Source organism: Helianthus annuus, chromosome 3, assembly GCF_002127325.2.
Source record: "Helianthus annuus cultivar XRQ/B chromosome 3, HanXRQr2.0-SUNRISE, whole genome shotgun sequence".
NCBI classification, from domain to species: Eukaryota; Viridiplantae; Streptophyta; class Magnoliopsida; order Asterales; family Asteraceae; genus Helianthus; species Helianthus annuus.
In genome coordinates, this window is record NC_035435.2 from 155,873,812 (window position 1) to 155,945,900 (window position 72,089).

Sequence of the window (72,089 nt, forward strand, 5' to 3'; positions counted from 1 at the left end):
GAAAAATAGGCGCGCTGCGACGGACATGTCAAACAGGAAAAAATAGATGAAAAAACGTTGAACCCCACACACACGTTGCAGCGTGTTAACTCGGGGAAAAATAGACGCGCTGTGACGGACATGTCAAACAGGAAAAAATAGATGAAAAAACGTTGAACCTCACATGCATGTTGCAGCGTGTTAACTCGGAAATTTAGAACGACACGTTAAACGGAGAACTTATAAAGATGAAAAGTATATAAGAGACTGTTGAGATTAAATTGCAAAAAATGAAAAGCTTTGGGTTGAAAGTAAAAAAAATTAAAGGGGTTAAATTACAAAAAATGAAAACTTTTGAATTAGAAGTGAAAAATCAAGTTAATCAAAGAGGTTAAAATACCAAAGATTGAAACTTTAGATTTAAATTGCCAAAGATTGAAACTTTAGAGTTAAAAAAGAAATCAATTTCAGATTATGAAAACAAAAGAGATAAATAGATTTAGTTAAATTGATGTTTAATATTATTATTATTATTATTTAATAAAAGAGATAAATAAAAAATTAAGAGAGAGAAATTACCAGAGAATGACATGTGTCTAAAAACGATTTTTGTTTATTAGTATAAAAAGATTAACACGATATAGTAATGTCTTCTAATAAATATTTGAGCTACTTATCTTTTTAAAACATAGTTCCAAATCAGCTATATAAACTTGATGAAGTGAATTTACCTCATAATCTCATATGATATGCCAATGCGCAATGGCAACTTTTGATGTTTTGCACTATTTATACTTAAATCAAGACATATGAGATTAGAGCCGTTCAAAAAGCTCTTGGTTCGAATCTTACTCGGATTTAACTCAAAAAAAGCTCACTCGATATGGTCAGGTTTGAAACTAAGCCAAGCCGGCTCGTTTAGAAAGTGAGTGTAGCTCGGCTCGGCCCGTAACGAGCCAGATTGACTCGGCTGAGCTCCGATTATTTTACTTGTAATATACTTTTTTATACACATTATAATATATTATAAAAAAATACTTATTACTTACATGTATTTAGGAGTGTAATTTTGACATCTATGACATACTTGAAGGTTAATTAACATGCTAATAAACTTATGGTGTATTTCGTTGAAATTTAAAATTTATTTGGGTTGTTGAACTTGATTTTGGCTTGTAACATATTAGGTTGAACTTATTTTTGAATATGTTTTTTAAATTATTGAATAATATTTTAGACTACTCAATTTTAATAATAAGGGTTATGTATTAATTTTTCTTTTTAAAATCGAGCCAAACCAAGCCGAGCGGAGCCAGCTTGAGCTTAGATTTTCAGCTTGGTTTCAAATTCGAGCCGAGCCAGCTTAATTGGTTTATAATCAAGCCGAGCCCGAACTTGCTTTGGCTCGGCTTGGCTCATGAACAACCCTAGACGAGACGGATTCGTTGCGTAAGATAGCACATAGTGAGTCGATATATGTTCAAGTTGCCATATTTGACAATATTTAACAGTAATTAGGATGCAAGTTGCCATATCTACTTACATAGAGCGGGTAAGGTTAACGTACAGTATTTTTTAACGTGCAATAATATGATATGAAATTGCGCACGTTATAAAACTCACATAGTTATGATTTTTCAACACGCGTAATTAGAATTTTAAGTTTTATAACGTACATAATTTCATATCGTACGTTAATAAATATTGTATTTTATACTTTCACTTTCACTGCATATAGCGACACTAGATATTCAAACTTTTATCGTGCCTAAAAGTATCACAACTTAAAAAAAATATTTGAGTAAACTGCCATTTTGGTCCCTGTGGTTTGGCCAGTTTTGTCAATTTAGTCCAAATCTCAAACATATTACATCTGGGTCCCTGTGGTTTGCATTTTGTTGCCATTTTGGTCCAAATTTCAATTTTGGTCAGATTCCCCACTAATGACCATGATATTTTGTCTTTACCCTCAGGGGTATTTTAGTCATTTTGAAATTATTATAACTGAATTATATATATAATACCCTAAAACCATTAATATATTATTATAACTCAATTATATATACAAAATCAAATAACCCTTCATCTTAACAGTTCATCATCATCTCTCTCTCTCTCTAAACTACCACCACCACACCATCACCACCCCACCACCGGATCTGCAGCCCGCCGCCACCACCACCACTCTGCCGCCACATGCACCACCACCACCGCCACCTCCTCCCCCTTCTCACCACCACCACCATCACCAACCTCTCTCTCTTTCTCTCTCTCTCTACACCACCGCCGCTACATAAACCCTCCATCATTCTCGTTCTCGTTCGAAATCAGACCCATGAAATTGCACACCATCATCATCTTCATTTCTCTGTTTGCGGCGGAAAAGATGATGGAGGTCACCAGAGTTCACGTGAGCAGAAAAGGATAGATGGTAATGGTTAGTGATGAAGATGATGTCGGAGGTGCAGATGAAACTCAAAACAGAACTCGAAATTCACTCCGTCACCTGAAAATTCCCCCGGGTTGCAGAGCTGGTTACCGGTGACGGTGATGACCGGTGGTGTTGTTATGGGTTGCGGATCAGGGTTGCAGAGCTGGGACTTCTTCTACCTCCTTTCTCTCTGCCTCCAATTTTCCCTAAATCTAACCCCTGCACATAGCCATCACCGTTGATGGAGGCGTTGGAATATGCTAAGGAATTGCTCAGATTGGGGAGTGAAGGGAGTAAGATTTATTTGGTATGGTTTTTGGAATTGAATCTGGTGATTGTTTTTTTAGGGTTTTGGTTTTGTTTGTGTGGATTTGGGAGGTTTGATTGTGTTTTTGAAGGATTGATTTGGTGTGAATTGTTGTGGTGTTTGTAGAGATTGATGCTGCTGTTGTTGATTGTGTTGAATGTTATCTGGAGATTGAAGATTTTTAGTGGCATTTCTTGAATGTCTGATTGTATATTTTGCATATTTGATGAATCTTGTTCGAAGCGTTTACTGGTATTGTTGAAGTCAATGCTTGCATTTCTTGTATTGTGAATTTTGCATCTTTGATGAATCTTGTTATAGGGTTTACTGATTTTCAGTAAAATGATGGGATTGTATTGTGAATTTTGCATCTTTGATGAATCTTCTGGGTTTCTTGTATGTCTGGTTGTAAAAAGAAAATGAATTAAGGGGTTTTTTAATATTATGTGGTTTTTTTTTTTAATTATTGAAATACATTAATGAAAATTTAATGCCCAAACTACCCCTCCACAACAGGACAAAAAAGGGTCAGTAAATCAGTCAAAATTCAGACATTTTGAGTTTTGGACTAAAATGGCAACAAAATGCAAACCACAGGGACCCAGATGTAATAACTTTGAGATTCGGACTAAAGTGGCAAAACTGGCCAAACCACAGGGACCAAAATGGCAGTTTACTCAAAATATTTCTTGTAGCACTGTATTTCCTTTTAAGAAATGGAAAATTGGATTTAAATAATCCCAACTCACTGTTATTGGCCAATAAAAATCCCAACTCATTTAATCACCAATAATAATCCGAACTATTCACTTTTGTTTGTAAAATACTCCTAGTTAAAAAAACACTAACTAGGTTAAAAATTTGCTGATGTGGCATCTGATGTGGCCCTTTTAGCTGATGTGTCATATGACGTGGCAGTTGATGTGCAGTCTACGTGGCATTTTTTGATGATGTGGCAGCTGATGTGGCAGTCTACGTGGCATTTTTCGATTACGTGGCAACTGATGTGGCCACATCAGCAAATTTTTAACCTAGTTAGTGTTTTTTTAACTGGGAGTATTTTACAAAAAAAAGTGAATAGTTCGGATTATTATTGGTGATTAAATGAGTTGTGATTATTATTGGCCAATAACAGTGAGTTACGATTATTTAAATCCAATTTGCCTTAAGAAATTGATCATACAAGTGCACTGCCTTTGACATACTCGGTGATAGCCAAAGCCACCAAACCCAAATCGCAACCCGCCCATTCCACAGCTCTGCATCTGACGACATCAACCCACTCGACTTCGACTCCGCCCTCACCCCTTTAAACAACGGCACCAACGACGCCACCGACAGCAACACACTCGTCGCTACAAACACCGGCACACCACCGTTGGAGATCTGAGATAACACATCTTGACCGCTGCTTAACTCCACCGCCATCGCCGACACAAACCCTATCATCGCCAACCTTCCGTTGATCCTCTCCGGTGCAGGCCCACGGAACGCCAACACGTCGGAGAACTTGGTGCTCACCTGTGAAGATTGTTGATCTTGTGACATGCACCTGACGACAGCAAAGTTGATGGTTCTTCTAGATAAAGAAGGGGTGGTGGTGAGACGTGCAACGGGGGTTGCCATGAGAACTGAAGTAGCTGCCATTACAATGATGATTGAGAGAAAGTTGTTGTTGTTGTTGTTGTGGTGGTGGTTGTTGATGATGGTGGAAGAAAGGTGGTAGTGGGTTAGTTATATAGGGGAAGGCAGGGGCGGACCTATTAACAAACACCGGGTTCCCAGGAACCCGTTCAGTTTTTAATTTTTAGTGCAAATATATATAGCAAATTGAAGAGGAACCCATAAGTAAAATATAAAAGGGAACCCATAAACAAAAAAGCTTTGGTTCTCCACTGGTTAATCCATGTTATTCTTTTCAAAACACCGGGGTTCGAATCATGTCTGAGGCAATTATTATTCTTTTTGTTCCATGGGATTAAAACCACCATCTAACAGGTAACACACCACATCAACAGCTGCACCATGCAGTTTGTCTAAAAGATGCAAACACCACATCAACAGCTGCACCATGCAGTTTGTCTAAAAGATGCAATTTTTGCCTACTTGAATGGTATCATCATTATTTTTTTGTCCGGCCCGTATTGTACGGAACTGCAGTTGAAGTCATTGCTTTTAAATGCCTTATACATGATCTTTTATTAGAGTACCAATACCAATCTGCAATGTATTGAAAAGCCTCTTCAACTATCTTCCAGTGTTCAATGCTCTTTTATTTCTTTAAACTACACACAAAACTAAATCTGACTATGATTCAAAAAGACCAAAATGTATGAATATGAAAAATAGGTCACAATGTTTTAACATATAAATCATAATGTATGATACCTCCTCAGTTGATCCTATGTCCCTAATCAACCTTGTCTAGTTCGTTCGCTTGATTATGTTCGTTTGTTTAATATATTTATTTTAGTTTGCGTTCTATTATATACTTATTTAATTTGTTACATTGAAAAGGAGTTATTACAAAAGTATCCGTTGAGAGTGTAAAGACTGTCGTATTTTATATTATATAATGACGATTTTCTTTTCCTTATTGTATCGCACTTTTATTATGTAATGAACCTTACCCGATCCGAACTGCCGAACCGACCCGAAATTTTTTTATGTTCAGTCATATGAAATTGGAGTATCTAAAAAAGTGAACCCAGTAAAAAAAATTCCTGGATCCATCACTGGGGGAAGGGGGTGGATATTTAGAGAACCACGTTAGACGCTGCTGCTTTTGGAGCCGGCTCACGTGGCTGTTAATATAGCCGCTGAGTGAACTTTCTTTTCTACTGTAATGTAAAGTTTATATATTCGTTTGTTGGTTCACTAACGTAGAATTTGGAACCACTTGTAAAAGTTTATGCATTTATGTATGATGAAACAAGGTTAACCGGGCAGGGTTAACACACTGGTCCCGTCAAGAAGGGTTAATCCCTTCCTCTCGAGGATCGCTGGCTGGATCACCGGTGGTTGATCTCCTGCACAAGGAAACAAGCCGTGACTCGTAACAAGGAGGATGGGGTGGGGGGTGCTCCTTGTTACCACTCTCCGGCGTGAGAATCAGTAGTTTGCTTGGGAAGCAAAGTAAGATAGTAGTAGTAGTGAGAGAGTTGTGAGAAGATACCTCAAACCTGGTTTGGGGTTGGTATTTATAGCCGAGGAGTGAAGGAGGATGATGATGGATGGACTGACGACGTGCTGCCCCTTTTCAGGTGTGTCAGGCTCGTCGGTTATGGAGGTTACGCCACGTCAGTCCATTGCTTACGTAGCTCTGACAGGTAACTGCCATTGGTGCCACTTGCACTGTGGTGTCAGTACCACTTGCTTGAGTGCATAGGATGCGGTGCAAGCCGCATCGCTAAGTGCGGTAACATCTGAAGTTACCGCGTCTCCTACTTGTGATCAAGGAATACGCGAGATGCGGTGCTAGCCGCATCGTCGTCTTGCCTGCATCCCTTGTCGTGACGAAAATGTCCGTATGGTGCGGTGTCAGCCGTACCGCTACGTTCATCTTCTTCTATGCCTAAGGTAAGGCTTTCCTGTATTGATAGAAGTGTTCACTGGACGCGGTGCGATGCCGCATCGCTGTGAATACTTCCGTTTTCATACACCAGATGTGATGCTATGTCACATCACTCTACCGTTCTCATGTTCCATGTAAGTCCTCCTTTGTTACTAGATAGATTGGATTCAACCCTTGTGTCGACGCGTTCCCGCATGGGCACAAGTAGGTTGTTAGCTAGTGGGGGTTTTAATAAGGGTAATGGTCACTCGCGGTCGATGCTGACGCGAGATCTGGGACCATACCCCTTCAAGTCCCCCCAGTCTAGTGTTGCTGCCACATACAAGGTGTATGTGGGAGGAGTACTGGACTATGGTGTTTGGAAGGTAGTTTGGAGTCTGGAGAAGATCCTAGACCATGTGTGGTCTTTTCTGTATGTAAATCAAGCTGGAGGTCTGGAAGGGTCATCTGACGCCTCTTCCGTATCGGTGAAGGAATCTCGTCTGATGCGAGATTCTCAGCCGATTTATGTCACCAGGTGGCCTGCCACCTGTTGTTGTGCCGAAGGTCTCTTGGAGACCTTGTTAGTAATGCTGCACAAACTTCGAACCAACCTCTGAGATGGTGGTTCGAAGGTATGTGGAGGTTTCCCATCCTTTAAAGGTGGTCTTTTCTTCATACCAATTGTTGAATTGGTGCATGAAGAAGAAAAGAAACTTTTGGACCAATCTTTGAGACTGGGATTAAGAGTTGTTGATGCTTGCAAGTGCTTTGCTAAAGCTCTATGTTCAACATCTAGTTATGAGACGACGATCCCTTTTTTGTGGGGTTTTCGTGTTTATCGTCATAGCTCTCTAGTAACCGTACGTTCTTTGCGGTTACCTCGTTGCGTCATTGTTGGCCATGTTTGGTCGAACAATGTATATTCATACTATGGGTAAATAAACATGGTCATAGGCAAGGGTATGCCCACCAGTGTTTATTCTATGCGGCCCATAGTCGGGCTAACAAAGTCATAAGCAGACTTGTTACCGCTGTTCGGACGCTTGTTGTTCGACGAGGGTTTATTTAGAGCGCTGTTCTGCGTTCGTTTTGGAGCCACTTACCTTCCCGCTCCAATACCGAGTTTGCCTTGCTGTAGCATTGTTCGGTGATGTGGAGTGAGCTTGGCTCTTCCGTAGCAACCACTCTGCGGAAGCTATGGTTATGTCCGTAGCTCCTCGTGAGTGTCTGTGGTTTTGCATTACCACATTTGCTCGAAGCGGGTGTGGCTCGGATGTAGCTCTTGAAGGTTCAGGAGACAGGGTTGCTGATGTGCATTCGCGTGCATTCCCTTCCTTCCTTTTGTTAAAGAAGGTGTTCATGTACCCTCTGCGGTTGTGAACCGGACAGGAGGGATTTGAAGCTTGAAGAGAATGAAGGCAATGCGGTTCCCCTGTGTCTGAGATGGGGTTCAGTCCAACGGCCGACGCTGGTTCTGAGCATCTGACACACCTGAACGGGCTCGTGTGTGTCATGTCCGCATATTCCACGTGTGCTCGTGGGTAGTGCGGATAGGTATTATACCCCCTTATAGTGTAGAGATATATGTTTTTACCTATTTTTAGGGGTATGTTAAAAAACGACATGCGGTATGGGTTATGGTGCGGTAAACCAGAGAAACCGCATGCCGCTTATAATTGGATAATGTAGTCGCTTTTTGTTGCATACGTGGCTGGACGCATGTGTGAGTTGGTGGAAGTTGGTGAGATCTTCCTGGCATGTGCTGAAATGAAAGGACGTTTGCACTGCCCGAGGCATTAAATGCACTGTAGCGAAGAGTGTAAACGTCTCTTGTGTCAGGAGCGTGGGTGGCCACGCGCGCGTGATAACCGTCAGCGGAAACGGCGCTCGACACGTGGTGTCCTATGATTCGCTCTTTTTGAACGTGATCATTTGTTTTCTCCCTCCGCATTAATTGCGATGGGTATATAAGGGGAAACCGTTCGTGGTTTCCCCTCACTTGTTTGAAATTTTCAAAAATTTGCCGGTGAGAGAAACTTGTTCTTTGTCTTCTCCGACGAAATTTCTTGAAGTTCCAGTGAGGGTTTCTAGTTTTTCTGTTCACCATCTTCTGTTTCTTTGATATTCTTGATGGCTGAACCATCTAATCCACACAATGTGGAGGGTGAAAACCCTGAACAACCGGTAGTGGTTGAAGAAGAAGAGGAGGGGGCTGCCGGTGGTGGATTACCGGCGTTAAAGTGGACCAGAAAAACCTTTGATCGTCTTATGCTTGACGTTCAAATGCCCCCTGAGTATGGGGCTCAGTATCCATCGGAGGGTGATACTGGTGCTGACGCTCCGGCTGGTTATGTGACCATGTGGGCCGACTTTTTTGGTGACTGTAATCTCCGGTTACCGTTGACGGTGTTCGTTGTGGATGTCTTGGAGTGGTACAAGGTCCACATTTCTCAAATGAGTCCGTTTGGTATGATTCGGATTCGTAATTTTGAGTTCACCTTCCGTGCTCTTGGTATAGAGCCTACCGTCGGAGATTTCCGACGGTTTTATCAGATGACTGTGTGATTGGGTTTCTTTTCTTTCCGTCAACGAGACGGTAGCCCCAAGCTGATGACTCCTCCCAAGGGGATGACGATGTGGAAAAAGAAATTCTTCTATGTCAAGGCTGCTGCCATTGTTGCAGACATGACGTTTCGGAACGTGACCGAGACGATCATAGGGGAGACCATTGCGATGCCCAGTTTGAAATCAGTGCAGTGGTTTCCGCAGCTTCAGACTATTGAGTCTGTGAAGCTGACCAACACGCAACTGTGGTTGTTGCGTATGATGTTGACGAGGAGGAATAAAAACTCGAGGCCCGTGGTGCGGGAGAAAAGCGGTGGTACGTACTTTTCATGTGTTTGAGTTCCCTATTCTTTTTTGCGGTATTGACTTTATGTTTGTTATCAGAGGATGCTCCCGCATGGAGGATGTTTGCCCCGGATTTTCTTGGTACGGTTGAGACCGTAGTTTGTGCGGATGGTGAGGAGGATCATAATGCTATCATCCGTAGTAACTTCCGGGTGCCTACTGAGGCCGCACTGGCAGTTGAGTTGCCGCCAGGCAAAGGTATAATTTGGAAGGTTTTTCACTTGTGATGATAATGTTGGTTTATTGACTGACTCACCCTTGGGATTGATTTCATGCACGTGATCTTGGGGCCTTAGGGGACCCCGATGCGAAAGGTGTACCAAAGAGGCAAACTGTGAAGGGCGTGCGCTTTCGCCAAAAGAAGATAAAGGAGGTCACAACTGTGCCTCATCTGGTGCCGCAGGTGGCAGGTATCTCTCACTCCTCTTTTCGTCGACACAAGGATTATGTGATAGTATCTGATACCCTTGAGGGTTTGGGTACAGCCGCGGGGTCGCGTTCTGGTGCTGCGAAGAAGCAGGCAGAAGAGACGGCCGCGGGAGGGACCGCTGCGGGTCCCCCTGTGATTGGTGAGAAGAGAAAGCCAGAGCCGAAAGCTGCTGGTGGTGTTGAAACCAAACGTCGGAGATTGGTAACCAAAAGGTCTGCTCCGACGCAGAAAAAACCTGCGGTTGTTATTGGTAAGTGTATGCTAGCTTGTCTTAACTGTTATGTGGAACTTGTTTTGATAGCTATTTGACGTTGTTTTTTGCAGAGCCTCAAGATGAAGATTTTTCTATCTTTGATGCTCCGGAGTTGCCCGCGCGTGCTACGGATGCGGGTGCAACTGAAGTGCCATCGACACCTCCTGCCAAGGTGGTGTCGGAGTCGACGGTGCAAACAGAGGGTATCGCAGAGAATGCTGCGACCCGGATTTTTGACACTGTTGACTCGTCCAACAATCTGATTTCTCCCAATGAGGGAGACAATGTGAGTGTGCGGTTTGCTGATACCGGGAAGCAACGGTCTGATGCCGAACCGGAAAAAACTGGCGCTGAAACGCGACAGCATGATGCTGAGCCGCAGAAGTCTCCTGTTGATAAGGGTACCAGCTCGTCTGCCGGTGGTGCGGGGTACGATGGCCCTCCAATTCAGCCTGGGGAGTCTGAGTTGGAGTACTACTACCGCACCTATACCCAGGGTCGTAGTACTGTGTATCACCGACCCCCCTGGGCTGTTATGCAGGGGGATGATATTTCCAATGACCCATCGGCATGCAAGGAGATTCTGGGTGGTCTAGGCACCCCTTTTGAGGTTGAGCGAGCCCGCGCTGCGCCCCGTGAGCTGCGCATAAACCAGCTCTCAACAATGTTAGTAGGGTCTTCTATTGTGGCGAATGCCATCTTGGAAGACTACAAGGTGTTGGGTCGCCGCGAGGAGGAAACTGCTCGCATGCGGGCCGAGGCGGAGAAGTTGGTTGAGGCTGCTCGTGCGGGTGCGGAGCAGCTCGAGAAGGACAAGGCTGCTTTTGAGAAGCAGAAGCAGACTTCTGAATGGGCTGCCGCTGCCCAGCTGAAACAGGTGCGTACCCTTGCTAAACTTCTTGCTGATGAGCGCAAGAGTTGGAATGAAAAAATGTCCAATGAGCGCAAGAAGTGGAATGCATCGTGGGCTAAGCAGAATGACATTCTGTTTCATGCTCGGCAGGAGCTGACAAATGCTAAGGCAGCGAACGCTACCTTGAGCCAGGAGAAAGTTGCGGCTGAGGCCATATCTGTTAAAGCACTGCAGGCGAAGGCCGACTCCCTGAAGGCGCTTGGAGAGGCCAAAGAAGCCGGGGCTCGTGCCTCAAAGGCCCTTGAAGAGGCCGCAGAGAAGGAGAGCCGTTCTTCCAAGGCTCTTGAAGAGGCGAATGCGGAGCGCATTCGTTTAGGCAAAGTTGTTGAAAGTCTGCAGGTACGTTTCTTTAACTTTGTTGCTTTCGTCCTTTATTATTTTGAAAATATTTATCGAGTGAACTGTTTGCTGTTTTTGTAACAGGCTGAGGTTCAGGCCCGGGAGGTCGCGGTTGCAGACCTTTCTGCCCGCGTGTCTGCTGCGGAGAAGCGGGCTGACGCTGCTGCTGAGGCCAAGGATGCCTTGGTGTCCTCTTTTAACCAGCTGGAAGCTGACCGTGAGTGGTTGCGGACTCACGGCATCGCGCGTGTAAGTATCCGTTGCCTTTACATTTGCTTGGATTAGTATTCAAGACTTATGATCCTTTTATTGCAGATTGTCGAGGCTATCATGAATGCCCCTGAGACCGCATCTGGTTTGGACCTGGTTAAGGAACGTGCGCGCGATGCTGGCTTCAAGGCTGGTTACAACCGCTGCATTGGGCATATCAATGTATTATCCGCAGGCGGTTATACTGATCAGGCATCCGGGTTCCGTGATGTGGATACCGAAGGTCGTCTGAAGGCGGCCGTAGCCTCCTTTTATGATTCGCCCCTTGCCTGTGTTGGGGAGCTGGACGATTGTTTGGAGGTTGCGGACTATGTTGACCGCTTGCGGATGCTTTATCCGGATGTGGAAGAGGAAGAACCCGCTGGTGGTGCCGGAGGAGATGCGGGGACCAGCGGTACAAAATAGGGTTTAGGTTGGCGAGTGTGCCTCTTTTTTGTATTCCTCTTGTATAGAATAGGAACTTTATGTAAATTCACTAAGCATCATGTGGATACTTGAATTTTTTGAATATAAAGTTTCTTTGTTCAGTTTGTACAAGTGTTTTTAATTCTTGCATGTCTGAACGTGTGTATGCGTAACTTTACCCATTTATGAACGGGGTCAAGTATACTCCATACTTTTGTTGTATGGGTATGCATCAATTCTGTTATTTACCGTGTGAGGGTTTTAGAATTGCTTAAGCTTTGTAAAAGCTTATATTACCGGAACTCTACCCATTTGTGAATGGGGTCAAGTGTACTCCATACCTTTGTCGTATGAGTCCGCGTCAATTCCATTGTTTGCCTTTTTGGGCTCAGGAATTGTGTCAAGTGTGTGACAAAACTTGTTCATCCGGCCGGATGAACATGCAAGTCTTTTTGCCTTTTGCTGGCCTATTACAATATTTGTGTGTGGTTACCACTTTGTATGGGTATCTCGAATGAAGATTTTGCCAATCTGTTTTTGGGATACCGCAAAGTGGAACACGCATTTGTAATAGTAATAACAAACAATAATGTATAAAATTGCTTATTTATTTATTTGCAAATGGCCTGCGGCCCGATAGGTTACATAGAGAAATGTAAGAACATGGCTTACATATAACAGCGTCGAAGCTGTTGTGCATTCCATGTGCGTGCGATAGGTTCGCCTTCTAGTGTTTGCAATCTGTACGCGCCTTTCCCTAAGACTTCTTTGATGAGGTAGGGTCCTTCCCACTTGGGGGCGAGTTTGCCTGGGCGCTCGGCATTAGATGCCTCATTGTCGCGTAGGACGTAGTCTCCTGGGTTGAAAGTACAAACGCGGACGCGCGCGTTGTAGTACTTTTCAAGTTTAGATTTATATTTGGCCTCGTTGATGGCAGCGTTTTCGCGCCTTTCTTCCAAGAGGTCCAAATCGATCCTGCGTTCCATGTTGTTGTCTAGTTTTTCAATAGCCAACATTCTAGGAGAGGGGAGACCTACTTCTGCGGGGATCACCGCTTCTGAACCGTAGACTAGGCTGAAGGGTGTTTCCCCATTGCTTGTTTTTGGGCTTGTACGGTGAGCCCATAAGATACTTGGGAGTTCATCGACCCAGCCACGCCTGGCCGTTCCCAATCGTGCCTTGATCCCTTCGACTAGGCTTTTATTGATACTCTCGACTTGGCCGTTCCCTTGCGGGTGTGCGACTGATGAGAATATGTGCTCAATATGTAGTTCCTCTAGCCATTTTTGAAATTCGTCGGCAGCGAAGTTGGTGCCGTTATCGGTGACAATGCACATTGGTAATCCGAAACGGCAGATGATGTGTTCCCAAATGAACTTTCTTGTTATCATAGCAGTGGTTGAGGCGAGTGGTTTTGCTTCTACCCATTTGGTGAAGTAATCAACCGCCACTATGATAAATTTAACCGCACCTGGAGCGTCAGGGAAAGGTCCCACAACGTCAATTGCCCATTTCTGAAAGGGCCATGCGGTTGTGACGGGGACTAAGTTGTTTTTTGGCCGCAAGGTTTTTGGAGCATGACGTTGACAGTCGATGCACTTGCGCAACTCTTTGACGGCGTCCAGGTGCATGCCGGGCCAGTAATACCCGGCATTCATGATTTTGGCCACTACCATGCGTGGTCCCGCGTGTATGCCACATATGCCCTCGTGTATCTCTCGAATGAGGTATGTGGCATCCTGGGGGTTGACGCATCTGATAATGGCACGCTTTGTATTGTAGTTTGCGTGCTTCTGATTTGCTTTCGGGAGTCACACCGGATTGTAGATATGCGATAATAGGTGTCATCCATGATGTTGAACCGTATTGAATGACGTTGACTTGGCGCAGGGGTACCGAAGGATTTTGCAGGATTTCGATGCGTATCTCCTTTGCCAAGTGTTGGAAGCTGGTAGATGCAAGTTTTGATAGTGCATCTGCGGACTTGTTTTCGCTTCGATTAATATGGCGAATATTGAACGAAGCGAATTTGGATTTTAGTTGCAGGACTTGCTCGAGGTAGAGGATCATGATATCCCCCTTTGCGGCATAGTCGCCGCGTACTTGGCCTGCAACTAACAAAGAGTCGACGTGGGCTTCCAGATGTTGCACGCCGATTTTGACTGCTAAACGTAGCCCCGCTAACAGAGCCTCATATTCTGCCTCGTTGTTTGTGCTTTTGAATTCGAGGCGGATTGCATATGTAAGTTCTTGGCCGTCAGGGCTGACGAGTCGCAGACCTGCACCCGCCCCTTCGTCGTTGGAGGCACCGTCTGTGAAGAGTGCCCATGTCTCTGAGGAGGGTGGCGTTGGTGCAGGAGTTTGTGCTTCTTCGCATTCTTGGATGCGATTCACCGGTACTTCGGCGGCGAAATCAGCTAAGATCTGGCCTTTAATCGCGGGGCGCGGTTTATAATGTATCGTGTGCGCGCCCAGCTCGATGGCCCAATTCGCTAATCGCCCAGAGATGTCGGGTTTGGAGAGGATCGGGCCGATCCTGTAATTGGTTAGCACTGTGATGACGTGGTTTACGAAGTAGCGTCGCAACCGTCTTGAAGCGTGCACTAATGCTAGCACCAGTTTCTCCATTATTGAGTACCTCGTCTCTGGGTCGTTGAGCATCTTGCTGATGTAGTAGATGGGTGTTTGAACCCCCTTTCGCTCCACAATTAGTACCGCACCCACCGCGTTGTCCGCGGCGGATAGGTATAGTATGAGTGGCTCATCCTTGCGTGGTGCGGTTAAAGTTGGGAGTTGTATCAAACACTCCTTCATTTCCCGGAAGGCCTGTTCAGCCTCTGCGGTCCACTGGAATTGTTCTTTCTTTGAACAGCTCCGCAGGGTCTTGATGAACGGATAAGGCTTAGCTGCGTGGTTGGCTAAGAATCTGTTGAGTGCCGCTAGCCTGCCGGCTAGCCGTTGCATATCCTTCATCGATGAAGGCCATGGCATGCGCTCGATCGCCTGGACTTTCTCCGGGTTTACCTTGAATCCATCTTTAGTCACGATGAACCCAAGGAATTTGCCTTCTTCCATTCCAAACGAGCATTTCCCTGGATTGAGCTTTATGTTAATGCTTCGCAGAGTTTGGAATGTTCTTTCAATATCTGTGAGCATGGTATCTTCTTCCATGCTCATGACGACCAGGTCGTCCATGTAGATTTCGACACTTTTGCTTATTTGGCCGCAGAAAGTGTCGTTCATCAACTTTTGGTAGGTTGAGCCCGCGTTGCGCAACCCAAACGACATTTTTGTATAGCAGTAATTTCCGGTGGGAGTCCGGAATGCCGTTTTGTCTTCATCCTCGATTGCCATTTGTACTTGATGGTATCCTTTGTAGCAATCGAGGAAACACTTCCACCTGAATGGTGCGAGATTATCGACCTTTTCGTCGATTTCTGGAAGCGCGTAACAATCCTTGGGGCAGGCTTTGTTAAGGTCTTTGTAATCGACGCACATGCGCCAGCCCCCGGACGGTTTTTCTACCATGACTGGGTTGGACAACCAAGTCTGGTATTTAACTTCCCGCAGGATGCCTGCGGAGAGCAGTTCTTCAATCTGCTCTTGCATCGCCTGATTTTTAGCTGACCCAAGGTGGCGTTGGCCTTGGATCACTGGCTTGATACCTGGCATGGTATTCAAGTGATGTTGCGCAATATCACGTGGGACCCCGGTCATGTCTGCGGGTGTCCACGCGAAGATGTCTTGGTTCCTGAAGAGGAGCTGCTTCAGTTGCGCTTTGGTGGTCGGGGACAAGGCGTGACCCAATGTGACCTTTTGTTCTGGGTATCTCGCGTTGAGAACCCATTTTTCTGGCTGGTCGTTGGGGGTGGGCCTTGCGACCTTGGTCGGACGTACTTCGTCCGACATCATGACGTCCCTGCGGGCATAGATTATCGCGACCCCCGATTCGGTTGGGAAACCAACCGCAGAGTGGGGGACCGACGTAATCATATTGAAATCTCCTTGGGATTCTCTCCCGAGGAGTACGTCATATCTGGAGGTGTGAGGTAAAACCATGAAGTTTACCTCTTCTGTCCTTGTGCGGTTTCCGATGGAAAGACGCACAGGGAAAGTAATCTGGCCTAGGGGAAAGACAGTTTCCCCTGCGAACCCGGTTAACGGGTAATCTACTGCTTGCAATCGATCTTTGTCCTCCTGGTCGAACTGGTTGAAGCATTGTTCGTAGATTATATCGGATGTACTGCCCGGGTCGATGAATAGACGCTCGGTGCAGTAGTGTGCCAGTTGGCCTGAAATGACGACGGCGCGCCTATCGCGCGGTCCGCCTCGGACCTTTGGAAAGACGACTTGCTCGTCCTTCCAGTCACATTCCGGCCTTCTTGCCGCTTTTCGCGGCCTGCCCTTGCCTCCGTGGATCATGTGGGTGGAAGCCACGTGCATGGTTCTCTTCCCGGAGGAGGTACCTTCGCCATGAGGGGTAATGCGCTTGGTGGGTTTTTGCCCACCTGGCAAAAGATGTTGCAGTTTCCCCTCCTTTAAGGCGCGCTCAATCTCCAGTCGGAGACTGATGCAGCTGTTGGTGGTGTGGCCCGAGTCCTTATGGTACTCACAGTAGAGTGTGAGGTCCTGATTTTTCTTGGACTTCATTGGTTGGGCCGGTCGCAAGAACTGTGGGTCCGCAAGGAGGACCTCACTTGGCGACATGGTGATCTCGGTCCAGTTGCGGTCCCGAGATTCTTTCTTTGACGCCCGACTGTCTCGGGCGGGGTTGTAGTTCTTTGGGTCGAACGTGTTGGTTTGCGGGAAGTATGGTTTGGAAATATCGCGATTTCCAACGTCCCGGTTGCGTTTATTGTTACGCTTGGACCCTTGTTGGGATGTTTCGGCTTGGGGTTTTGCCTTTGTCACATGCGGTTCGAGTGACCGCTGTGTCTGGGCGTATTTCTTGACCGCAGTCATGACATCTTCCCATTTTTTGGGCAAGCCCTCCTTGCCAGAGATGGTCATGATCATCTCTCTGTCTTTGACGGCCCGGATGAAGTGGTTTCGTGCCATCTGGTCTGCCACGTCACCTATCTCCAGGCACTCTTTATTATATCGGACGACGAATGCTTCGAGCGATTCGTCGTTCCTTCGCCAAATGTTCATGACGTCACACGAATCTCGTTCGTGGCGTCGCTGTTGGCAAAAATGTGCGAGGAACTTGGTACGCAAGTCCTCGAATGAATCCAGTGATCCCACTGGCAAAGAATCGAACCATGCCCTGGCCAGGCCCGTAAGGGTCTGGGGGAAAAAATTACACCAAGTGGGTTCGTCCCACTGGCCGTTGATGCCCGCGCCCATGAAGACGTTCATGTGGTCGTCCGGGTCGGTCGAACCACTGTATTTCCCAACGTTGAATGGGAATTTTGTCGTATTGACATGGGCGTTGGCAATCCGCGTGCCGAACTTGGAATTTTCGGCCGCTGCCTTTGGCCTGTATGGTTCGTTCGCAGGGCGCTTTGCCGCCCTAAGGTATGTGTTGCGGGGATGACTGGGAGGAACATAGTTGCGTCCTCCCGGTCTGCTACTGGTGTTATGCGAATCACCGCGGTAGCTGTGGTCGTCAGGGTCGGTATGACCGTACCCTTCGGTGTATGGTTGTGGGCCCAATCGGCTCTGAATGCCTGGGCCGCGTCTGGAGGTTGATCGCCTCCTGTCCTCGCCATGGGGGCCAAGGCGGGTATGTACCGGTCCTCTGGTGTGGGACCCGTATGAGGAATCATCCTCGTTGAGGGTGTGGACCGAACAGTAAGACGATCCCCGTTCTTCACGTCGGCTTCTTGAAGCCGGGCGTGAATGTATCCTGCCGTCGTATTGTAAAATACGCTCAACAGGGGTATGCGGTGCTGGGGGAAGCCCAGCTCGTATATTCGCTTCAGTACAAGCGCGGTTGTATGCTGCAGTCAGCGTAGCTGCCTGCTGCTCGTACCAGGCATGAATGGTCGTGCCTGGTGGGATCACAGATGGGAACTGTGATAAGTCATGTCCGAACATAAAGGAGGGGCTCCTTTGTGTGGACGTGCCAATGTGTCCGGGTTGGGAGGTCGAGGCATTGACCCCTACCGGGTTTGGGATTGGAGGATTTTGGTTATCCGCAGTGTTGTTTTGGTGATCAGTCATGATCGTGAGAGAGGAAAAAAGGATAGTTTAGAAAATGCTAAGAGTAGCGGTGGGCGCCAATGATGAAACAATGGTTAACCGGGCAGGGTTAACACACTGGTCCCGTCAAGAAGGGTTAATCCCTTCCTCTCGAGGATCGCTGGCTGGATCACCGGTGGTTGATCTCCTGCACAAGGAAACAAGCCGTGACTCGTAACAAGGAGGATGGGGTGGGGGGTGCTCCTTGTTACCACTCTCCGGCGTGAGAATCAGTAGTTTGCTTGGGAAGCAAAGTAAGATAGTAGTAGTAGTGAGAGAGTTGTGAGAAGATACCTCAAACCTGGTTTGGGGTTGGTATTTATAGCCGAGGAGTGAAGGAGGATGATGATGGATGGACTGACGACGTGCTGCCCCTTTTCAGGTGTGTCAGGCTCGTCGGTTATGGAGGTTACGCCACGTCAGTCCATTGCTTACGTAGCTCTGACAGGTAACTGCCATTGGTGCCACTTGCACTGTGGTGTCAGTACCACTTGCTTGAGTGCATAGGATGCGGTGCAAGCCGCATCGCTAAGTGCGGTAACATCTGAAGTTACCGCGTCTCCTACTTGTGATCAAGGAATACGCGAGATGCGGTGCTAGCCGCATCGTCGTCTTGCCTGCATCCCTTGTCGTGACGAAAATGTCCGTATGGTGCGGTGTCAGCCGTACCGCTACGTTCATCTTCTTCTATGCCTAAGGTAAGGCTTTCCTGTATTGATAGAAGTGTTCACTGGACGCGGTGCGATGCCGCATCGCTGTGAATACTTCCGTTTTCATACACCAGATGTGATGCTATGTCGCATCACTCTACCGTTCTCATGTTCCATGTAAGTCCTCCTTTGTTACTAGATAGATTGGATTCAACCCTTGTGTCGACGCGTTCCCGCATGGGCACAAGTAGGTTGTTAGCTAGTGGGGGTTTTAATAAGGGTAATGGTCACTCACGGTCGATGCTGACGCGAGATCTGGGACCATACCCCTTCAATGTACAAGGTTTACCCATTGCCCTTTGCTCATCGCCTTTTAACTTCATGCTCACGGATAGCGGGGCTTTTGGTGATGAATCTTCTTTAGAGTTTAGAACATGATGCTTTTGAAACATTACTTGCATAGCTTGATGTCTTTTTTTTGTAAAACAAGGTTTTTTTTTAACTCAGCATCAATATCACCAACTGGGGTAGCCCAATTGGCCACCGACACCCATCTCTTCCAAGAGGTATCGGGTTCGAATCTTGGGAGTGGCATATGTCGTCCAGGATAAGAACTCGGCAAGGGGAATTCACCGCGGAGCTAGCTTGGTCGGGTAGCGGCTCCCGGAGTGGGATCACTCCGACGGTTGAGAGGACCGTGCACTATCCCCCCCCCCCCATCTAACAGAGAATTCATGGAATCGTCCTTGAAATTGGAACCAGGCAATTCAAAAAAGGCACAGAATCGACGTGCATTTCTCTTAGGGGTAGGGGTGGTCATCACTCACTCACAACTTCCAATCAAGTTCCGCCACGGCGCCATCGAGCTTTATTCTATCACTAGTGATGGATTTTAGTGAAAATGCCCATCACTCATCACACCTAACAATTTCCCTCAAATAATCACGCGTGATGGTGGCCACACGTTATCAAATCAACGAGTGATGAGAAGGAGTGGCGGCGGTGTATAACTTGCTATAACGAGTGATGGGGGTGGTATCACTCACCACCCCGGGTCCCCTTATACAATAAGCAAATATAAACAAGACAAAAGAAAGTTTAAGAGATTCATTTTCAAGCTCACTTGTAGGGGCAACGAATTCAATAGTTCAAGATTGTGAAATTTGCTTATCACATGAACGAGTTCATTAACGTTGGCTAGGGTTCACTAGCAGGACGAGTTTTTTTGCTGAAATAATGTCACCTTCAAAAAAATTTTCACAACTAATGTCATGCTTCAAAAATTTTCACAAGTAATGCTAAAGCCATTGCAAATGACGATTTTTCACATCAAGTAGGTTATGGGAATGAATGTATGCTTTTAATAATTGGTTTTGCAGAAGTTGCCATTGCAAATGGCGATTTTTTGTACAAATTCCATTGGTAATGGCGATTCCTGGTACTATTGCGGTGTTGGTTGTGTGATGCGTCGATCGTGAGATGTTCATCAATCCTCGTTGGCCCGCCGTCCCTTTTGTTTATTTCCAGCTCCTCCACAAGTCCACATCCTAGGCCCACAATAGTTTTTCAATTAAGTTTAGACTTCAAAATGGGCTTATTTTGATTGGGTGTAAACTTTTAAACAATTTGGGTTTAAAATTATAAACAAGTTGGGTCTTTATCAAAGTTTTAAGCATATATAATAGCTCATAAGTTCTAATATATAGATCTTATGTATATTGTTAAAACGTCTTTGGGGAGACCTAGTGATTGTTTGGTAAATTTCTAAAGCTTAACGTGTTTGAAATATGTTAATAGTATGGGAGTTCTAAGGTAATGATTTATAAAAACAAATGAAACGTTTTCAAAGCAAAGTAGAGGTGTTAGCAATGGGGTGAGCAATAACCGAACCTTTAATCAAATCCGAATCGAAATTATCCGAAACCAAATTAACTGAAAATCGGTTATTGGATATTCTTTTGTACCATCGGTTAAAGTTAACCGAACTGAACCATTTATATTTTCATATATTTTAGTTATTATACCTTCATTTCATGTTTTATACTACCATTTCACGAATTTATACCTCCATTTCATGTTTTATACTACTATATCTTGTATTTATACCTCTATTTCATTTATTTATACCTTCACCTCATGTATTTATACATCCATCACATATATTTCTAAGTAAAAAAATTAGCCTTTGTTTGGTTTGGTTATTAACTGAAACTAGCCGAACCGAAAGCAACTAAACCGAGCTGATTAACCAATGACTTCGTTTACGATTCGGTTAATACTAATAAACGAATCGAACCGTGCACACTCCTAGTTAGCATGGTAAAACATGTTAACATTCTAAAAACAATGCCTTTAAAAGAAATAAACGTTTTTATTCTACATTCTCTCACACTGCAGTCGTTTATTACATTTCTTTTCCGATTTATCGATACTTATTATCACGTCAAATGGTGGTCAAATAAAAAAACCTCCTTCATATGACGAGGCTACAGATGTTTTCTGTTTTGCATAATTCGCCTGGCAATTCATAGACATTTGGAAAGCTCTCTTAGAGAAACCATAGTCCAGAAGATTTCTAGGCTTTGTTTCTTAGCATGCCAATGACCTCTATCTCAATTGGTAGGAGAACTTGTGTTCTTCTTTGAAGACTCAAGTTCAATTCTCATTTGGTGCAAAAAAGGAGTGAGACACTGGTGGGCAGTGATAGGAGACCCAGGGGAACCAGGGTTCGATCCTTGAGCCAAACGGGTTTTACCGGTAATTTACCGTCGTGCCTACAGGCGGGTGGATTACAGGGTTTTCCCCGAAATTGGTGGTGGACGACTCGGGTTACTCTCAGAGTACTCCGTTTGTCCAGTAGGTGCCCCGAGAGTGCTCGAGATTGATTTGTTGGCCGTTTAAAAAAAAAAGAAACAATGACTTAACACATTCAATAAAAAGTTAACTTTTACCGGTTCTATTAACTATATTACAATTATCAATCTTTTTCTACTTTTACCCTATAATTTTTAGCGATGACACTTACAACCTATTAATTTTCTAGAGACTTTGTAATCGAGAATTATATGTTTAATTTTATGTACGTGTCGGTATAAACTCAAGTTGATTCATGTTTCAACGTAATTTTTTCTTTCTGGAAATAAATTTGGTCAAATATAATATGTTCTCATGCTTATTATTATGTACGTTTTCAGTCCGCTTATGTTTTGGCTAATTTTTTTTTCGGAATGAGACGAGTCAAATATAATAAGTTTATGTCCTTATTTTTATGTATGTTTTCAATTGGTTTACATTAAACATAAATTTTGTTCGGAAACGAGTTGGTCAAATATAATACATTTTCATTAGACGGTATAAATTCGAGTCACATTACGTTTCGAAACTGCCGCAATGTGCCGTACGATTCTTTAACTTAAAAAACACTATTTCTTATATACTTATTTTTATGCACGTTTCGGTATAAATTCGAGTTGGTTTACATTTCGACGTAAATTTTCTTCGGAAATATGTCGGTCAAATATGATACGTTTCTGCGCTTATTTTATGTACGTTTTCAATTGGTCTACACTTTGATGTAATGTTTTTTTTTTTTGGAAATCAGTTGGGTCAATATAATACGTTTTCTTTAGACGGTATAAATTCGTGTTACTTTACGTTTCAATGTCGCGGTATCGTGCGGGGCAATTTACTAGTTTATAACAATTTACATTGTTGTGCTAGTAACTTTGTCAATCACATATTGTGGCGTGTAATAGAAAACATAGTTTACACACGTTTAGAATTATCAACAGCCTATTGACACACCCGCATATTAACACACCGCTACCTAGATGTGGGCATAAAGACCGGGTATGGAATTGATCCCAACCAAAATATCTAAAATCGGGTATTTTTATTTTTGTTATTATTCTTACTACCACTGCTCTTAGCATCATTGCTATTACTTTATCATGTTTCATGTTTGGACGATTGACCGAAGAAATGAATGACCGATTAGTCACTAATTTCATAGTTACTTACATAGTTGCCATTGACGTTATATATGCGCCGTTATTCTTTGGCGTATTACGATTATATATTTTTTGATTAAACGCTGACACCTTTTATGAGATTAAACCTAATCCTAATATACATGTTTCCCGCTACATGATACGGGTTGAGATTTCAAGTTGTTTACAAACTCTATACGTCTAATGAATGATAATAATAGTTAGCAATTAAATCAAAATATTGAAAGTAACGTAACCTAGAAAGTTCCATTGTCCACGTCACTCCACTAGTACTAAAAGTCTAAAACTGCACATTTAGAGGCCGAACTCAGCACAACAACCGATTAGTCACTAATTTCATAGTTATTTCATTAGAAAGTTCCATGGTCCAATCACTCAATTAGTGAATACTAAACACGTGTACAACATGATAAAAGCCAGTAAAACCTAAAACAATATATCTTATAAATCGGCGGTAAATCTGGTTTTACCGATTCAAACCATTGAACCGATTTGCATTATCTTAAAATTTAATTTTTTTTATTTTAATAAAATACGATATCAAGGTAATATTGACATTCCATATTTCCGGTAATTAACCTAGTGTTTTCAATTCCAATATTTCATCATTGTTGAAACTGTTACTCATCTCGTACAATGCCATATTGTTTATAAGAAAATGCTATTAAAATTCTTGATATTTTACAATAAAATAGTTGTTTTTAGATAAAACTTTGATCAGTTAAGTAAATCCTTATTGTTATTGGATTGTTTTTTTTTTTTTTTTGATGAGTTTGTATTTTATGGAAGGTAAACTAGAAACTCGGTTCAACTAATTGAACGATTTTAAAATCCAACCCAACATGATTTAAAAACCGAGTTTTATAAAAGAGTGAAATTGCACCACAATAGTATCTCAGCGGCCAATTGGAAAGCTACGTGACACGACCCAAAAAAAGTGAGTGACGTGGCCCTCTAAATATCCAGTATTGGTCTCCACCCCTCCCTATATAACTATCCGACCACCATATCAACATTCAACAACCACAATAACACAAGTTGTTAACAACCTTAATTCCACAACCTTCTTCTCTCAATCATTCATTCTAACATGGCAGCTACTTCAGTCTTCATGGCAACCCCCGTTGCACGTCTCACCACTCAACATCTCCGAAAAAACATCAACTTTTCTGTCGTTAGGTGCATATCACAAGATCAACAATCTTCAACCGACTCTTCCAAAACTCCAGCAGCACCAACTCCGCCACCGAAGAATAAGTTCTCTGACGTGTTGGCGTTCAGTGGGCCTGCACCGGAGAGGATAAACGGAAGGTTAGCGATGATAGGGTTTGTGTCGGCTATGGCGGTCGAGTTAAGCAGCGGTCAAGATGTGTTCGCTCAGATCTCACACGGTGGAGTTCCGGCGTTTGTAGCGACGAGTTTGGTACTGTCGCTGGCGTCGTTGGTGACGTTGTTTAAAGGGGTGAGAGCGGAGTCAAAGTCGAGTGGGTTGATGACATCGGATGCAGAGCTGTGGAACGGACGGGCTGCGATGTTGGGTTTGGTTGCTTTGGCTTTTACCGAATATGTGACGGGCAGTGCCCTTATATGATGAATTTTTCTATATAACAAAGAGGCTACAGGTACTTACTTTTAAATCGTGGTCTTAGATGATGAAAGTTTGAATATCGAATTAGAATGTTTGTAGACATGTACTTTAAAAGCTTGTAAGTATATGAGTAAATGATGAAATATTTTGATTTATGAATACTCTTGCCTAAGTACATATAATTGTGAAGTACATATATCGACTTATGATTTGCTAGCTATAAGTAGTCTATCTATCATAGAGGTAAGTTTTTGCATATATCTCACCCTCCTAGACCATACCAATAGCTTGACTATAGATGGGATTATACTTTGTATGGTTGTTGTTGTAAACGAACCGAATGTTCAACGAACAGTTTGTGAACCGTGCGACGAGAAGTTTGTTCACTTTCGTTTGATTAATGAACGAACAAGAAATTTCATTCGGTTAGTGAAATGAACGAACACGAACGTATGTCTCGTTCGTTCAATTGTGTTTGTGAACGTTCGGTAATGTGTTTGTAAACATTCATTCGTTCATATATGTTGGTTTATGTTGCTCATTAAAGATTTTTTTTATAAACTTTTTATATTCTTTAATTCTTATTTATCTCCTTACCCAAACAAATAAAATACAAAACTTTGTCTCCACCTTATTTATGTACACTTCCACTTTCATTCTTATTTTCACATCAAAAAACACTATCGACCTTCGTTTAACGATTAGTCATTGTGGTACTCATGCCTAAAGTTAATGAGAGCCACTTGAATGATGTCGTCCTCCCTGAGGTCACCACCCTCGTAATCCACGGCGGTATGGATCGTCTTGAATCTTTCGCAATCCAGAAGGATTACCCTAAAACAAGACGAAAGGGTGTCGACGGTTCGGGTGGTCTCACCCCTATGGACGCAAAAGTGTTGTCGGATTGTCCTCCAAAAAACATCGCTCGTTCGCCTACCCGACGTTTGGTGGCTCAAAGCTTCGACCCACGACTTGCAAAGTGCAATATCTTCTTCTTCTTCTTCGGTCCACGCAACGGTTGCCATCCTCATTTTTTTGAAATGGAAATGGCTGAGAGTTTATGTAATTTTGGGTGAAATCGTAGAGTTTGTTAAAAAAATTGGAACATGTTGTATATATAGGGTAAAATTTGATTTTTAAAAATCACCCACATCGAATAACAACGTGCCACGCATTTCATAATTTGTATGATTTCACGGAAAGCTTATAAAAGTAAGTGGTTTACTAACTTACCTTCATACGTGAATCACCACATAGATCATGTCGCATTGGAAAATAACTAATTAAAATCAGATCAGTTTATTAAAAACAAGGCACTTGTTTATATGTCGTCGTCATCATCATCATACTTAGTGAATCCCACCAATAGCAAAACTAAGGTAGGGTTTGAGGAGGATAAGATGTAGACAGCATTACCTCTACCCCGTAGGAATAGAGAGGTTGCTTCTAGTGAGACTCCCGACTCGATAGTAGTTTTGCATCAAGACTTGGATATAAGGCACATAACACTCAACAATTGGGACAAAAGTCGATTAGTGCAAGTACCCCTTGTCTTTCGGCTATCAACGCCATCACATAATACATGATTAACCGTCCCTTGCTTTTTAATGTTATGTACACGATATTAGTAAAATAACGTCAAAATTAGTGGACTTTCACTTTTGGTCTCCGATGGCCCACACATATATACATTTTATGGCCCACACTAGGTATTTATGTTTATACGTAATATTAACATATCATACACGATATGGCCTTTACTAAATCAATATCGTGAAGGATGGTTGGAGCAAATCAACGTAACATGTCATAAGCCCATAACTACAACATGAACAAATGATCAAAACCTCTTACGCATTGCCAGGTGTTACCTTGAATGAGTTTTTATACAAAAATACTAAAACACATGTGATTTAGTAAATATATCTTTTAAATATTAAACGTACGTGATTTAAAAAAATACATGAATACCTAGTTGTTTGTTGAATATCACCAAGTAAATACACCAAAGGTGTAAACCCCGACACATCTTGACACCTAGTTACCACTAATCCATACTTGTTGAAGACATTAGACTAACCAAATCATATTTAAAAATTTAACTTTATGCAAACAACCTAGAAAGTCCCATGGTCCAATTCAGTCCACTGGTACTAAAACTGCACATGTAGAGGCCGAACTCACCACAACAACGTCCCAGCGGCTAATTCGAAAGCCACGTGACCCAACCCAAAAAGTGAGTAACGTGGCCCTCTTAATATCCAGTCTTTGTCTTCATCCCCTCCCCTATATAACTAACTAACCCAACCCACCAACTCTACAACCACCATCAACCACTATAACAACTACTGAAGACGTATATCCGAGGCCGGACATCATCATCGGGACGAATCGAACTCCGTTAGGACGAACACTTAGGATGTGTCCGTGCCATATCAAGAATCTCCGAAGACGAACTCCCGTCCGAGTGCGTATGGCCGAATGATGTCATCTCAGATCAACCACTATAAATACTCAGCCAAGTACAAAACCAAGTACAATTTTCTGACACTCCATCTTAACTTTCTCTCTCTACTTTCTCTCTCTAAACCAATACTTATCCTCACGCAGGAGGGTGGTCGCAGAGGGGCCCTCCCATCTCTGCGACGAGCCTAACGGTTTTCTGTTTTGCAGGAACCTTTTCCGTCTCTCTCCAAGATCCAAAACCCTTATTACAGGCTTCGGCCTAAATCTGGTTTTTTGGTTCTTTAATTGGCGCCATCCGATCTTAAAGCTCTTAGTCCTTCACTTTAGTGAACTTCTTGAGCAAAAGAACTGACAAATGGCGGCCCCAGGTTCTTTGAATCTGGGATCCACGGCTGTTAGCACGCAAGTTACTGCACCAGCAAGTGTTGTCTCTATGACCTCAGCTACTTTAAGCTCAGGTCCAGGAACAACTTTGCCATTCATCTTACTCCCTACTTCGCAAACATCAGAGTTCGATGCAGAATTTCTCGCCAAAAATGCAAGTCTTCTACGAAGATTAAAAGCACAACAGGCCAGAGATGAACAGATCCTCGGTTTGCGAACCAGGCTCTTTCATGACGAAGCACCAACGGGGACTATGGGTCCCACAATGATCACTCCTACATTTTCCACAGTCGTCACTTCGGAAACCTATACTGGATATGTACAAGGTTCCTCCGGACCTTCACCAGTAATGACTACGCGAAATGAAACACAGATGGATGTAATTAGCGATCCGGAACTTACCAAGCCGTACCATCCAGTTTCTATGACAGCCAAGTCGAAGTTTAGTGCTCGTATAAGACATGCCAAACTTCCTCCAAAGCTCAAAATGCCAACTACGGTGAAAAAGTACGACGACACAACTGATCCGGATGATCATATGTTCGATTTTGACGGAGCTGCACGAGTTGAACAATGGCCGATGCCAGCATGGTGCTTTATGTTCGCACAAACTCTAACTGGAGCCGCACGAGTATGTTTTGATGCGTTGAATGAAGGTGAGATCAACGACTTTGAGGAGTTCCGAAGGTTATTCCTCCAAAATTTCAGCCAGCAAAGGCACTACTCTAAAGAAATTACCGAAGTCCACAACATCCGAAGAAAGGACGGAGAGTCTTTAGACAGTTTCATTGACCGGTTTAACCGGGAAAGCATGCAGATCAGTGGGGTAGTTGATCAACTACGTATCTCTGGATTCTGTCACGGCGTTCGGAATAATCAGCTAGTCGAAAAATTGCACGAAAATCTCCCAAAGACAATGGAGGTACTCATGGAGCGGGCCAGAGCTTTCGCTCGAGGCAAGAACGCATGTAATCCTGCTCCAGAGTCAGATCACAAGATGTCTTCGTGGAAGAAAAATGGTGGATCGGTGTTTGATAAGACTCCACCGGGGAACAGGGGACGATCACACCCTTACAGTAGAAACGACAGACCTCCGCGAGGGAAAAGCTCCGGGTCAAGATTTTACAATTTATCGGATCTCTCCAAAACTCCCAGTGAAATTCTCAGTGCGGAGGGGATGAATTTCCCCGCTCCACCAAAACTTCGAAACCCAGGAGACAAAAATTCTAAGAAATATTGTGACTACCATCATGCTCGGGGTCACAATACAGATGACTGTTGGTCTTTGAAGCAAGAAATAGAAAAGGCAGTACGGTCCGGGAAGCTATCGCACCTAGTCAAAGAAGTAAAGGAAGGAAAATCTTCAGGGAATTCGGGAGATAATCCGAACAATCAACCAGCAATTTGCATGATCCGTAGGGCAAACAACCAAGGCATCAAGCGGTCCAGTCAGCATTTGGCCGCCTGGATGCAGCAGCCCATTGGTTTCCCACCCGTCAGTCTGGAAGATATCAAGGACGGACCGGTCATAGTATCCGCAATCATTGCAGGACACAAGGTTCGAAGAGTATACGTCGACAGTGGAAGCGCCACCGAGATTATGTACAAGCAGTGCTTTCAACAGTTAGCCCCACAGACAAAGGCGAAATTGCTCCGAGTATCAATGCCTCTGGTCAGTTTCTCCGGAGAGGTGGTCCAGCCTTTAGGCCAAATCACTCTGCCAACAACGATGGGGGAAGGGAGTTTGGTTCGAACTGTCAACTTGACGTATCTAGTGGTTGAGGCAAGGTCCGTCCACAATGTCATACTCGGAAGACCTGGTATGTGCGCCTTCGGAATGATCAGTTCAACCATACATGGAGCATTAAAATTCCCCACCGAAGCAGGGATAGCAACACTATACTCCGAATCAACGATCGGTGTAGCCGAAATACGATAGAGCGATGGTAATGCCGAGCCCCCTAATACTCTCACAGAAGAATGGGCTATACACCCACATTTTCCTGAACAAAAAATTGCAGTCGGGGCTCAACTTCCCAAGCAAACCAAGAAGAAGTTGTGGAAACTACTGTCCAATTCACTTGACGTGTTCGCCTGGCAAACCTCCGACATGGTTGGAGTTCCCCGGTGTTTGGCCGAACATAAGTTAAAAGTGTCACACTCAATAAAACCAGTAGCCCAGAGAAAAAGAAACATGGCTCCGGCTCGTAACAAGGCCATCTCCGAAGACGTACGAAAGTTGCTGAGCGCCGGTATTATAAGAGAGGTACGTTACCAAACCTGGGTCTCCAATCCAGTGATGGTAACCAAGAAGGACAAAACCTGGAGGATGTGCGTTGATTTTTCCGATCTAAACAATGCGTGCCCGAAGGATTGCTATCCTTTACCGGAGATTGATTTAAAGATAGACTCCCTCTCAAGTTTCCGTCTCAAATGCTTCCTAGATGCGTATAAGGGTTATCATCAAATCCAAATGGCTTCGGAGGACGAAGATAAGACCGCGTTTGTAACAAATGAGGGTCTGTTTTGTTATACTAAAATGCCATTCGGTTTAAAAAACGCCGGAGCCACGTACCAGAGGTTAATGGATAAAGCGTTCAAAGATCAGATCGGAAGAAACTTGGAGATCTATGTCGATGACTTAGTCATAAAAAGCCGGGCCGAAGACGACATGATAGATGACATACTCGAGACCTTTACAAGGCTTCGGAGTATCAACCTAAAACTCAATCCCAAAAAGTGCTCTTTCGGCTTGGAAGAGGGAAAATTCCTCGGGGTGTGGGTTACACGATCCGGAATCCAGGCGCATCCTGATAAAATCAAAGCGGTAGTCTCCATGCAGCCTCCTAAAACCATCAAAGAGATCCAATCTCTAAATGGAAAACTCGTCGCCCTTCACCGTTTTGTTTCAAAAGCGGCAGATCGTTCCATCCCTTTCATGAATGTATTAAAACAGCGAACGACAAAAGGCCAAATAGAGTGGACGTCAGAAGCAGACTCGGCATTTCAGGAGTTAAAGGTATGCCTCGGGTCCTTACCCACTTTGACCGCACCAGCTACCGGAGAAACTGTCACGGTATATCTATCTGCGTCCCACTTTGCGATAAGTGCAGTACTCGTAGTACACCGGAACCAGGCACAAATCCCGGTCTATTACGTAAGCCGTATCCTGAAAGACTATGAAACTCGGTACCCGATGATCGAAAAATTGGCACTCGCTTTGGTACATGCTTCCAGACGCCTCCGAAGATACTTCCAAGCTTTCAATATAGAAGTAAAGACTGATCTCCAGATCCAGCAAATCCTCAGGAAGCCAGAGGTCTCCGGACGTCTCACCAAATGGGCAATAGAGCTCAGTGCCTTTGATATCACCTATCGTACCAGAGGTCCAGTAAAAGGACAGACAGTAGCAGATTTCCTCCCCGAGGTCCCGACCGGAGAAAGCATCAAGGAAAAACCCATCTTACCGAAGGTATGGAACCTGTATACAGACGGGGCCTCCAGTAAAGAAGGGTCGGGAGCAGGGTTAATCCTAATAGATCCGGAGGGAATAGAGTACACTTATGCGCTGCGTTTTGAATTTAAGACGTCAAACAATGAAGCAGAATATGAGGCTCTCCTTGCAGGCCTGCAAACCGCAGCCAAAGCAGGTGCAACCTCCGTATTAGCTCATGTCGATTCACTATTGGTAGCCAACCAGGTCAGCGGCGAGTACGAGGCACGAGAAGATAATATGGTTCGGTATCTTCAGCAGGTCAACAGTTTAATCTCCTCTTTCGATTCCTGCAAAATAGTGCACATACCGAGGAGCAAAAACAAAAAAGCCGATGCTTTGAGCAAACTGGCATCCGTGGCATTCTGTCATTTATCAAAAGAGGTCCTAGTCGAGACCCTGCAGATTCCGGCCATCCAACAGACGAAGCCAGTTATGTCAATTTCCATGTCCGAAAAGTCTTGGATGACTCCCATCGTAGATTACTTGAAAAATGGGACGCTTCCAGAAGACAAGGCTCAGGCACGGAAACTAAAAGTGAAAGCGCTGCAATATCAGATGCACGATGGTCAACTCTACAGGAAAACCTTTTTAGGTCCGCTCCTAAAATGCCTAACCCCAGAGGAAGCAAGTTACGTTATAAGGGAGATCCACTGGGGAATATGCGGCATCCACGCGGGGCCGAGGATGGTTATAGCAAAAGTCATGAACGCCGGTTATTTCTGGCCAGGAATGCACCAAAGCGCGATAAACGAGCTCCAGTCCTGTGAAGACTGCCAACGCCATGCTCCCGTAAACCATCGTGCCAAAAACAACCTCGTACCCGTGACCTCGGCCTGGCCGTTTCAGAAATGGGGAATTGACATCGTAGGTCCTTTCCCTGTCTCCACCGGAGGGGTAAGGTTCCTGCTGGTTGCCATCGACTATTTCACTAAATGGGTCGAAGCTAAACCCCTTCGGACGATCACGGGAGACCAAGTGCTGAGGTTCGCATGGGAAAACATAGTGTGCAGGTTCGGAATGCCTCTTTGCATAGTAAGCGACAACGGGAAACAATTTGCGGAAAAGCCGTTTAAAACATGGTGTCAAAGAATGAAGATAGAACAGTGTTTTGCTTCGGTAGCCCACCCCCAGGCCAACGGGCAGGTGGAAAGAGCTAACCGAAGTATCGTAGAGGGCATTAAAAAGCGACTGGGAAAGGAGGGCGTCTCATGGGCGGATGAACTCCCACACGTCCTATGGGCGCACCGTACCATGCCCAAAACAAGCAACAAAGAAACCCCTTTTAGTTTGACATACGGAACCGAGGCCGTCATACCTGCCGAAGTAGGGATCCCCACTCCGCGCGTACAACAGAGTCAAGAAGAGAATGAACGAGAGCTCCGTTTGAATCTTGATTTAATCGAGGAAAGGAGAGAGCTCGCAGCGATCCGGGAAGCTAAGTATAAAAAAGAGTTGGAAAAACACTACAACTCTAAGGTAAAAGAAGCCCGGTTCAAGGTAGGAGAGTATGTGATGCGGAGCAACGAAGCGAGCTTGACGGAAGGAACGGGGAAACTAGCCCCCAAGTGGGAGGGACCTTACCAGATCAAAACGGCCGGAAAAGACGGGGCGTACACTCTAAGCAAGATGGATGGAACCTCCGTCCTGCGTACTTGGAACGGAGTACATCTGAAGAAATGCTATCTTTAGGGCTATGTTATGAAATAAATAAATTGTAAAAACGGAAGCCGTGAGCTCCGTCATCTCTTTCAATTTTTCATGTAAAGCGGATGTTTTTTCCCGCCCAAGTTATATTACAAGAACCGCAGAGGGCTGTACCTGCGGATTTATTGAAAATGTTTTTACTCTACACTCATCGGAGAAATTTAAAACTCCGAGCCATATCAAGCGTTGCAACTTATGAAAAATTACCGGCCGAACCCAGGGACCCAACCCTAAAAGGAAAGGACGAACTGGCATCGTTCGTATCTTCCTTCAAAATTATCCTTACAAAAAAAAAATGGATCCGCGCCAAACAAAAGAACGTTCTAAAAAGATTAAAAATGTACACATCAAAAGCATGGACGCATGTAAAAACAGTTACATCAAATATAACCGGATCTAAACAATCCGGAACAAAATGAATATCATTCACAAAAAAGGATAAATTGTTTGAAGTAAAAGCATCATTACAAATCAACAGCCTGTCAAAACACTGGCCGAAACCACCATTCAAGGATGCTGTCTAAATTAGCTAAAAAATCCCAAGGTGCATGCCCCAAGGAACTGAGCATGTCCACCTCATTTCTCCGAAGAATCGTCATTGGCAAATTGAAGGGCTTTCTTGATCTCAGAAAGGGGCGCGTCGCTGAGCTTGGGAAGATCCTCTACCACTGGAAATTTGAGGGTATCAAAACAAGCAATCGCCGTCTTTAGTTCCTCTGAAGCATTGCGGTTCAACAGCGGAACCTCCTTATAAGGAGTTTTTCTCTGCAAAGCGTGAACGTAACCAGCATGCAGACCCGAGTTAACGCCCACCACGCTCATCGCATTGTTAACCCCAGCCACAGCAGCAGTCATCTCCTTGCCTTTGTGTATGTTTTTCGCTAGAAGTTGTGCTCCCTCCGAAAGCATCCAAACCTTCGTCTCCTGGAGATCATTCACTTTCGCTCTCAGGGTCGCATTTTCTGCCTCCATCTCTTCGATACGATCCTTCAAATCGGCCTCCCCTGATTTAAGTGCATCATGCTCTGGGAAAGTGTTAGAAAAACAGAAGAAGAGATTAACAAAACAAAAGGAAGGACGTACCAGCCATCATGCTCTCATAAGCAAGACGAGCACTGGTGAGAGATTCCTCCATCTTCGCCAAAATTTTCTCATGTTCTTCATCTTTCTGCTTCATTGATTCGGAAAATTTTTTGAACTCCGAGGAAATTTTATCTCTATCTTCAGCAGCGGCCGCGGCAGCCGCTTGCGACGATTGATTTTGAGCAATCAAAGAGTTAACCTTCTCCTGTTGGGTCCGGAGGTCCTGGGCCATTTGGGCTACCTTCTTCTCCACCTCCGGGCTCTTGAGGACTTTACGCTTCAAAGAGCGAACTTCTTTGTCCAAATTTTCCCGCACACTCTCTGCCTCGACCCACCTGCGGTAAAGCTCCGTCACAAAGATATTAGATTGAGCCTGGTTAGTCAAAACCGCGGCTCCCAAATCAGGATTCTTCATCTTACGGCTCCTGACATGGTCAGTCGGAGTATTAATATTGAAAAGCATCGTTCTGGCTGTTAAGGTATCCATCACCGTATCTTTGTTCCGGATGTCCCACTCGGGAATGAATTTTTCCTCGGCGGTTGAGGGGTCGATGTCCATATCATCCGAGAACAGATCTGCATATCGAAAAAAGGACATCAACTCAGGTCCGAACCATGATGAGGGAAGTGAAGACACTTGATCTTCCCCATCATCCATAAAACAGTCCGGACCCAAAGAAGAGCCCAAGTGCGTACCTGAAAAAGTTACCACCTTCGGCCCACTAGGGGCCTTTCCTTTATCCCCACCTTCCGGATTCTCCATCTCCATACTCTCCACCTCGCTATCTGGGACAAAACCACCCGAATAAGCTGGAGTCGGCCCGCTTCGAGCCAAAGCTGCTTCTTCCCTCGAACTCTTACCTCCAGAAAGATGTTCATCAAGTTCCTCCATCACACTGCCTCCAGAACGAGAACCCCCCTTCGTCTTCTTCAATTTGGGCGGCGGAAGAGGATCGGAGGAGCGAATCTGAACTGTTTCACCCTTCCTCTTGCGAGAACGGATCAGCAGGTCCGTATCCGCCCCGATACTTTTGCTCTGTAAGGATGAAGGCCGATACAAAAGAGCGTCGTCCAAATTGCGGATTTCCGGATCACTATCCACATCATCCAAAATGGATTTTCGCCCAGCCTGAGATCCGGAAGATCCATCAGCTCCCTTAGAAGAAGTTGGAGCAAGAGAAGCTGTCTTATCAGCGGCTTGCTCGGAAGGATTCTCGGGGACGAAAGAAGTCGCCTCAGCAGCAGATGATGTAGCTGCATTAGGATCAGCAGTGGTACGAATAGGATGAGCCGAAGCAGCTATCTGCTTCATCAATGAAGCCTCCCCTTCAGGTTGTTCCTCAAAATCAAAATCAAGCACATCCATGTTCGGAACCTTCAGAGCGTCAAGAAGCGACATCGTAACACCTGCATTCACAAAAAACAGGGAAGTTAGCAAAATAAATAAGGATGCCGTAGGGGATGCAAAGAGCCGAAACTTACGATCACGCTTTCGGCGAATGATCGGCCAATCCCTATCCCCTCGGACCCACGTAAAACTAACTCGACCTAACCAAAGAAAATGTTCGGGAAGGGGACGAATAGGGGACTGATGCTCGACCAAGGAACGACCCAAATCTTCATTAAAAACAAAACTTTCATCCAAGTCAAAGGACATCGACTGGTCCTTGAAACGCCACCTCATGTCCTCCGGAAGACAGCAATCGTCTAACCAGAAGAAGTTATCCTTCCAGTTCTTTAAACTAGTCCGCTCGTTTGAGGAGGGAGAAGGGACGTTCTCCCGATGGGCGAACGTATACCAGTCTCCGGCCGTAATAAACTTGTAGAAATACCGGAAAACATTTAAATCCGGCTTCTGGCCAAGGGCCCGGCATGAAAGTTCAAAGTGATTTATACGGCTAAGGCCGAAGGGGTTAACCTGACTAATGTGAACCCTAAAAAACTGCAAAACCTTAATCAAAAAACGGGAAAAGGGAACCCTGTAGTTAGCAAAATTGCAAACACGGGTATAAAAGGCAAACTTCCCTTGACGGAATGGATATATAGCCTCCATTCTAGAGGGAAAGGTCGGATGAAGATCCAAAGGAATCCTATACTCTCTAACGAACTTGTCAAAATGACGAGGAGTAAGGACACTAACGCTATCCGCAAGGTTATCCTTGCCGGGAGCCATGATCTAAAAAGATAAATAGAGAAGGGACGCACCTTTTCAGAAGTAGAAGAAGAAGAAGATAAAGAGGATTTGCAGGAGAGAGATTCAACTAAACAGAGAAAAATGAGAAAGATTCACCATATATATAAGCACTTAGGTCGGTTAAGGGGTTGTCAAATCACCCCGTCGCATCAAGAGCGTCCCCACGAATTCCAACGCAAGGGTTCACAAGACTCACATGTAGGTGACCAACGGACAAATCACAGACATCACCCGCGACACGTCACTTCCACTCAAAATGTTCCACGTCATTCGTTAGAGCCATTCCGGTAACGACACGTCATCCGAATAAGACAAAAGTTTAAAAAATCAGTTTGCAAAGTCTTCACCAAGAACAAGCAAACTAGGGGACTTGAAGACGTATATCCGAGGCCGGACATCATCATCGGGACGAATCGAACTCCGTTAGGACGAACACTTAGGATGTGTCCGTGCCATATCAAGAATCTCCGAAGACGAACTCCCGTCCGAGTGCGTATGGCCGAATGATGTCATCTCAGATCAACCACTATAAATACTCAGCCAAGTACAAAACCAAGTACAATTTTCTGACACTCCATCTTAACTTTCTCTCTCTACTTTCTCTCTCTAAACCAATACTTATCCTCACGCCGGAGGGTGGTCGCAGAGGGGCCCTCCCATCTCTGCGACGAGCCTAACGGTTTTCTGTTTTGCAGGAACCTTTTCCGTCTCTCTCCAAGATCCAAAACCCTTATTACAGGCTTCGGCCTAAATCTGGTTTTTTCGTTCTTCAACTACAAATTTCTTTCATTCTAACATGGCAGCTACTTCAGTCTTCATGGCAACCCCCGTTGCACGTCTCACCACCACCCCTTCTTCATCTACAAGAAACGTCAACTTTGCTGTCGTCAGATGCATGTCACAACCTTCACCCGACGCTTCCAAAACTCCAGCAGCACCAACTCCGCCGCCAATGAACACTCCACCTCCGCCACCACCAGCGTCGAAGGTCAGCACCAAGTTTTCCGACGTGTTGGCCTTCGGTGGGCCTGCACCAGAGAGGATAAACGGAAGGTTAGCGATGATAGGGTTTGTGTCAGCGATGGCGGTAGAGTTGAGCAATGGTCAGGATGTGTTCGCTCAGATCTCTCACGGTGGTGTACCGGCCTTTGTAACGACGAGTTTGGTGTTGTCGGTGGCGTCGTTGGTGCCGTTGTTTAAAGGGGTGAGGGCAGAGTCGAAGTCGAGTGGGTTGATGACGTCGGATGCAGAGCTGTGGAACGGTCGGGCGGCGATGTTGGGTTTGGTTGCTTTGGCTTTCACCGAGTATGTGACTGGAAGTCCGCTTGTTTGATTGATTTTTGTGTAGGAAAAAGGATGTATAAACACAAAGAAATTATTTTCAGATTGTGAATTTAGATAATTTTGTCAAGAAATGTTAGTAGACATGTACTTTGAAAGATATCTATGAAAGTATATGAATTGTTGCAAGTACAAGTGTAAGTGAGCAGCCCAGGTAGCCCAGGTACTAGGTACTAGGTACTGGTGGAGTGTTTTGGGGAAAGACTTGATGTTAATTGTGACACAGATTCGACTCTCACTCTCCCTATTATTTTCTGCGGCATCAAGGTTTCTAAGTATTGGAAATTTCTATTAAAACAAAATGTTCCCTGTGTTTCTAAATTCCAAAACCGACAGTCCGTCCTCTTTCCGTAACCAGAAGAATGATTAGGATCGATGATTAAAATTATATCTATTTATCCGTTCTTTAGGGCAAAGATGTTACTTTACCACCAGTTTAATTAGCCTGAATTAAGATGTAGCCTGAGTAAGACGCCTGAACTTCAAATTTCAAACTAACAACACGCCTCTTCATTTTCTCTAGGCCAGTTAAACCGTTTATGAAGTCAACACTAATTAGTCTGTGAATTAGAAAATTTATTATGCGTACTTAATATATTTTATTGTTCATTATTACATGAAACAAAAATAGAGTACAATGATGTCAGAGTCGAACACATCACCATTATCTAGGTGAAAGCATTAGTAAACTTCAGGATGGGCAATAGCATAAGACTCCATCTTCTTGAAAGTATTCTTGATTGCTTCTTTAGTAATATTAATAACATCATCCATTTGCTTACCGTCACCTTTATACCTAATTACAAATGTTTGTTTGAATACGGATCCTCCATTAGGAGAAGGTATGAACTTCATATGGTGAGTAGCTGTGTTTATTATACCCATCAAGGCGTCTCCTTCAAAGAACGTCCAACTTAGTATAAAGTTGCTTGCGTCAATGTCATCGATTGTGTGCTTTGAACTTGTTCCTGTGACAAGTGTTAGTAAAAACAACTACGCAAAGACATGAAAGAGCTCAATTCGATTTTAAAATTTAAAACTAAATAGTTATATATGTATATCACGGTGTGATCTCTTACCATCACTATATGTCATGCTCTTGATGCTTCCAACTCCACCATCACCTTTGATAACGGTGATGGTTTTGTAAGATTCGGGATTGATCTTAGGGGCAATGATGTCAAAGTCAGTGTAGACTTTGAAAACTTTAGGAGCTGAAAGTGAAGAGGTGATCTCTATCTCTGCATAAACCACGTCCATTATGTATGTGTAACTTTATAAGTGAAAATATGATAGACGAATGATTGTTTTTTAATGAAATAGGTGCGCACATAATGATATTTATAAGGGTGAAGCCTTGGAGTTGTAAGGGGTCTTTAGATGTTATGCAATGCATACATGGTCAACAATACACTTCTATCGTTGGCATGCTACATTATACTCCATTTTTTGACATATTACATGTTAGGTATTAGTTCTAGCCCCCCAACCCTGTGTGTGTATAGATGAGAAAGCCATAAACATATAAACTTACTGAAAAACATGTTGAGGATCGCAAGGAAAACGCATGGGTGTTTTTTATATTATATATTACACATGTGTAATAGTGTGTTTTTTTTTCTTTTTTAAAATTTTCATTTTTCATGTAATGCATATATGCATTATATCAAGAAAAAAAATATTTTTTTAGGAAAAGAACACATTATTACACATGTGTAATACATAGAACGTTCATGCGAACCGCAAGTCAAGGTATTCTTTTTTAATTCTCTAAACATGTATTGCATATGTGTAATACAACTTCGGATAGAGTTTTTTAGTTTTCTCATTAAGTGGAGTTTTCTTATCAGCCTTCCCCTATATAATACACACATATAATGAGCACAAAAATGTAATTTTTTAAGAGTTTAAGTAATTACGTTTTTTTTCTAAATATATATGTGGTACAATCGTTAAAACGTATGATTAGTAAATCAACTTCCTCATGACTTTTAAACGGCCATAACATTTTCATACATTAATATTTAAAAAAACACCATAAAAATGAGCATTTTATTCTTTTTAATGTGAATATGGTATTGGTATTGAAGGGGTATGGTCCCAGATCTCGCGTCAGCACGACCACGAGTGACCATTACCCTTATCAAAAACCCCCACCAGCAAGAACTTATCTGTGTCCGTGCGGGCACGCGCGAACACAGCTGTCGAATCCAATCTGTCAAGTGATGGGAAAATAAAGATAGGCATAAGCGATGCGGCCTGACACCGCATCCTATGAATATTTCCTTACCTTATGCATGAAAATGGGTGTACGCATAGCGATGTGGCCTCTCACCGCATCCTGTGAACGTTTTCATCAATACAAGGGATCTGGACAACAGCAACAGTCAACATAAGCGGCGATGCGGCCTAGCACCGCATCCCACAGTCTTTGCCAGAATGGGAACGCGAAAACAGCAGCGGTTACCACAGGCAGCGATGCGGCGCGGCACCGCATTCTGCCCACGAGGCAAGTGGGACTGACACTGCAGTGCAAGTGGCACCAATGGCAGTCGCCTGTCAGCCTATACGTAAGCAACAGACTGATACCGCAGTAGGACGTGGCTTCACCTCCACAACCGACAAGCTTGACACACCTGCATAAGGGCGGCGCGTCGTCAGTCTGTCAACTCAACCATCCTCCTTCACTCCTCGGCTATAAATACCCATCCCAAACCAGGTTTGAGGTATCTCTTCACAACTCTCTCACTACTACTACTACTATCACACTTTGCTTCCCAAGCAAATTACTGATTCTCACGCCGGAGAGTGGTAACAAGGAGCACCCCCCCCCCCACCACTCCTTCCTCCTTGTTACGAGTCACGGTGTGTTTTCCTTGTGCAGGAGACAACCTAGCTGACGGTCAAGCCACCGATCCTCAGAAAGAAGGGATTAACCCTACTTGACGTGACCAGTGAATTAACCTCTCCTGGTTAACCAATGTTTTATCATTGGCGCCCACCGTGGGGCCAATGATGAAACAATGGTTAACCAGCTGACGGTCAAGCCACCGATCCTCGGAAAGAAGGGATTAACCCTACTTGACGAGACCAGTGAATTAACCTCTCATGGTTAACCACTGTTTCATCAGTTATAGTTTTTTTTTATTTAAAAAAACAATCACATGTTCCGTGATTACCAATGTTCTTAGCTGCATTGCACGGGCACCCCTCTAGTAATATTAAAAGAGACAATGTACTTGAAAATTTCATCATATATTTTTTTAACAAATTAATGGATATACCTGATAACTGACGGATTATTCTGGGTATGGGATTACCAATATCAGATCGCAACCAGACCCATTGTCATACTAATAGTATATTTGGTGCTTTTTCAACAACTATAATTTGGACTTCGAGTAATGGTTCTGCAATCAGGGAAAATCTAAGGAAAATTGGTATAAAGCTGATATGGAGCTGATGTGACACCCGAGAAAATCTTGAGAGTGAAGAGGTTCGTTGATGTTTAATCTAACATCATTGTTAATCGGTCTAACACCTAAATTATCATCATAGAATTTGGGTTGTTCAAACTGCTCGCCGCTCGTTTGGAAATTTCTTGGAAAATGCTCGTTCGATTAGACGCTCAGTTGTAAATGAGCCGCTCTGCTCGATTCGGTTTGTAAATGAGCCAAGCATGAGCAAAGATCTGCTCGACTCGGTTCGGCTCAAATCATTATTTTTAATTAGTATATATACACACACACACACACACACATAGACAGAGACACATACATATATAAACATGTATATACACAAATATAAATTATACATATATACACACACACCTATATATACACACAAATATAAATTAAATTTATAGTTTTATATATACCACTCTATTAGAGTTTGGTCCACTATATACAAATTTACAACTATCTATACGTACTAGCTAATCAGCCAATAAAAAATTAAAATCAAATCTAAAAGTTAAATCCTTAACCAATAAACCACAATATGCTCATCGCCTCAATGTTTCATGCTGTTACCCTATGTCGATTGTCTCCTGCCCTCGACATCATTGTTTGTACAATATGATATCGCCTCGTTGGCCACAACATTGTTATCCATGAGAAAAATATTATGTCATGAATAGGGGTGCAAACGAGCCGAGCCGAGCCGAGCTCGACTAGGCTCGAGCTCGAGCTCGTTTAACATATAAAAGCTCGAGCTCGAGCTCGACTCGATTCGAGCTTTATTTCTAAAGCTCGAGCTCGGCTCGAAGGTAATTTTTCAAGCTCGGGCTCGACTCGTTTAGTATTTAATATTTATTAATTAATTTATATTAATTACAATTATTATTATACATATAATTAAGTTATTTTTTATATTTATATAAATGTTAATTATTATATAAATTTATATGTTTAATGGGTGGGAGTTGGCTACAAAGTCATATTTTTCTAGAAAGTGCAGGAAGTGATATGGTTATGACATGTGTCATGTAGAGAATTTTGAGTTTTGAGATGCGATTGAGCGCGATCAAAACTTGTAGCGAGTAATATAATAGATTTCACATAGGAGCCACATAGGAGACACAAGATTCCTAAGTTTCCACACAATTGATTTGCTTATATATAATTAGTTGTAGCTTATTCTTGTACGCAAACATGTCGGTATAGAATGCGCGAGGACGCGTTGAAGGGAGAAAGCGAGGCGATTAATTAGACATTAGCTTTGTTGCGATCATTCGGTTTTCGTTTTAGATTGCGATGGTTGTGCGAGTTGTGCGGTTGCAAAAGCAGGGAGCGAAAATCGGTAAATCGAGAAATCGATAAAGCGTCAAGTTTTAAATTGTAAACACATAAGCGTAAATGAGTTCATAAAGAGTAAAATCGGCGGGTCGTATGCTAGAAAAGTAGATAGAGTGCCTCGGGTGTTTTGGCATCGACTACCCAAGGTAACCCAACTATACCCAACAAGTTCGTGCACGCGCGTTGCCCTAGAAGACTTATGCTTCCACTGGGATGCAGCTCATGGCATTCGTCTTCCTAGTCATCTCGTGGCTCGAGTTATCGTTATAGTTGAGTCCTTGGTGAGAGCTTTTGAAATTATTTTATAGAGAGTGGAACGGTTTATTAAGATACAGGTTTCACCCCTGACTTAATTACTTCGCTCCTAGCTGTGGTTGTGCTCTTCGAATATATATATTCGGGAGTTCCTCTGGATCTTGAAATGGAGGCTTTCGATGAGATATGGATGTCACTCCTAGCTCACCAGAAAGTTCTCGTGCTAGAAAAATGCGCTGAGTGAGCGATCTTGTTGAGAGTTCTTGGTTTTCACGCCTGATCTCGACTGAACCCCTCGGTTATCTTATGCGAGTATTTTCGAAAACGTCTGTATGGTGTTAGCCTTAGGAAAGGCAAAGTAACATTCCAGCCTTAGGAAAGGCTCTTTGCGTGAAATTGTAGTATGCGGTCTTCACGCGAAGTTTTAGTTTTAGCGACTTCGAACGAGGGCATCAAGTAGGCCCGTGCAATTCCTACTGGGTTCGCACGAGTCGGCCCGTTGGTACTTAGACTATAGACTAGGTCGTTTCTAAGACATCGACCCGGACTAGGTCAAGTCTGGCCTAATTCCCTATAGTTACGGCTCTGATACCAATCTGTCACACCCCAACCGATGGCGGAATCGTCGGGGCGCGTCACTAGGCGAACCAGATTGCTCAAGAGAATCCATAATGACTATATTGCAAAAGTATTTAATGCGTTCATTATCCCATACTAATAAACAATACATTCACATAAGTTATCACAGATTTTTTGTCCTCTCGAACAATACAAATCCGACAACATAGCATTTTGGTGAGTTTCTAAACTTCCTAGCTTGATTTGATGTAGACTGCGACTAAACCTGCAACAAACGTTAAAACAACGTCAATACAAAAGTATTGGCGAGTATACAAGTTTTGATAGAGTAGCGTAAATAGTTAAAAGGTGCTGCGAATTACCAAATACATAAACGAGATACCTCAACACACATGCATACAAGACTGATACTACCAGCTAAGTCACTCGAGCTACGATTGCGATTGCTATTCATCCTAACTAGACCCCGTCGGGTGCTATAGTACTAAACTAGTTAAGGCGGGACCTCGCGAGTATAAGTCCTAACACATATGTAACTAACATCACGTGTAAATATGCATATCAGTTATTTGCAAGTGATAAACAGTTTGATTGGATAATTCGTTTGTTAAATTTGATTTTATAGGAACGTATGTTACACGCAAAATGCGATAAAAAGAGTTCGAGTATACTCACAGTCGGTGTTCAGCAGGTAAACACAACTTGATTGGATTGAATGGAGCGCGTCTGAGATTAGCCTGATTACAGATTGATAACGTAAGCGTTGAATAGTGCGTCAAATGGTGACGGTGAACCAAGTGTCAGATGGCAATCCGATCGGATGGCCAGTCAGTGGCAATCCATTCGGATGGTCATCCGATCGGATGGCCATTTGATTGGATTGTCACCTCGTTTGGCAAGGATGTGTTTTTGTATGATGGCTTTGAAGTTTTCGTTGTAGCATTTTGAAAACAGAGAAGTATTCCTATCTTTCAGGTCGATCGATCGAGCAGTCGTTCGATTGGGTGACGATCCGATCAGTAGGACACTTTGGTGAGGACAAGTTCACAGCAGTTTGTCACTCGATCGGATTGCAATCCGATCGGGTGGCAATCCGTTTGGAACTGACTATGTTGAACATGTTGAAAATTGTTTAAGTGTTGAAGTTCCAAACATCACATGGTCGGATGGTCGATCGATCGGATGGCAATCCGATCGGACGGCAATCCGATCGGACGGCAATCCGTTCAACGTTCAAAACTTGAAAAGTTGGAATAATCATTTAAGTGGGTAACCAAGTGCAAGCCGATCGGACGACTGTTCGATCGGGTGGCAATCCGATCAGGTGGCAATCCGATCGGACGGAAATCCGTTCCAACTGCTTTGATCGTCTTCACACTAGTAATCAAGTGCAAGCCGATTTGACGGCTGTTCGATCGGGTGGCAATCCGATCCAACTGCTCTGATCGTCTTGACACTTGATTGTTTTGAAAGTTTGCGGTTTTGATCGAGATAACGTGATAACATGCTAAACAACATAAACTCGTCAAGAATCAAGTGACCTGTTCGGACAGGAACCACCCTAGTCCGATCAGTCAGCTGTTCGAGACGGTGTTTCATGTTTAACCCGAAATCAGTAATCTCTTGGACAGATTCCAGATCTTGAACCAACACATCACTAAGAATGAGTAGAAGATCAGAATAAGCTCCGATTCTATCGGTTTTGAGTGCATTGAGTGTAAAAGAGTTGAAAGAAAGTTAAAAAAGTTTCTTTCAATCCTTTCATCCTTGAAAGTGCTTAGATCTATGCGAAATCGTTGTGAAATCATGTGGAAATCCTTTAGATCCGAGTTATTCTTGGTGGAATGAGGCCAATACTTGAAGTTCATAAGAACTCCATGATGACATCACCCTAGAACACCTCAAATCTGTTGATTTCACGTTTGAAAGTTGAGATTTAAAGGTGAAAAAGATGAAGAAGTGTGTGTAGATCCAAGAAGTACAAGATTTGAGTTGAAAACTTACAAGAATCGCGAGAAATCGAGGGAAAATAGCCAAAAGTGCGCCGGTCGAACGAGAGCTATCACATCACTGTTCAAGTGATGTGACAAGTGCTATTTATAGGTGAAGTGGTGTGAAGGAGATGAAGTGCAACGGATCGGATGGCAATCCGATCGGGTGGCTGTCCGATCGGGTGGCAATCCGATCGGGTGGTAATTCGATCGGGTGGCCACTCGATCGATCAGTCACTCGATCGGTGGTCTCCGGCGTGTTGCGTTTCGATGTTTCGTTTTGTTCTTTAAACTTTGCGATAGTTTGGTTACACATTTTCATACCCACATTCATATATCTATTATAATTAGTCACAAAGGGTCGTATTATGATCCGAATCTCTGGTGCTAGGCGTAACGAGTATAATGAGTAGTAATAACGCACGAACGTGCGGGTTGTTACAGTCTCCCCTGCTTTAGGAAATTTCGTCCCGAAATTAATCCACAAGAAGGGTTGCGAGGGTCGATGCGAGTGGGAGTAGCGATAAAAGCTTCAAAATAAACGAGCGATCAATTGAAATCTGACGAGCGAGAACGGGAGGTCGATTGAAGATTGATGAGAGAAGGCGTTGCGAAGTCTCGGTGATGGCGGTGAGTAAGACGATTCGTATTAACAAAAGATGGCAACACACGAAAAGCAATCCAAAAGTGTTTTGAATTCTTGAAAAGTTGATTAATTCGAAAAATCTTCCCACAGTGCGGCGTTAACTACCTCGACGTTCACACCAGCGCTATGAGAGGGGTTTTATTAGATTACTAAAAGATTTTAGGGTGGTTAAAACTCGTCTTACGAAATTTTCTCGTCACGCGGCATTAACTTGAGTCGATTGTCACACCAACGTTACAAGATAATCTCGTTTTATACAAAGGTTTTGATCAATTTTTAGAAAAAGTTTTGTAAGAAAAGCTCAGTTTAAAATTTGTGTAGACAAAGCCTTATAATAATACCAAAAATTTAAATTTAAGGTCGGCCCCGCATGACACTTTTCCACGAAAGTTCGACAATATGGTTAAAACACTTATATATAGGAAGTACCAGCGGCGTATGTCACACCCCAAAAATCCACACGCGGAGTATCACCGCAGGGAGCGTGACATGACCAGGATCAAGCCACCAATCATATTGAACAATGTAATTAAATAAACAAAACCAACCACAATATAATTGGGGTCCAAAAGAAATTAAACAAGTTTAAGTAACCAGCGGAAGCATAGTAAAGTTTAAATAACCAAACATAGTTTAAAGTTCATAAAGTTTAACATGGCACACAAGGGTCCATGCCTTACAACGACTCCTCCTACTCATGCAAGCTCCAGCTAAATCCCTAACGACCTGCAAGGCATGCAACAACGAGTCAACAACAAAGTTGAGCGAGTTTGCAGTTGGTGTTCGTTTTAAAGTTGTTTCAAAACCATGAGTTCATTTGCAAACCGTGTGTTAACCAGTTTTTCCTTGTTCCCAAACCATATCCATAACCAAGTGGGGGCTTCCCCATGTGAACCACTAGACCCGTTTACCATATCGACCACTGATTAAAGTAAGTTGGTGCCCTGACGTCAATGTCTATCATCATTGACTAGTGCCCAGATCCATTAGTTCACGCCCGTCCTCTGCGGCACGGTGTAAGGCTTGTCAAACCTAAATAGCGCTATCTAACTAATGACCCGCTCGCCATTGGCCCGGAGATTAAGTCGATATAAAAGTGAGGGACTTCATGATAGAGTTTTTGGTCTAGTATCCGTGTTGTCACCCTTCAATAAAGAGGATGTGTACGTAAACCCCAAACCAGGAGATTACGCAGTTTCCAATTATACCATTATCATGTGTTGTCACCCTTCAATGAAGAGGGTGTGTACGTGTTCCAAACCAGGAGATCACGCAGTTACAGTTTCAATCCTTTACCCATTCCCAACCCCTGGTAATCCCATGCCTTGTGGAATGTGTGAACTCACCTTGGTTTGCTCGGCAGATACACGAAAAGGTCACTTGAGCTATAAGTGGTCAACCACGTCTTAACATGGTTACCATACAAGTCAGGTCTAGGTTCAAGTAGTGCACGTAAGTTTACACAGAACTAACAAGTCAAGAACACATAATGATCATGGCATACACATAGAACATGTTAAGCAACTCAGTTAAACAAACCGAAAGTTAAACTTGTGCGATCCAATAGTTTGGCCGAACCATTTGTGCGATTCACTAACGTAGCCCAACTAAACACCCCGGCCCAACATGTTGTGCGGTCAGCACAGCCTTGTGCGACCCACATCATGCTGTGCGATCCAATATTCACCTGGACCAGTTTATGAATAAGCCCAATAATTTGTGCGGCCCAAAACAGTTTGTTTTAGTCTTGTGCGGTCCAGTTCAGCTTGTGCGACTGGACAAACTTGTGCGATTATGTTTGGGCTTTGAGGCCCGACAGTATAATAAAGTCCAAGTAGTTTGTGTGTGGCCCAAACTTTGTGCGATCGCCAGTGCCTTGTGCGATCCACAAGGTCTTGTGCGATCATGCAATGCTGTGTTGTACACTGTGTTCTAACCAGTTGTACCTCAACTTGTGCGACTGTCTTGTGCGATCCATCTCTTGTACGATCAAGAGTGGATCTTGTGCGATTAGTTGAGGTTCCTAAAATCATGCGATCTGTTATTCCTTCCTTATTTACCTGATTACAACAATTAATTTCTAACAGTTTTCCTATTTTGCATCCTTCGATCAAATCAACCAATTACCAATTAAATCCTCATGAACCCTAATTGATACTTATACAATTCATCATCAATATAATCAAGCTAAGCTGTTCAACCTTCTTGAATTCATACAATAACTCATAACATAAAACAATTAGATTCAAGTTCCACATTTTCATCACACAATGCTTTTCACTAAATCATGCAATTAACCCGAATATGATACACAACAGCCGATTATATTCATCCGGTTCAAGATTACCATTAACATCATATGATTGCCAACCCTATATTGATTTAATCACTCTACACATATGAGCCGATTGCACGAACACTACTTCTATTCGGTTCTTACCCATCTAAATCAACATCAAGCATTTATCAAACCCTATAATGATCGAACAGTTTGTTCATCATAACACTTTTAAGCATCAAATCTCGAATAACATATATTCAATCACATAGCAAGCATCAACCATAAAAAAATCAAACAATGACATGACACTAACCGGTTAAGAGAGTAGAACGAGGATGCTCCGAACAAGAAGGTCTTCGTTGGAAAGGCGGTGTTTGCCGTTGGCTTCGAGAGAGAAGGAAGATAGAGTAGGGTTTGTGTGTTTAGAGTGTTTAGCAAAAAATGAGGAGTATACCCCCTCCTCATGAGGTTGTGCGCATCAATGGAATGGGCCGAACCCTAGCATGGGCTGCCCATAGGTTTCGAGTTCGAGTATAGTGGGCCGAGAGAGGTGTGGAACAAAAGCCCAAAGGCTTGTGCGATCGGCCAAGTGTTGTGCGGCAACATTATATATATACATTACACACATAATCATATAACATAACTAACATTCCATTAAAACCACATATTACATATAGTCCAAACAAGTTACATCAAACTACACGAAAGGTTCTGAAATACGAGTTGTCACATTATCCCCAAGTTGTCCCGAAATTTAGCACGTGATTACTAAGAAAGCTAGTTAAGTTGCGTGGTTTTCCTGGGGTGTCATATCATCCCCCCGTTGATTTGGAATTTCGTCCCGAAATTCCGCGGTAGCTTCAGCCTCAGTAGTGGTTTCACATTTCTCGAACAACTGGGGATACTTGTGTTTCATTCGGTCTTTTCGTTCCCAGGTAAACTCTGGGCCACGACGGGAGTTCCAACGAACTCGAACAAGAGGAATTCTGGTACGCTTGAGAATTTTAACATCTCGGTCCGTAACCTCTGCAGGTTCTTCGACGAATCTCAGCTGATCGTCGATGGTGAGCTCCTTGAGAGGAACTATGAGGGTCTCATCTGAGAGACACTTCTTCAGATTCGACACGTGGAAAACGTTGTGAACTCCACTGAGTTCCTCAGGTAGGTTCAGTTTGTAGGCCACTTTGCCTATTTTCTCTATGATTTCGAAAGGTCCGACGTATCGCGGGTTGAGTTTGCCTCGTTTGCCAAAATGAACAACACCTTTCCAAGGTGAGACTTTGAGTAGCACTCGATCCCCAACCTGGAACTCGAGTGGTTTCCTGCGCTTATAAGCGTAGCTTTTCTGACGATCACGAGCCGCCGCCATTCGTTGCCGTATCTGAGCAATCTTCTCGGTTGTATCTACTACAAGTTCTGGGCTAGTGATTTGGTTGTCGCCAACCTCTGCCCAACAGAGAGGTGATCGGCATTTACATCCGTACAATGCCTCAAACGGAGCAGCCTGGATACTGGTATGGTAGTTGTTTTTATACGAAAAATCCACTAGCGGGAGATGCTTTTCCCAGCCGTTACCAAAGTCGATCACACATGCCCTAACCATGTCTTCCAGGGTTTGGATGGTGCGCTCAGACTGCCCATCCGTCTGTGGATGATACGCCATGCTCATGTCTAGTCAAAGGACTTGTTCATAGCTTACCATAACTCAGATGTAAAACGTGAGTCACGGTCAGAAATGATGGAGGTTGGCACCCCGTTCCTCGAGACTACTTCCTTAAGATAGATATCTGCTAGAGTAAAGAACTTATCCGTTTCTTTGATAGCCAAAAAGTGTGCAGACTTGGTCAGTTGATCCACGATCATCCAAATGGTATCATTTCCGCGTTGAGATCTAGGCAGGCCAGTAACGAAATCCATGGAAATTTGCTCCCATTTCCATGTCGGTATCTCTGGTTGTTGAAGTAGGCCTGATGGTTTCTGGTATTCGACCTTGACCCTAGCACAGGTCAAACATTTACTAACGTAAGTTGGTATGTTGGCTTTCATGCTAGGCCAGCTGTACGTAGTCTTTAGGTCGTGGTACATCTTATCCAAACCAGGATGTACTGAGTAACGAGACTTGTGCGCTTCATCCATCACAAGCTCACGTAGATTACCATAGAGTGGAACCCAGATGCGCCCTGTCACGTAATAAGCGTCGTCTTCCTTTTGTTCTAACCGTTTCCTTGATCCACGCAGGGACTCGGCCCTGATGTTTTCGGCTTTCAATGCTTCAACCTGACCATCTCGTATCTGAGTAGGAAGACTAGATTGGATGGTAAGTTGTAACACTCGCACGCGCTTAGGTTTAGATTCCTTTCGGCTGAGGGCATCGGCCACCACATTGGCTTTGCCCGGATGGTACTTGATCGCGCATTCATAATCGTTCAGGAGTTCGACCCATCGACGCTATCGCATGTTTAACTCCTTTTGCTCGAAGATATGCTGGAGACTCCTGTGATCGGTGTAAATTGTGCACTTGGTACCGTACAGATAGTGCCTCCATATCTTGAGTGCAAAAACAATAGCTCCCAATTCCAGATCATGAGTAGTGTAGTTCCTTTCGTGAACTTTAAGTTGGCGTGATGCATACGCAATGACTTTATTCCGTTGCATCAACACACAACCAAGACCTTGAATCGATGCATCACAATAAACCACGAAATCGTTTGTGCCCTCTGGCAATGAGAGAATAGGTGCGCTGCGAAGTCTTTCCTTTAAGTGCTGAAACGCGGACTCCTGAGCATCACCCCAACGATAGGTGACACCCTTCTGAATCAATAAAGTGAGAGGTTGCACAATCTTCGAGAAATCCTTGATGAATCTCCTGTAGTAACCCACCAAACCCAAGAATTGGCAGATTTCTGTTGGTGTACGGGGTGCAGGCCAGTTCTTGATCGAGTCAACCTTGGATGGATCAACATGAATCCCATCCTCGTTTACCACGTGGCCTAGAAAATGCACTTCACGAAGCCAAAAGTCGCATTCAGAAAGCCTAGCATAAAGCTGCTTTGCCCGAAGAAGTTCCAGTATAAGTCGCAGATGGTGCTCGTGCTCCTCCTGACTCTTGGAATAGATCAGGATGTCGTCGATGAAAACAATAACGAACTTATCCAGGTAAGGCTTGCATACTCGGTTCATGAGATCCATGAAGACCGCAGGTGTGTTTGTCAATCCGAAAGGCATAACTAGAAACTCATAGTGCCCGTAGCGAGTCCTGAATGCTGTTTGGAGATGTCCTCGCCTCGGACTCTCAGCTGATGATATCCCGATCTCAGATCAACCTTTGAGTAGAAGCTCGACCCTTGCAGCTGGTCGAACAGGTCATCAATGCGAGGAAGAGGATAACGATTCTTCACAGTCACCTTGTTGAGTTCCCGATAGTCTATACACATTCGAAAGGTATCGTCCTTCTTCTTCACAAGCAAGACTAGAGCTCCCCAGGGCGAAGAGCTAGGACGAATGAAACCCTTGTCCAAAAGCTCTTGTAGTTGCGTAGACAGCTCTTCTAGTTCTGACGGGGCTAAGCGATAAGGTGCACGGGCTATTGGCGCTGCTCCTGGAGCTAGCTCGATTTGAAACTCGACCTGACGGTGAGGCGGGAGACCAGGTAATTCCTCAGGGAATACCTCAAGGAAGTCGCGTACGATAGGAATGTCTTCAATTCACTTCTCTTTCGCTGATGCGTCAGTAACGAGAGCTAATATGGCAGTGTGGCCCTTACACAAACACTTCTGGGCCTTAAGGAAAGATATGATGCCTACCACAGCACCACTTTTGTCACCACGAAATACGAGAGGTTCTTCACCATAACGAGGGATGCGAACAATTTTCTCCTGGCAAATGATCTCCGCTTGGTGTTGAGACAACCAATCCATCCCAATAACAACGTCGAAACTACCCAGAACGATAGGAATGAGGTCGATAGAGAAGGTCTGATTAGCAAGAATAAGATTACAACCCTTAACTATGTGTGTGGCTTCAAGATTTTTACCATTCACTAGTTCTACAATGTGCTTGGTGTTCAAAAGTGTTGGAGTACGTTTAAGCATCTGACTAACTTTTAAGGACACATAACTAGTATCGGCACCCGAATCAAATAAAACAGTAACATAAAAGTCATCCAGTAGGAACTTACCCATCATAACGTTGGGATCGTTCCTTGCATCTCCCTGACCAATCACGAACGCACGACCCCTGCCACCAATGCCACATTGTTACCCCCGTTGTTTCCATTTCCCTGGTTGTTGTTGTTCTGATTCTGGTTCAGCTAGGGACAATCTCTCTTGAAGTGGCATTCAGCACCACACTGAAAACATCCTTTGTTGTTATGCTGATGTTGCTGTTGCTGCTGACGCTGATTCGGTGGGGTCTGCTGCTACTGCTGTCGGCACTGGTTCGCAGGATAGAGACTCCTGCAATCCTTGGCCGCGTGGCCAGATTTGTTACACCCCTGACAGTTGCCCTTTGTGCGCGGCCCGCTGTGGTGATATCCATAATGATTGCACTTGGGGTGATTTCCGTTGTACCCACTTTGACCTTGATTCTGACTGCTTGAGGATTGCTGACCAGGACTCTTGAAGTCGTCAGTCTTTCACTGCTGCGACTGAGACTGAACAGAAGTAGAACCTTTGCTCGAGTTTGCATCCCATTTTCGCTTGTTTTCACTAGGAGCATCCGAAATAGCTGTAGCACTAATACGTTTGGGCAGCCTGTTTTGCTCCACCGCCTGGTCAGTGAGACGATGAGCTAGTCGTATAACCTGCTGAATGGTACCAAGGTTAGCTGAAGTCACGTGGCTCTGAATTTCTGTCACTAAACCTTTGAGGTACAACTCGATACGTTTGATGGGAGGGTCCACGGTAGTAGGACACAAAATAGCTAGCTCGTTTGATCTCTTCGTGTATGCTTCGATTTCAGACCCCGACATCTTCAAATTGAAAAACTCCACCTCTAGCTTATGGATGTCGTCACGATTGCAGTACTCCTCTTTAATCAGCTCCGTGAAGTCGTTCCATGGGGTGGCATTAGCAGCTGCCAACCCTAGCATTTGAACTTGCGCTTTCCACCAAATCAGTGTGATGCCTTCAAGTGTTCTAGTAGCAAATTTCACCCTTCGAGCTTCAGGGCATTCACACATTTCGAAGACCGATTCGAGCTTCTCAAACCAGTGAAGAAGGCCTACTGCTCCTTCTATGTCGTTGAAGGTACTGGGTCGGCAATCCATGAATGTTTTGAACGTGCATACAAGAGGTTGAGCATGTTGACCTCCTGCAGGGGCTGCTGCGAGTGCCTCAGCAACTCGTTCATTGATAAGAGCCGTCAGCTGGGCTTGAGTCAAGTTCAAACGTCCACTCATGATCTTCACATCAGAGGAAGCATAAGTGAGAAAGGTGTCGCGAAAGTGCGCAAGTGTGGAGTGACAGAAGAGAGTAAGCACACATGGTTCAAACAACAGTTGTTACGCTAGCTAAGCATACTATAAACAATGCACTATGTGAACTAACAAGCAAGCAATATAAACATAAATCATATCGCCTATAGTGTTGAGTCTTGCACGTGGAATGAAGCATCGTTGTGGATCGATGTAACACCTCGAAAAATTTCGTCCAATAATATCTTGACACGTGTCATAAGGTTCCGGTATGTGAAAACATACTTTAGGAGGACTAAAAGTGACAAACAGTGAAAACTATGGAACGTAAGGGTCCAAAGTGTCAAAAATGGATAAATAGGCTCTATTATAACCCTACATAATGTTTATAACCTTAAACGGATGGTTCATGGATCATACGACGCGGAAATTGCACAAAAGTGAAGTATTGCAAACTATAGGGGCCAAAAGTGTCAACATGTTTAATTTATACCTCTGAGTGAACTTTTGGCAGGCCCGAAGCTTCGTAAAGCTAAAATATACTCACTAGAATGTGTGGTTAAAATTTCATGAAGTTTCGTCAACGTATGAGAAAGTTATGGCCAAAACCGTAACTATAGGGGCTAAAAGTGTCAACATGTTGAATTTATACCTCTGAGTGATCTTTTGGCAGACCCGAAGCTTTGTAAAGCTAAAATATACTCACTAGAATATGTGGTAAAAATTTCATGAAGTTTCGTTATCATATGAGAAAGTTATGGCCAAAACCGTACTTGAGGGGTTAAAAGCGTCAACGTCGAATTTTATGGCTTTTCGGGCGAGCGCAAAGTTAAACGAGGACATTACCATGTTGGTAAATGTCCAAGGGTTCTTAAAAACCAGATTCGGGGGTTTACGAGTCAAGATTCATGGCCAAATCATCGCAACCAAAGTACAGGGACCAAAACTGCAACAAATGGGCAAACTTTGGAGCTGCCAATAAACCCAGGTGCAGAATCCGCGAACAGCAGCGATTTGGGTCCGAAATTAAGTGGGTAACAGCTTTTTTCACCTCCCAAAAGCTCCAATAACATTGCATGCATGCCTAGGCCACAGTAACCCCTTGCAAACATCAACAATTCAGCTTTAAATCTGATCCAAAGCTCATTTTACTAAACACTTGTGTTGTGAACAAGAACTTCCAAACTTGCAAAAGCTCTCAAGCATCTCTGAAGCATTTCTGGACATCAAGGCCGATTTCTAGTGTTAGCTTAACATCAATAGGACCTTGGTAAGCTTCTAATTCGATCTCCAATCCGTTCTTGCTTTGATTATTGCTAAAAGTCAAACTGTTTGTTCATAAGCTTTGACTTTCTGATTAAACAAGTTTCAATCAGTCATTTCTCGAATTGAAACCTGATATATGTTGGTATTTATGTGGGAAACAAACCCTCTAAAGGGTATTATCTGAATCCCACTACATGCATGCTAATTGTCGAGTCAAACGTGATTCTAAAAAGTCAACAGAAGTGATTTTTGAGAAAAATAGCTTAAATGGTAAAATAAATGACATGCAATCTGTTTGATCTTCATAGATAGCTTTATTATGAATATAAGAATGTATTTTACCACGATCAACTCGACAATCTATAGTATAAATACGAATCGGAGCCGAAAGTCCTATAAAACGACTAATTCGTAGACTATCGATTCGGATTCGTACATGCATGTTTGAGATCTGTATTGGAGAGTATTTTTGACCATTTTTATTTTGGTAAAACTTTCTGGAATTTTTGTTGATTAAGTCTATGCTTAGCCGATTCGAATGCATGTTTCCGATTTATGCATAAAGTTGACTATTTTGCCCTTTTTGATATAAAACGTGATTTTTGGAAAAGTGAAAGAGTAGAAATCTTTATTTCTAATATATAAACTTGCACCGAAAATTTCGGATCAGTTGGTGGTCCAGATTTTGAGTTATGGCCATTAGCGTAAAACTATGTTCTTAATTTACATAAACGGCCCTTTTCGCATATGACCTATTTCTGGCCACGTTTTGGTATAAAACTTTTTACCAACTGATGTATTATAATATTCTGGGAATTTTGATGATTTTTAATTAATTTTTGGCTGAACGGATCCTGGATCGCCTAGTTATTTCGGGTTATGTCGGTTTTGACCGTTTAAGCCATAAAATGAGTTTTACACATCCTTTTGACCCGAAACCTTTTTCTACCGATTTCAAATGTTAAATAAATTATTATGAGCCTTCTGGAAATATAAAAATCTCAGCTTTCATATATAAACCCGGAAACGGCTCTAAATCGCATATTTAGCGTTTTAAGCGCATAGTAAGCGTTATACTTGTTTTAAACATGTAAGACTTATACCTACTGATGTAATTAGCATATTTTCATATAATAACAGTAAGTATAAGTATATGATCTCAGATTTCCAGTTTTGGCATTTTTAGCCCTTGTGAATTTACTAAAATACCCCTACGGTGCATAGTTTGATTTTAAATGATAAATTTGATATATGGGTCATACCCTACTGTTATAACATGTTAAATTAAGTATATTTACTGTATGAACCAGACCCGAAACTCAGACTTCTAATTTTACTCTTTTATGATCTTTTAAATGACCAAAATGCCCTTCTAAGGCATAAATTGGGTTTAAAATTATTCCGGGCAATATAGAACATAACTTACTGATATAATATCATATTTTAAGCATATTATCTCAGGGAACTTGCATTTGACTCTTTTGGCTACCCGTAACGCCCTTATTGCGTTCGGTTCGGTTTACGTAACTAGTTTGCGTAAATTGACCGAAACGGGTCAGACGTCATCATTTTTATCTCAAAATCCAGAATGTATTTAGTATACCCATATTATACAAGTATTCAAACTTGTCGGGTCTAAATCACATTCTATCCGGTCTTTCGCTTAATCGTGCGTGAACCGAATCATCCTTAAACTAACCGGTCAAAGCTTAAGCTTAAATAAAGGACCCGTTAGGAATCTAATAGGTTAATTATAAACCTTTGTTCCAGATTAGGAGGCCCAGTAAAAGCTACCACTCTTACCGTTTGTGTTACATACTTGCTCAGGTAAATACATTTTGACTTATTTTCCCTATACGGGCTTGGGGTACGGTATTTAAAATACCGCTTGATCGGGCGCACAAGTCCTGCTCCTTATGGGTGTACAGTCTTGAATAGCTTGTGCGACTTCGTTTAAACAGTCTTGTCTTACTTTAGGCTTTGGGGGGTTATTGACCGTGTCCCGGATATCCTTGGCATTATCTTACGAGATGGCCACGACCAGAGCACGGGGTGTAGGCGTACACTCGGCGTGTATAACTCTTTAATGTGGTGTGTCATTTAATTCTTAGCCCGGACAGCAGATCCCGGGCCACCAAAGATACGAGTGCATGTAAATCGTTCACAAGTTTATATTATATAATTATCCCAAGTTAATAAAAATATTTATGCCTTGTGCATTTAAATCAATTTTCAATCATTTTCAAAATGAGTCAGTCGATTTGTATTTACCAGTGTAAACTGACGTATTTTTCCCAAAAGGTTAAGTGCAGGTACTATACGAAAATAGGCTGGCTGTTTCCTAAGAGCGTCCACTATAGTCTCGCAAGCTCGGACGACAAATATCTGTTGAACAATATTTTATCTTATTTGTATTTGATCCGCCTGTGGATCCGTTTCAACTACTGTGATATTTATTATTGCAATTTATTTAAAAGTTGAAATGTATCTATTCTGCTTCCGCTGTGCATTATTATATTGTGTTGATTGTCTATGACGATGCCAACTACGTCACTGTACCCACACCGGGCCCACCGGTGACACGTGGAAATCGGGGTGTGATAGGTTGGTATCAGAGCGAACGCTGAGTGAATTAAACACTATCCTAATGTGTTTAATCTCAGTTACACAATTGCACATTCCTCGATTTTCGAGTCTAGACAAAGAACTTAGGAAATGTTCAACATTTCGTTTATTTTATTTTAATCTCATTATTTGCTTTGTCTTATATATTTGTTGTGCAACTTGTTTAATTTTTGACAGGATCATTATGCCGCCACGAATGAGAGGTCGAGGAGGATTCGCTACATCGCACGACCATGAGGCAGGACCCTCACACAGACGAGCTCCGTCAGCTACGCACCACACTGCAGCCAATGATCTTTGGGGATCATTCGCCGAGCCGGCTAGACACTCGGTGTCTATGAGCACTTCGCCATCACTACCCCAATCATTTGGGCCCCACTCGGAGAATGGGCCCCATGGTTCTCATGGATCTTACATACCGCTCCATCAGTCACCTCACCAGTACCCAGCACCAGTTTACCAGGGTCTGTATAACCCTGATGCTTTTGTGGATGAGCCAGTGGGTCATAACCCACTAGGACCGGAGGACCACTTTCCTGGTGATCACGAGATGGAGGTTGATGAAGACACGGACCCTTCACTGCCACCGTCAGGTACGCCTAACCATCCCATCGAGATATCGGATGGGTCGCCATTTAGGGGATCACCCTACAATGGTGTGGACAGCTTTCAGGAGAGATTTAAGCAGTACGATTGGTATTACACCCCCAGCCGCCACAACTCTCCGATGCTCCAGTCTCGCCATGGTTCGCCGGTGCACTCGCAGCACCACTCTCAGCAGCAGCAGCTTCAGCAGCAGCCGCCTCTACAGCAGGACCTATCTGAGGCCCTATGGCGTGACGTGATCACCCCGTCACCACCGCCGCCACCAGTTTTACCTCCTCCGCCTCAGAGGCCAAGGAGGAATGCGCGCATGTCTACGCGCGGAGGGATTCGCATAGGCACCCCTCCACATGTTGGTAGCAGCCGCTACACGCCTCTTCCCGAGGAGTCCGAGACGGGGGAGTCTCAGCATCCCGTATCGGAGGTCACTTCAGTACCGATCCCGCCTCTGCCGCCGCAGAACTATGGAGAGCCGATTCCGGCTTATGCCAGCGCAGCTCAGTTTAACCCGTTCGAGCAGGTTTTCCCTCAGGGTTATGATTACACAGGAGACCCTTATTGGCAAGCTGTGAACTACAGCTCACTCCCACCTAGTGGTCCATTTGGAGACACTTGGACTGTTGGGCAGTCTACTTTTGGTTACCCTCCGGGTTACCAGCAGCCACAGCCGCCGCAGCCGCAGCAGTACCAGCCACCGCCGCCGGCGCCTATGATGTCGCCGCCGCAGGTTCAAGAAATCCTGCATGGGATTAACAGCATGCGACGTGAGTTGCAACACGAGATGCGAGCTGATCGCCGACGCAACAGTGGTATGTTCAAGAAGGTGTTTGACTTACTCAAGGGTAAGAGTAAGAAGGATCATTGAATCCTTTGATTGTTATCTCATTACTCATGTCCCTGCGTGGACATCTATTCCTGTACTCTACCCCTGCGTGGGTATATTTCCCTTATTCTACCCCTGCGAGGGTATGTTGTTCTGTTAACCCCTGCGTGGGTTTGTTTTATTTTATTTGTTGTTGTTGTTGGTTGTTTAGCCCCTGCGCGGGCATGTTAATCATGTTATTTGAATTAAAGTCCCGTTTAGGGCAAAGATGTACTAGTACTTTATTTGGGATTTGAAATGGTTAATTGGAATTTCTCATTTTTATTTATATGCATGAATATAATATTTAAATAATGGAAAATATCAATTTTTATTTGATTTGCCATTCATAAGAATCTTAGTAAGGTATAACCTAGCTTGAATGTCTTATTAACAGGCCTGGCCCTGATGGTAAAACCTGGTTGAAAAGATTCCACTCCCTGTTGACATCTGAAAACATGTTAACATTCCTGGCTAAGCGTGATCGGTAGAATCACACAAGCCACCCTTTTTAATAAATCATCTACAGATTTTATCTGTATACAAGTCTATTAATGACTTGATACCTACGGGTTATGACTATGTCATATAGTGACAGTTGTGGTTTATGACTCTCTGTCTAGTAAAGGATTATTTGTTTCATTATACAATTTATAATCCTGTAAAAATCTAAGTTTATAAATTTAGTAATTGTCCATGTGACTAGGCCTATGGTGCCAATATATATATTTTCATTCCTTGATTGCTAATAAGAGCCTGAATGAAATTTATTAAATTAACTGTTAAGGTTCTTGATACCATGGTTAATAAATCGTCTAGAACGATAATACTGTTAGGTTCTAAAATAGACCTTGTCCTTTATTGTAGCTTAAAGCTACAATGGCCAAATCGGAGGAGACCAACAGTCATTCTGGGGAACACTCAGATAATGCAAAGATTCACGTTACCGGTGCAGAGTTGCAAGCACTGATAGATAACGCTGTTGCCAAAGCTATGGATAGGCAATTCAGGGAATCTAGTGATACTCGGAGTAGGACCCGAACAGAACCGCACGCAAAGCCCAAGACTCATTCTGAGGCTCATAGTAAGCCACCTTCTAAAAAGAGTGAGCCGAAGAAAGCTGAGGATGATAATCACTCCTCCAACCACAGCAGCATCCTAAAGCAAGAAGTTAAGATGAACCATGATACGCACAGCAGGTCCTGTACGTACAAATACTTCGTATCTTGCAAGCCCAGAGATTTCACTGGGGAAAAGGGAGCCGTCGATTGTATGACGTGGATTGATGAGATGGATACTGTGGTTGATATCAGCGGGTGTGCTGATAGGGATGTTGTGAAGTACGCGTCCCAGTCGTTCAAGGGAGACGCGTTAGCATGGTGGAAGTCGCTTCTACAAGCTACTGGAAAGACCGCTCTGTATAGCATGACATGGGATCAGTTTGTAGCACTGATCAAGGAGAATTTCTGTCCGCAGCATGAGGTTGAAAGAATTGAATCGGATTTTGTGTCTCTAGTTATGAAGAATCTCGATTGTCAAGCGTATCTTACTACGTTCAACACCTTATCCCGGTTAGTGCCTTATCTGGTGACCCCGGAGCCGCGTAGGATTGCTTGATTTATTGGGGGTCTGGCACCGGAGATAAAGGCAAGCGTCAAGGCTTCAAGGCCTACTACATTTAGATCAGTAGCTGACCTATCCCTCTCCCTCACTCAAGATGTCGTCAGACTTAGAGCTATGAAGAGCTCGGAAGAGAACAAAAGGAAACGTGAGGATGACACCTCACGAAGATCTGAGAAACGACACAAGGGAAACAACGACCATAGGAAAGGGTCGGGGTTCAAGAAAGGGGATCAGTCGGGTGAGAAACCCAAATGCAAGGTTTGTAAGAGGCATCATTTTGGGAGATGCAGGCAGGAGTCTAAGTCCCAGTCTTTCGAGAAACGTTGTGGGATCTGCAAGTCCACAGATCATAAAGCTGTGGATTGCAAGAAAATGAAGGATGCAACTTGTTTCGGTTGCAACGAGAAAGGGCATATTCGGCCCAACTGCCCAAAGAATGCGAAGAAAACTGATGATGGGAAGAAGACTAATGCGAGAGTCTTCAGAATGGACGCAAAGGAAGCAGTCCTTGACGATAACGTCATTACCGGTCGGTTCTTGTAAATGATGTTTTTGCTAGAGTCTTGTTTGATTCAGGAGCTGATAAGTCGTTTGTAGATGATAAGTTTTGTAAACTGTTGAGCCTTCCTGTTAAAACCTTAAGTGTGAAATATGAGGTGGAATTAGCCGATGGAACCATAGAAACCGCCTCGACTGTTCTAGATGGATGTGTTATATCCATTAGGAATCATTCTTTCCCGTTATCCTTGCTTCCCTTTAAGTTAGCTGGATTCGACATAGTGATAGGCATGGATTGGTTGTCGAGTAACCAAGCCCAGATTCTGTGCAATAGAAAGCAGGTGATAGTGAAGACTCCGTCTGGTGAGTCACTTACTATTCAAGGAGATACCCAGCATGGATTGCCTGAGCAAGTGTCCATGCTCAAGGCATCCAAGTGCATGCAGAAAGGATGTGTCATTTATATGGCACAAGTTACCATTGATGAGCCGAAGCCGAAGATTGAAGATATTCCTGTTATTTCGGAATATCCTGAGGTTTTCCCTGAAGAGCTACCTGGTTTGCCACCAGATAGGCAAGTAGAGTTTCGGATAGATATCATACCAGGCGCTGCACCTGTAGCAAGAGCACCATACAGATTGGCACCAACGGAGATGAAGGAGTTGAGGACGCAGTTGGATGATCTATTAGCTAAAGGTTTTATTAGACCTAGCTCGTCTCCTTGGGGAGCGCCAATCTTGTTCGTTAAGAAGAAGGATGGATCGATGCGTCTGTGCATCGATTACCGTGAGCTTAATAAGGTCACTATCAAGAATAGGTATCCGTTACCCAGGATCGACGATCTGTTCGATCAACTGCAAGGAGCAAGCTACTTCTCAAAGATTGACCTCAGGTCAGGTTATCATCAGTTGAAGGTCAAGGAGGAAGACGTACACAAGACAGCGTTTAGGACTCGTTATGGACATTACGAGTTCCTAGTGATGCCGTTTGGGCTCACTAACGCACCAGCCGCGTTCATGGATCTCATAAATCGCGTCTGCAAACCTTATTTAGATAAGTTCGTCATCGTCTTCATTGATGACATTCTTATCTACTCGAAGAGCCAAGCTGATCATGAGAAACACCTTCGTTGTATTCTCAAACTTCTGCATCAAGAGAAGCTTTATGCCAAATTTTCGAAGTGTGAATTTTGGCTTCGAGAAGTCCAATTCCTTGGACATGTTGTAAGCGAGCGTGATATCCAAGTAGATCCCGCTAAAGTAGAAGCAGTCATGAATTGGCAGGAGCCGAAGACTCCTACGGAAATTCGCAGTTTCCTTGGATTGGCAGGATATTATAGGCGATTTATTGAGAACTTTTCAAGAATTGCTGCGCCCCTAACTTCGTTGACCCGTAAGAAGATTAAGTTCGATTGGGGCCCTAAGCAGCAAGAATCCTTCGATATCTTGAAGAAGAAGTTGAGCAATGCGCCAGTGTTGACATTGCCTGATGGAATAGAGGAATTTGTGGTGTATTGTGACGCATCACGTACGGGCATGGGTTGCGTACTCATGCAGAAAGGCAAAGTCATTGCCTACGCTTCTCGCCAGCTAAAGGTGCACGAGAAGAACTACACCACCCACGATTTGGAATTGGGTGCGGTTGTATTTGCATTGAAGCTATGGAGACATTACTTGTATGGCACCAAGTGCATAATTTATTCGGATCACAAGAGTCTTCAGCATCTGTTCAATCAGAAGGAATTGAACATGCGTCAAAGGCGATGGATGGAAACTCTCAATGACTATGATTGCGAGATACGATACCATCCAGGCAAGGCAAATGTGGTTGCCGACGCCTTAAGTAGAAAGGAAAGGGTGAAGCCAATCAGAATCAATGCCAAGCGCATTGAGATAAGAAATAATTTGAATGAAAGGGTGTTAGCTGCACAGAAGGAAGCTGTGCTGGAAGCTAACTATCCTGCAGAAAAGTTGGGAGTAACTGAGGAGCAGTTATCCCACGACAAAGATGGAATGCTACGACTAAACGGACGAATATGGGTTCCAGTTTATGGAGGACTTCGGGATGTTATCCTCCAGGAAGCCCACAGCTCTAAATATTCTGTTCATCCTGGAGCTGATAAGATGTACCAGGATTTGAAAGCAAACTACTGGTGGATTGGTTTGAAAAGGTCAGTAGCGGAACATGTAGCAAAATGTTTGACTTGTGCGCAAGTCAAGGCTGAGCATCAGAAGCCGTCAGGTTTGCTTCAACAACCTGAAATTCCCAAATGGAAATGGGAAATGGTGACAATGGATTTTATCACCAAGTTGCCAAAGACGAAAAAGGGAAATGATACCATATGGGTCATAGTAGACAGACTGACTAAGTCAGCTCATTTTCTACCCATCAAAGAGACGTATAGCTCAGATATGTTAGCACAATTATACGTCGATAAGATTGTAGCGCTACATGGTATACCTATATCTATTATCTCCGATAGAGATACTAGATATACGTCGCATTTTTGGAAAAGTTTCCAACAGTCGTTGGGCACTCGTTTGAATTTTAGTACGGCTTATCATCCTCAGACTGATGGTCAGAGTGAGCGTACTATTCAAACTTTGGAAGACATGCTTCGAGCATGTGCGATCGATTTGGGTGGTAGTTGGGATAAGAACTTACCACTGATTGAATTCTCCTACAACAATAGCTACCATTCCAGCATAAAAGCTGCGCCTTTTGAGGCCTTATATGGTAGAAAGTGTAGATCGCCCATTTGTTGGGCAGAAGTGGGAGATGTCCAGTTGTCAGGACCAGATATCGTTCTTGAAACGACAGATAAGATCATTCAGATTCGCGATCGTTTGAAAGCTGCCAGGGATAGGCAGAAAAGTTATGCGGATCCTAAGCGCAAGGATTTTCACTTCGATGTGGGTGATAAAGTGTTGCTTAAGGTATCACCTTGGAAAGGTGTAATGCGATTTGGAAAGAAAGGCAAGCTAAGCCCGAGATACATAGGACCTTTCGAGATTAATCGAACGTGTCGGGTCAGTCGCTTACAAGTTAAACTTGCCTGAAGAGCTTAGTGCTATTCATAATGTGTTCCATATCTGTAATTTGAAGAAGTGTTTCGCTGACGATTCACTGGTTATACCGCATACAGATATACACATAGACGAAAGTCTAAAATTTGTGGAAAAACCTTTGTCGATTGAGGATCGACAGGTAAAGAAGCTTCGAAGGAAGCACGTGCCTATTGTAAAGGTCAAATGGGATGCCCGTAGAGGACCCGAGTATACGTGGGAAGTGGAATCCACGATGAAGGAAAAATATCCCCACTTGTTTCAGTAAATCTCGGGGACGAGATTTCTTTTAAGGGGGTGAGGATGTAACACCTCGAAAAATTTCGTCCAATAATGTCTTGACACGTGTCATAAGGTTCCGGTATGTGAAAACATACTTTAGGAGGACTAAAAGTGACAAACAGTGAAAACTATGGAACGTAAGGGTCCAAAGTGTCAACAATGGATAAATAGGCTCTATGATAACCCTACATAATGTTTATAACCTTAAACGGATGGTTCATGGATCATACGACGCGGAAATTGCACAAAAGTGAAGTATTGCAAACTATAGGGGCCAAAAGTGTCAACATGTTTAATTTATACCTCTGAGTGAACTTTTGGCAGACCCGAAGCTTCGTAAAGCTAAAATATACTCACTAGAATGTGTGGTTAAAATTTCATGAAGTTTCGTCAACGTATGAGAAAGTTATGGCCAAAACCGTAACTATAGGGGCTAAAAGTGTCAACATGTTGAATTTATACCTCTGAGTGATCTTTTGGCAGACCCGAAGCTTTGTAAAGCTAAAATATACTCACTAGAATATGTGGTAAAAATTTCATGAAGTTTCGTTATCATATGAGAAAGTTATGGCCAAAACCGTACTTGAGGGGTTAAAAGCGTCAACGTCGAATTTTATGGCTTTTCGGGCGAGCGCAAAGTTAAACGAGGACATTACCATGTTGGTAAATGTCCAAGGGTTCTTAAAAACCAGATTCGGGGGTTTACGAGTCAAGATTCATGGCCAAATCATCGCAACCAAAGTACAGGGACCAAAACTGCAACAAATGGGCAAACTTTGGAGCTGCCAATAAACCCAGGTGCAGAATCCGCGAACAGCAGCGATTTGGGTCCGAAATTAAGTGGGTAACAGCTGTTTTCACCTCCCAAAAGCTCCAATAACATTGCATGCATGCCTAGGCCACAGTAACCCCTTGCAAACATCAACAATTCAGCTTTAAATCTGATCCAAAGCTCATTTTACTAAACACTTGTGTTGTGAACAAGAACTTCCAAACTTGCAAAAGCTCTCAAGCATCTCTGAAGCATTTCTGGACATCAAGGCCGATTTCTAGTGTTAGCTTAACATCAATAGGACCTTGGTAAGCTTCTAATTCGATCTCCAATCCGTTCTTGCTTTGATTATTGCTAAAAGTCAAACTGTTTGTTCATAAGCTTTGACTTTCTGATTAAACAAGTTTCAATCAGTCATTTCTCGAATTGAAACCTGATATATGTTGGTATTTATGTGGGAAACAAACCCTCTAAAGGGTATTATCTGAATCCCACTACATGCATGCTAATTGTCGAGTCAAACGTGATTCTAAAAAGTCAACAGAAGTGATTTTTGAGAAAAATAGCTTAAATGGTAAAATAAATGACATGCAATCTGTTTGATCTTCATAGATAGCTTTATTATGAATATAAGAATGTATTTTACCACGATCAACTCGACAATCTATAGTATAAATACGAATCGGAGCCGAAAGTCCTATAAAACGACTAATTCGTAGACTATCGATTCGGATTCGTACATGCATGTTTGAGATCTGTATTGGAGAGTATTTTTGACCATTTTTATTTTGGTAAAACTTTCTGGAATTTTTGTTGATTAAGTCTATGCTTAGCCGATTCGAATGCATGTTTCCGATTTATGCATAAAGTTGACTATTTTGCCCTTTTTGATATAAAACGTGATTTTTGGAAAAGTGAAAGAGTAGAAATCTTTATTTCTAATATATAAACTTGCACCGAAAATTTCGGATCAGTTGGTGGTCCAGATTTTGAGTTATGGCCATTAGCGTAAAACTTTGTTCTTAATTTACATAAACGGCCCTTTTCGCATATGACCTATTTCTGGCCACGTTTGGTATAAAACTTTTTACCAACTGATGTATTATAATATTCTGGGAATTTTGATGATTTTTAATTAATTTTTGGCTGAACGGATCCTAGATCGCCTAGTTATTTCGGGTTATGTCGGTTTTGACCGTTTAAGCCATAAAATGAGTTTTACACATCCTTTTGACCCGAAACCTTTTTCTACTGATTTCAAATGTTAAATAAAATATTTGAGCCTTCTGGAAATATAAAAATCTCAGCTTTCATATATAAACCCGGAAACGGCTCTAAATCGCATATTTAGCGTTTTAAGCGCATAGTAAGCGTTATACTTGTTTTAAACATGTAAGACTTATACCTACTGAATGTAATTAGCATATTTTCATATAATAACAGTAAGTATAAGTATATGATCTCAGATTTCCAGTTTGGCATTTTTAGCCCTTGTGAATTTACTAAAAAGGGACCAAAACTGAAACAAATGGGCAACTTTTGGAGCCTGCCAATAAAACCCAGGTGGCAGGAATCCGCGATAATCCTAGCAGCGATTTGGGTCCGAAATTAAGTGGGTTGAACAGCTGTTTTTCATCCGTCCCAAAGCTCCAATAACATTGCATGCATGCCTTGGCCACAGTAACCCCTTGCCAAACATCAACAAATTCTATCTAAATCTGATCCAAAGCTCATTTTAACTAAACACTTGTGTTGTGAACAAGAACTTCCAAACTTGCAAAAGCTCTCAAGCATCTCTGAAGCATTTCTGGACATCAAGGCCGATTTCTAGTGTTAGCTTAACATCAATAGGACCTTGGTAAGCTTCTAATTCGATCTCCAATCCGTTCTTGCTTTGATTATTGCTAAAAGTCAAACTGTTTGTTCATAAGCTTTGACTTTCTGATTAAACAAGTTTCAATCAGTCATTTCTCGAATTGAAACCTGATATATGTTGGTATTTATGTGGGAAACAAACCCTCTAAAGGGTATTATCTGAATCCCACTACATGCATGCTAATTGTCGAGTCAAACGTGATTCTAAAAAGTCAACAGAAGTGATTTTGAGAAAAATAGCTTAAATGGTAAAATAAATGACATGCAATCTGTTTGATCTTCATAGATAGCTTTATTATGAATATAAGAATGTATTTTACCACGATCAACTCGACAATCTATAGTATAAATACGAATCGGAGCCGAAAGTCCTATAAAACGACTAATTCGTAGACTATCGATTCGGATTCGTACATGCATGTTTGAGATCTGTATTGGAGAGTATTTTTGACCATTTTTATTTTGGTAAAACTTTCTGGAATTTTGTTGATTAAGTCTATGCTTAGCCGATTCGAATGCATGTTTCCGATTTATGCATAAAGTTGACTATTTTGCCCTTTTTGATATAAAACGTGATTTTTGGAAAAGTGAAAGAGTAGAAATCTTTATTTCTAATATATAAACTTGCACCGAAAATTTCGGATCAGTTGGTGGTCCAGATTTTGAGTTATGGCCATTAGCGTAAAACTATGTTCTTAATTTACATAAACGGCCCTTTTCGCATATGACCTATTTCTGGCCACGTTTTGGTATAAAACTTTTTACCAACTGATGTATTATAATATTCTGGAATTTTGATGATTTTTAATTAATTTTTGGCTGAACGGATCCTAGATCGCCTAGTTATTTCGGGTTATGTCGGTTTTGACCGTTTAAGCCATAAAATGAGTTTTACACATCCTTTTGACCCGAAACCTTTTTCTACTGATTTCAAATGTTAAATAAATTATTTTGAGCCTTCTGGAAATATAAAAATCTCAGCTTTCATATATAAACCCGGAAACGGCTCTAAATCGCATATTTAGCGTTTTAAGCGCATAGTAAGCGTTATACTTGTTTTAAACATGTAAGACTTATACCTACTGATGTAATTAGCATATTTTCATATAATAACAGTAAGTATAAGTATATGATCTCAGATTTCCAGTTTTGGCATTTTTAGCCCTTGTGAATTTACTAAAATACCCCTACGGTGCATAGTTTGATTTTAAATGATAAATTTGATATATGGGTCATACCCTACTGTTATAATATGTTAAATGAAGTATATTTACTGTATGAACCAGACCCGAAACTCAGATTTCTAATTTGACTCTTTTATAATCTTTTAAAATGACCAAAATGCCCTTCTAAGGCATAAATTGAGTTTAAAATTATTCCGGGCAATATAGAACATAACTTACTGATATTATATCATATTTAAGCATATTATATCAGGGAACTTGCATTTGAATCATTTGTCTACCCGTAACGCCCTTTTGCGTTCGGTTCGGTTTACGTAACTAGTTTGCGTAAATTGACCGAAACGGGTCAAACGATCATCATTTTTATTTCAAAATCCAGAATGTATTTAGTATACCCATATTATACAAGTATTCAAACTTGTCGGGTCTAAATCACATTCTATCCGGTCTTTCGCTTAATCGTGCGTAACCGTATCATTCTTAAAACTAACCGGTCAAAGCTTAGGCTTAAATAAAAGACCCGTTAGGAATCTAATAGGTTAATTATAAACCTTTGTTCCAGATTAGGAGGCCCAGTAAAAGCTACCACACTTACCGTTTGTGTTACATACTTGCTCAGGTAAATACATTTTGACTTATTTTCCCTATACGGGCTTGGGGTACGGTATTTAAAATACCGCTTGATCGGGCGCACAAGTCCTGCTCCTTATGGGTGTACAGTCTTGAATAGCTTGTGCGACTTCGTTTAAACAGTCTTGTCTTACTTTAGGCTTTGGGGGGTTATTGACCGTGTCCCGGATATCCTTGGCATTATCTTACGAGATGGCCACGACCAGAGCACGGGGTGTAGGCGTACACTCGGCGTGTATAACTCTTTAATGTGGTGTGTCATTTAATTCTTAGCCCGGACAGCAGATCCCGGGCCACCAAAGATACGAGTGCATGTAAATCGTTCACAAGTTTATATTATATAATTATCCCAAGTTAATAAAAATATTTATGCCTTGTGCATTTAAATCAATTTTCAATCATTTTCAAAATGAGTCAGTCGATTTGTATTTACCAGTGTAAACTGACGTATTTTTCCCAAAAGGTTAAGTGCAGGTACTATACGAAAATAGGCTGGCTGTTTCCTAAGAGCGTCCACTATAGTCTCGCAAGCTCGGACGACAAATATCTGTTGAACAATATTTTATCTTATTTGTATTTGATCCGCCTGTGGATCCGTTTCAACTACTGTGATATTTATTATTGCAATTTATTTAAAAGTTGAAATGTATCTATTCTGCTTCCGCTGTGCATTATTATATTGTGTTGATTGTCTATGACGATGCCAACTACGTCACTGTACCCACACCGGGCCCACCGGTGACACGTGGAAATCGGGGTGTGACAGGTTGGTATCAGAGCCAACGCTGAGTGAATTAAACACTATCCTAATGTGTTTAATCTCAGTTACACAATTGCACATTCCTCGATTTTCGAGTCTAGACAAAGAACTTAGGAAATGTTCAACATTTCGTTTATTTTATTTTAATCTCATTATTTGCTTTGTCTTATATATTTGTTGTGCAACTTGTTTAATTTTTGACAGGATCATTATGCCGCCACGAATGAGAGGTCGAGGAGGATTCGCTACATCGCACGACCATGAGGCAGGACCCTCACACAGACGAGCTCCGTCAGCTACGCACCACACTGCAGCCAATGATCTTTGGGGATCATTCGCCGAGCCGGCTAGACACTCGGTGTCTATGAGCACTTCGCCATCACTACCCCAATCATTTGGGCCCCACTCGGAGAATGGGCCCCATGGTTCTCATGGATCTTACATACCGCTCCATCAGTCACCTCACCAGTACCCAGCACCAGTTTACCAGGGTCTGTATAACCCTGATGCTTTTGTGGATGAGCCAGTGGGTCATAACCCACTAGGACCGGAGGACCACTTTCCTGGTGATCACGAGATGGAAGTTGATGAAGACACGGACCCTTCACTGCCACCGTCAGGTACGCCCAACCATCCCATCGAGATATCGGATGGGTCGCCATTTAGGGGATCACCCTACAATGGTGTGGACAGCTTTCAGGAGAGATTTAAGCAGTACGATTGGTATTACACCCCCAGCCGCCACAACTCTCCGATGCTCCAGTCTCGCCATGGTTCGCCGGTGCACTCGCAGCACCACTCTCAGCAGCAGCAGCTTCAGCAGCAGCCGCCTCTACAGCAGGACCTATCTGAGGCCCTATGGCGTGACGTGATCACTCCGTCACCACCGCCGCCACCAGTTTTACCTCCTCCGCCTCAGAGGCCAAGGAGGAATGCGCGCATGTCTACGCGCGGAGGGATTCGCATAGGCACCCCTCCACATGTTGGTAGCAGCCGCTACACGCCTCTTCCCGAGGAGTCCGAGACGGGGGAGTCTCAGCATCCCGTATCGGAGGTCACTTCAGTACCGATCCCGCCTCTGCCGCCGCAGAACTATGGAGAGCCGATTCCGGCTTATGCCAGCGCAGCTCAGTTTAACCCGTTCGAGCAGGTTTTCCCTCAGGGTTATGATTACACAGGAGACCCTTATTGGCAAGCTGTGAACTACAGCTCACTCCCACCTAGTGGTCCATTTGGAGACACTTGGACTGCTGGGCAGTCTACTTTTGGTTACCCTCCGGGTTACCAGCAGCCACAGCCGCCGCAGCCGCAGCAGTACCAGCCACCGCCGCCGGCGCCTATGATGTCGCCGCCGCAGGTTCAAGAAATCCTGCATGGGATTAACAGCATGCGACGTGAGTTGCAACACGAGATGCGAGCTGATCGCCGACGCAACAGTGGTATGTTCAAGAAGGTGTTTGACTTACTCAAGGGTAAGAGTAAGAAGGATCATTGAATCCTTTGATTGTTATCTCATTACTCATGTCCCTGCGTGGACATCTATTCCTGTACTCTACCCCTGCGTGGGTATATTTCCCTTATTCTACCCCTGCGAGGGTATGTTGTTCTGTTAACCCCTGCGTGGGTTTGTTTTATTTTATTTGTTGTTGTTGTTAGTTGTTTAGCCCCTGCGCGGGCATGTTATTCATGTTATTTGAATTAAAGTCCCGTTTAGGGCAAAGATGTACTAGTACTTTATTTGGGATTTGAAATGGTTAATTGGAATTTCTCATTTTATTTATATGCATGAATATAATATTAAATAATGGAAAATATCAATTTTTATTTGATTTGCCATTCATAAGAATCTTAGTAAGGTATAACCTAGCTTGAATGTCTTATTAACAGGCCTGGCCCTGATGGTAAAACCTGGTTGAAAAGATTCCACTCCCTGTTGACATCTGAAAACATGTTAACATTCCTGGCTAAGCGTGATCGGTAGAATCACACAAGCCACCCTTTTTAATAAATCATCTACAGATTTTATCTGTATACAAGTCTATTAATGACTTGATACCTACGGGTTATGACTATGTCATATAGTGACAGTTGTGGTTTATGACTCTCTGTCTAGTAAAGGATTATTTGTTTCATTATACAATTTATAATCCTGTAAAAATCTAAGTTTATAAATTTAGTAATTGTCCATGTGACTAGGCCTATGGTGCCAATATATATATTTTCATTCCTTGATTGCTAATAAGAGCCTGAATGAAATTTATTAAATTAACTGTTAAGGTTCTTGATACCATGGTTAATAAATCGTCTAGAACGATAATACTGTTAGGTTCTAAAATAGACCTTGTCCTTTATTGTAGCTTAAAGCTACAATGGCCAAATCGGAGGAGACCAACAGTCATTCTGGGGAACACTCAGATAATGCAAAGATTCACGTTACCGGTGCAGAGTTGCAAGCACTGATAGATAACGCTGTTGCCAAAGCTATGGATAGGCAATTCAGGGAATCTAGTGATACTCGGAGTAGGACCCGAACAGAACCGCACGCAAAGCCCAAGACTCATTCTGAGGCTCATAGTAAGCCACCTTCTAAAAAGAGTGAGCCGAAGAAAGCTGAGGATGATAATCACTCCTCCAACCACAGCAGCATCCTAAAGCAAGAAGTTAAGATGAACCATGATACGCACAGCAGGTCCTGTACGTACAAATACTTCGTATCTTGCAAGCCCAGAGATTTCACTGGGGAAAAGGGAGCCGTCGATTGTATGACGTGGATTGATGAGATGGATACTGTGGTTGATATCAGCGGGTGTGCTGATAGGGATGTTGTGAAGTACGCGTCCCAGTCGTTCAAGGGAGACGCGTTAGCATGGTGGAAGTCGCTTCTACAAGCTACTGGAAAGACCGCTCTGTATAGCATGACATGGGATCAGTTTGTAGCACTGATCAAGGAGAATTTCTGTCCGCAGCATGAGGTTGAAAGAATTGAATCGGATTTTGTGTCTCTAGTTATGAAGAATCTCGATTGTCAAGCGTATCTTACTACGTTCAACACCTTATCCCGGTTAGTGCCTTATCTGGTGACCCCGGAGCCGCGTAGGATTGCTTGATTTATTGGGGGTCTGGCACCGGAGATAAAGGCAAGCGTCAAGGCTTCAAGGCCTACTACATTTAGATCAGTAGCTGACCTATCC

At 43.3% G+C, this 72,089-nt stretch overlaps 5 protein-coding genes and 1 pseudogene across 5 annotated transcripts; 4 read left to right on the forward strand and 2 right to left on the reverse strand.

The window, feature by feature from the left end:
• Nucleotides 1-3,884: 3,884 nt before the first annotated feature.
• On the reverse strand, nt 3,885-4,397 carry LOC110928196 (annotated as a pseudogene).
• Nucleotides 4,398-23,660: 19,263 nt separating this feature from the next.
• LOC110930270 (early light-induced protein 2, chloroplastic) lies at nt 23,661-24,385 on the forward strand. Its single transcript, XM_022173555.2, has one exon. It carries the CDS (start codon nt 23,727-23,729, stop codon nt 24,225-24,227), a length of 501 nt encoding a protein of 166 aa, XP_022029247.1. The 5' UTR covers nt 23,661-23,726; the 3' UTR covers nt 24,228-24,385.
• LOC110930271 (early light-induced protein 2, chloroplastic) lies at nt 23,674-37,027 on the forward strand. The gene is made up of 2 exons (XM_022173556.2): nt 23,674-23,726; nt 36,348-37,027. The coding sequence occupies exon 2, from the start codon at nt 36,348-36,350 to the stop codon at nt 36,882-36,884; it is 537 nt and encodes a 178-aa protein (XP_022029248.1). The 5' UTR covers nt 23,674-23,726; the 3' UTR covers nt 36,885-37,027.
• On the forward strand, nt 27,046-29,013 carry LOC110932336. The gene has a single exon (XM_022175678.1). The coding sequence runs from the start codon at nt 27,046-27,048 to the stop codon at nt 29,011-29,013; it is 1,968 nt and encodes a 655-aa protein (XP_022031370.1).
• On the forward strand, nt 29,269-32,259 carry LOC110932337. Its single transcript, XM_022175679.1, has one exon. The coding sequence runs from the start codon at nt 29,269-29,271 to the stop codon at nt 32,257-32,259; it is 2,991 nt and encodes a 996-aa protein (XP_022031371.1).
• A 420-nt stretch (nt 37,028-37,447) lies between the features above and the next one.
• Nucleotides 37,448-38,203, reverse strand: LOC110928157 (root allergen protein). Its single transcript, XM_022171328.2, has 2 exons — nt 37,972-38,203; nt 37,448-37,860 (listed from the first exon to the last, which is right to left on the reverse strand). The coding sequence occupies exons 1-2, from the start codon at nt 38,150-38,152 to the stop codon at nt 37,574-37,576; spliced, it is 468 nt and encodes a 155-aa protein (XP_022027020.1). The 5' UTR covers nt 38,153-38,203; the 3' UTR covers nt 37,448-37,573.
• Nucleotides 38,204-72,089: the final 33,886 nt, after the last annotated feature.

Excerpts from the sequence above, each read along its gene's own strand:
- LOC110928157 (XM_022171328.2), bottom strand. The coding sequence starts at position 38,152 with ATGGACGTGGTTTATGCAGAGATAGAGATCACCTCTTCACTTTCAGCT. Across the intron at positions 37,861-37,971 it reads GAGCATGACATATAGTGATG|GAACAAGTTCAAAGCACACA; the intron begins GTAAGAGATCAC and ends CACTTGTCACAG.
- LOC110930270 (XM_022173555.2), top strand. The coding sequence starts at position 23,727 with ATGGCAGCTACTTCAGTCTTCATGGCAACCCCCGTTGCACGTCTCACC.
- LOC110932337 (XM_022175679.1), top strand. The coding sequence starts at position 29,269 with ATGGCTCCGGCTCGTAACAAGGCCATCTCCGAAGACGTACGAAAGTTG.
- LOC110932336 (XM_022175678.1), top strand. The coding sequence starts at position 27,046 with ATGGCGGCCCCAGGTTCTTTGAATCTGGGATCCACGGCTGTTAGCACG.
- LOC110930271 (XM_022173556.2), top strand. The coding sequence starts at position 36,348 with ATGGCAGCTACTTCAGTCTTCATGGCAACCCCCGTTGCACGTCTCACC.